Genomic DNA, 60,948 nt, shown 5'->3' with positions numbered 1-60,948 from the left:
ACAACCAGATCTCCTGAGAACTCACTCACTATCATGAGAATAGCAAGGGAGAAATCCACCTCCATGATCCAATCGCCTCCTACCAGGTCCCTCCCCCAACATTGGGAATTACAATTCAACATGAGATTTGGGTGGGGACACAGAGCCAAACCATATCCAAACCCTATCAGACCCACACTTCTTTCCCTCCCTCCTTCCCTTTCTCCCACCCTCCCTCCATTCCTTCTTTCTTTTCTTCTATTAGGAAAGATTATGAAAGACTTTCAAATAGGCAAAAAAAAAATATTACTGGGTTTTTTGTCTGGTACGCTTTTCTAGGTTATTGCCTTTCATCGTCTTTGAGCTATTTTACAACTCTGTAAGTTGAAGAAAACTTAGATTAATGCAAATTATTCTTGCCCATGGGAGTACAAATGATTATGTCCAATGGAATGCAGTCTATCTTTACCCTGTGGATAGACCAGTTTTATTTCTGTATGTAAGTTGATTTCAGCATTCCTTATTGGCTTTATTGTTGGATTCTCTGAATACTCCTTTCAGTGGGTTGTAACATTGGACAGGTTCTATCATAAACTAACGAGTTAAATAAAATCTTTGATACATATTCATTTTATATGAGTAAAGAGTTATGATTTTTACCTTAAAAAACGATCTTTTAACATTTTCTTCCTCCTTCCCTTCCTTCCTTCCTGTTAACATTGAATAATTACTATGTGCCAAATTTGGTTCTATTACCTTTTCAAGATTTATTTCTTTTGACTTTCACAAAAACTTAGAGTAGGCAGTATATTACCCTATTTTATTTACAAATGAGAAAATTGTGACTCAGGGAGGTTAAGAAACATAACTCTGCTTGTAGGAGAGCACTGACTCATCCAAGACTGCTGACTCTGAACCACCTGGCCTGGGACTGAGGAGTTTCCAGGACACAGGAATTTTAGTACTAAAATGACGAGAGTCCTGGGCAAGCCAGGATGAGCCTATCACCCCGCATAGCTCCAGAAAGCCCAGGAAATGGACTCACCATGTTTAGCTTCAGATGTCCTGTCTTATCTCCCAAGCCCTACCCAGTACATACTGGTGTTTTGCTTCAGGGCTGTTGTCACCAAGTTCTTAGTGTTGTGTCTGCAAATGCCCCGGATGACTTTCACTCTTCCCTGTGCTTTGCAAAATATTGGCTGCTTTATGTGGTGCTCTAGGGAGGGCTGTTCTAGCTCTTGCCCAATGCTCTGTGTCTATAGGCCTTTCCCTGCTCAGCCAGCAAAAGCCAAAGGCAGAGTTTTGTTGCTTCCTTCCCTGTGAAGATTCATTTCCTGACCAGAGTCCAATCTGAAAACAAAAGACCCTTGTTCAGCACAGCTTCCTGCGTAACGACATTAAACATCCCCTCAGCAACCATTATACAGGAATATTATGATAACTGTGCTTTCTATGCCCTAGGCTACAAGAGCACATTGCAAAGTTTTGTGAAGTCTCCCTAAGTGTTGGGGCATACACAGATTTCCTAAACACCCCAAATAACCTCTGGATGGGCTGAGAGAAATAGGCCCCAGCTGTTTCTCTTATCTTTGAGGAAGAGGAATGTTGGCTATTTCTATGCACTGCAGAATCCTATGGAAGTCACTTGGCTGGAAAACTGGGTTTCCCTCACCTCATAGACTGTAATTGCTCTGATCCAGAAAGTGGCTGGAAATTTGCTGTTAAAGAACTCCAAAGGTTAACAGGATTAGACTCCCACCGACCAATTTCAAAGAAATGCTTTCAGAAGTAAGCAAACAAACAAACAAAATTAATCAACCCTTTAACAACAGATTTTCTGGATTCAAGGGTGATGACTTCAAAAGCAATTCAGTAATTCTTTTTTTTTTTTTTTTTTTGACAGCGTCTCACTCTGTCGCCCAGGCTGGAGTGCAGTGGTGCGATCTTGGCTCACTGCATCCTCTGCCTCTGAGGTTCAAGCGATTCTCCTGCCTCAGCCTCCTGAGTAGCTGGGATTATAGGAAGCTGCCACCATGCCCTGCTAATTTTTGTATTTTTAGTACAGACAGGGTTTCACTATGTTGGTCAGGCTGGTAATTCTTAAAAGTCTCTGTTGCATTAATAGTGAACTCAACTTTTTTTAAAAAACAGAAACTTTTAGTGTTAAAAAATGATATTTGGGGATAAATTTTGCTTATCAATTCACTGTTTTCCAGTGACAAAAAAGTGCTTAGAAATCAACATTATGATAATTTTTTTTCTGATTATAAAAATAATATATACTGCTTATAGGAAATTTGGAAAACACAGAATAGAGAAGAAAATAAAAAATTTTCAAAATTTCATAACCTGAAGATGGATATCTACTAGAAAAAATTGAGATCTAACTGTAAATAATTCATTGGATTTTGCTTTTTAGCCTTGACCTTGAATTTAGCTCAAGATCACCACGTCCCAACATGACTTTTAATGGTTGCCCGGTAGTGTTTTGTGGATTTGCCATAATTTACCTAACCAATCTCTTATTGTTGGACATTTACATTGTTTCAAATCTTTTGCTTGTAAATAACACTGAACTTACTGAGGCAGATACACCCAGTGCATCTTAGGTCCCTAGGAGGTCCTTAGCAATCCCTAGAAGGGGGATTGCTGGGTGGTCTGAGGTTTTGATTGTGAACATCAGAGACTCTGCTAGTCACCTTGAAGACAGTAGGATTTATTCCAAGGATTCTTGACCTGGGAGGCGCCTGAAACTAGGGCGCTCAGGGACTGCAGCTCCGTTCCTGGCCCAGAGTCAACCTTCCAGGATTGGCTTGGCGAACGCAGGGCGGGGCCGAGCAGGAGCACGAAGCGTGGACACTGCGGCAGGGCCACCCGGTGCAGGTAGGGATGGTGTGGTGCACTGTGACCCTCACAAATCCAAAGATCCGGCGGCCAAGGTCAGCCGCTCTCGGAGAGCCGAGATTCTTGGTGCTGGCTGGGCTGCTGGAGACAGCGGGTACCCCGTTCCTTCGGAAAGGTGGGGGACTAGGTCCCTGGCTCTCTCTACCCCATCAGAGCCTGGTGCGACGGGGGAGCGTAGCGAGAGCCCAGGCAGGTTGTGGGGCCAGACCAGGTTCTCTGTCAAGGTCCAGAACCCCCAGAACCTGCGGTCCATTGATTGCCAGGATGCCCGGCCGCGGAGCTCGCAGACACCGGCCCTGGCTGAGTATTTATTGACACAGCGCGCCCTCTAGTGGTCATTTCCCATGACCAACCCAACAGCCGCGGACGATGCTCCTTGGTTCAGCCTCTAGCCCCCTAGGTCTGGGAAGTCTGTAGATTCGCATTCTCCTGGGACCCAGGAGGCAATGGTTGAGGGTGGGCTAGGGGAATGGGAGAGTGTCTAGGCCCAACTCTGTCCCTAACTTGCCTGTGTGGCTCGCTACATCTCATCCCCTTCTGGGTCTCACCTTGGCCATCTGTGAAATGAGGAAGGTCATGCTGGCTTCACAGGTTTGGCCTGGGGGAGGGGAAGGGCTCTGAGTCTCTGCTCCCCTTGCCCACTTTCGGTAGGCTTGGGACTCAGGGTTGGCTGCAGCAGGCATGTGCAGTGTGGTCAGAAGATTCTAGGGCCACTGGATTTGGGGTACGATAAAATGTACAAATTCAGAGGCAGGCCCGCCTCCACTACGAAGATCACTCTTCCTACCTTAGGGTAAACAGGTTCCAAGCAGAGGAGGTAACCAGGGTGGCCAAGAGCTCAGAGCCAGGCCCCCTTGAAGGTTGGAGCGACAGAGATTGTCTCATCTGGAGGTGTCTTGGGGATGGGGAGGCTTCTTGGAGAAGGAAATAGTGAACAGATTTCATGAAGTCCAGGGATTGGACAACCGTGAGTTCAGGGAGTAGGTACTTCAGACAGGTGGGAAAACAGCTTAAAAACCAGCTGGAAGGGGTGGCGTTGGCAGGAATGGCTGAGTAAGGAGCACTTCTCCCCGAGAAAAGCAATGAGAATACTGGCCAAAATTGTCAAAACCAACTTTTTCAGAACTCTGAAAATTAATTAAAAACTTGCAACAATCCAAGGTGTACCTATTTTTTTTTTTAAACAGCTAAATATTGGTAAGAACAGTGAGCTTGATGGCATTGTCCTTTTTTTTTTTTTTTTTTTTTTTTAATAGAGACTGGGTCTCACTATGTTGCCCAGGCTGGTCTCAAACTCCTATACTCAAGCAATCCTCCCTCCTCAGCCTCCTAAAGTGTTGGGATTACAGACATGAGCCACCACACCTGGCAGAGCTTGATGGCATTTTAACTTGCCCTAGTCCCATCCCCTTCTCCCGAGACCTGTGGTAGCCTTGAAACCCAGTGGATTCATAATCATGGTGAAAACCAGCAGCCTAGAGACAAACAGAAAGATCAGAACAGGGTTGGAGCTTCTGCAAAGTCCAGTTCCCAGATAACTGTCATTATTCAACTTGTCTGGTAGTTCCCTGAAAGAAACTCCACTTGCAAGGCTGTGTTCTTTTGACCTAGCTTGGTACCCATTCAATACACACAGCCTTTTCTCTGAGGTTATTTGTTGAAAGTAATCAGTGGCAATTATTTAACGTTGCAGCTGCCTGAGACAGTGATAGTGGCTGGGGCAAATAAGAAGCTAACAAAAAATTTAAAAGGAAAAGTTAAGGAATGAGCTGTCCATAGAAGGCTTTGAAAAGCTTTGGTATATTCCTAGGAATCTATAAATGTCCCCTCTTCTGTAGGTTTGTCTGATGATGGTGGTGGTGGTGTGTGTGTGCATGTGTGTGTGTATGTGTATTTGTGTGTGCATGTGCATGTTTGTATGCATGTTTATATGTTTGTGCATGTGTGTGTGTTTCACAAGTGCTCTCTCAGCTCTAGAAATGGAAGAATCTCAAAGGTTTTCTTTCTCTTTTTTTGAGACAGGATCTCACTCTGTCATCCAGGCTGGAGTGTAGTGGTGCATTCAGAGCTCACTGAAGCCTTGATCTCCCAGGCTGAAGTGATCCTCCTATCTCAGCCTCCCAAGTAGCTGGGACCACAGGTGCCTGCCACCATGCCTGGCTAATTAATTTTTTTTTTGGTAGAGATAGGGTCTCCCTATGTTGCCCAGGCTAAAGATTTTTCTTTATTTAGGTATAAAAAAATACAGTACTTGTCATGCACCAGTGTGGTCAATATATAGACATTATCTGTAGAGCAATTACTACAATTATAGAAAATAGAAGGTTACAGGAATTGTTTTTCCAACTAAAAAACCTGAATTAATATTGTTAACCTAAATAACCTGCTTATTATGCAAAAACCCTTATTCTATATGTCTGTGAGAGCTAGAAACTTGTAAGTATCATTAGTAAAAAAATCATTATAAGAAACTAGTTATTGGTTAAAACAAACAAGTCAGTGTTATCTACAATCCCTTGCAGTGTGAGGGGCTTTGCCCAGAGTGGGAACCTTGGTCCATGATGAAGGGTGAGCTGGGTGTCTCCTTCCCTGCCCCTCTCTGTTGACTGATGCCACTTCTCCAAGGTGTGTTTGCAGTGAAACGTTCCAGTGGAAGATGCACGGGTGACTACAGAGGTTGGGCAGGGCAGGGCCCTGCCTTCTGCAAGGTGTGCCTGAGGGTCAGTTCCCTGAGATGTGACAACAGCGAGGTGTAAAGGCACATGGCTTGGCTCTGTCATGCAGTCATGAGTGGGTTTGGACATTGGCCAGTCTTGCTAAAGGCCACCTCTTGGGTTCCTCTAAACCAAGGGATAAGGAGTACACAGAGAAAAGAAAGAGAGCATGGATTGGCGACCAGGTGAGGCAGAGAAGGGGAGAGGTCTTCTGCTCCGGGAACATCTGCCCCTTCTCAGGCAAAACTGGAGGGGTGCTGAGGAGACTCAAAGCAAGGTCTCAGCTCTTCCAGGCCTTCTCCAGAGGGGCTGGGTGTGGAGGTGGCCCTCACCCTGTGATCTGTCACTCCTGATCTCCACCGCCCCTCCAGAATGAATTCACAGTTGCTTCAAAGTTTAACAAGCCATTTCCCTGAATGTGGTTCAATGCTCAGTACAGCACAGTTACTGGCATGGCAGGCCAGTGAGGTCACTTCAGGACCCAAGGTCAGGAGCTGCCATGGGGCCCCTTCCTCCCTCTTGACAGGCCTGGAGAGGGGTTGGGGAGTGGTGGGGCACTTGGAGTGGAGTATGAAGGAGTTGGAGCAGGGCTAGGGCTCCCGAGAGAGGGCATGATGCTCACAGTCTCCCTTGGGAATGGGCTGCAGAGAATCCTGCCCCACAAGTCAAGCTGTCCAGGCCTTTGCCTCCAGGCAGATAGGCACCAGGACCTCACCAGCCTCACCAGGGCATTCAGGGACCCTAGAAAAAGACCCTGCAGCAGTTAAACACAGGCTGCTTTGCTTTGCAGCCTTGGGGAGCCAGAGGAAGTCTTTGAGTTAGACGGCAGTCTGTGGGTGACAGGGTTATGTGGATGTCTGAGCCCAGACAGAACACCAGCCTGGATTTGCCAGCATTTGAGAATAGTCATCACTGACATATATTCCTGGATATTTCAGGAACCTGGAGTTTGCTATCCCAAGGCTGATGAGGTCTCTGGGACCCATGAGGAAGGGGTGCTGGGCTGGGGAGTCAGTGCCATTTTTGGAGGCTGTGGTGCTTGGCGTCTGACTGGCCTGGGCTGCAGGGGGTTTGGGCCCCGAGGCCCAGAGTGACCTCGGCCACCTAATACAGCAGCTCCTCCCGGGGGTCCGAGCCGTACAACTCAGCCAGCATCTTAAACCTGGGTCCCCAGTCGTTAAGGAAGTCGTAATCCACGTCAGAGTCGGATGAGTCGGTGCCCAAGGAGCTGAGGGACTCGGCTATGGACTCGGAGCCCTCATAGCCGTAGATGTGCAGCGTGTCGTAGGGGGGGCCGTCGCCGTCGTGGTCTGCCTCGTCCTTCTTCACCTCGATCATGGCTGCCATCTCCCCGGGCCCCCCGTGTGCCCCAGGCGTGTGCCGCGGTGGCTTCTGCACCTGCGCATAGAGGGATGGCCGGGCGTCCAGCGCGGGCCGCGGGGGCTTGGCCCCGCCGCGGCGCACCGAGTTGAGCACCGACACATCGTAGCTGGTGGTATCCATCTCGCCGCCGCCCTCCTCGTCGTAGGTGACCAGCTGCTCGTGGATCTCCGGCACGCTCTTGCCGTGCGCGCGGGCCTGCTTCCGGAGCCGCCGCCGCAGGAAGATGAGCAGGGTGATCACTGCAGCCAGGGAGCCGAGCAGCAGAGTCAGACAAGGCTGGGGGCCTGGGCGGCCCCCCATGCCCCCATCCCCACTGCCCCCTGCAACCCCACCCCCATGCCCCCCCCAGCATTCCCATCCCTTTGGCCCCCCCCCCCGCAACCCCATCCCTTTGGCCCCCCCTTCCCCTGCAACCCCATTCCCGCCGTTCCCCCATACCCCCATCCCCGCCATCCCCACACACCCCGTCCCTGCCGCTCCCCCCGCACACTCATCCCCACCTCGCCCGACACGCCCATCCCTGCCATTCCCCCACACCCATGGGCAGGTGCGGATGTTCAGCCTGTGGGAATCTCTGAGGGGTGTGGCTATGTGAGGGTCTTGGATCCCTGAGGAGGGGTGGACCTTGAACTGCAGAGAGCTTCTAAAATTAGGCTCAGGCCTTCTAGCTTTGAGTTACTGAACAAACTACTATATACATAAGTAAAGCTCGGATGCCCTGGAAGGCAGCCCTGCCCCCTAGCCTCAGTTTCCTTGTCTGTAAAATGGAAATGATGACCTCCCTGCTCTGTTTATATTTGGGAAGATGGTTGTGAGGTTAAATGCAATTCTATTTGTGGTGGGGATGCCATCATCATCATTAATTATTAATAAAGGAGAAATCTCTGCTGGGGAAGTCCCAGAAGGGGGGCATACTGAGGGCACTCTCAGGGGGGCTACAGGCAGGAGAGGCCTGGAGTCTGTATTGCAGGTGCCCCGTGGCTGTATCCAGGCCTTGCCATGAGTGCCAGGGTGATCTCTAATCACCTGAGGGCTTCCTCTGGAGGATCAGCCCCTGCTGCGTCTCATGGCGAGTGAAATGCAGGATACAGTACATCACTCTGCTCCCCCGGTGGGACCATGCTGGGGGGTGGCCCCATGCTGCCTCCCGGTAACCCTGTGGGAGGAGGCTCCAGTTCCTCACGATGGGAACATTCCACCTTCGCTGGCCTCCTCCCTTCCCAGCTTCACTCCCCCTCTGCCTTAGGAGGTATCCAGGGAAATAAACCACCTCCCAAATAAACCACTTCCACCCCAATCCTCATCCCAGGGCTGCTCCCTGGGAAATCCAAACTAAGGCCTACAATGCTCCTAAAATTTCCGAGGCCCAAACAAGAAAAAAATATGTATCAAGGCCGGAGGAATTCTATAAAAAGAAAGAAAGCACGTGGAGACAGTCTAAACTAGACGTTTTAAACTTTCCATTTTAGAACTGGATCTTTTTTCCTTTTTCAAAAATAGGTTTTATGTAAATACATGCCCAGAACAATGCCTGGCACACAGTAAGTGCTGAAAATATCTAAGTGGAAGGAGTGACTATTATGTATAAGTTATTTTAAAGTGATACTGGCCTGATGCGTGGGGAGGAGTCCTGAGTCCCGCCCCCTCCTCCTCCCTGGCCCATCCCCCACCGTGGGCACCCAGGTGGATGGAGCTCACATCCTGTATCCTGCACGTGAACTGGCCAAGGGCTGCATCGCAGATTGGAGGCAGGGTTGGGCCTGAACCTCTGGCCTCTACTTCTCCTGTGAAGCTTCCCCGCCTCCCAACACCTTCCATCCCCTTCCACCCACTGTGTCTCCTCCCCACCCTGCCCAGCACTGACCTGTGATGGTGAGGAGGCAGAGTAAGATGGCTACCACTGCCTGGATGCTCACGCCCACCTGGGCAGCCATATCCTCGCAGAAGGTGAACTCGCCCTGCTCGTTGCACTTGCACACGGCCACGGTCAGCGTGCTGGTGCCCGTGCGGCTTGGCATCCCATTGTCTGAGATGACCACGGGTAGGAAGTGGACCTTGGTATTCTCCCGGTCAAACTGCCCATACTTGACTGTGATGTTGGCCGTGTTATCTGGAAACACCAAGGCCTCGGAGTCAGGCTTTGCCATCTGCACAGATGGGGAAACCTGGCTCCTCCAGGAAGCCCTCCCTGACTGCACCAGCCCTCGTGCTGCCTGGGCTGCTTTTCTGCCCTTTGCACCCAGCGCCTCTTGTTTCAGCCATCTGAGTGCAGGCCTGTTCCTCCACAGAAGGGATATTTTGGGGCAGCTGCTTTGACCCAATCTCCAAGAATGCCTTGGTGAAAGAAGGTAAAATCCTTTGCTTTCTGTATTTGTGGGCAACTGATGCCTGTCCCCTTCCTCTTCCCTAACTCCACTCCAGTAACAGGAGATTTTCTCTTTCAGCTCAATTAATTAATGCACTGTTTCAAGCTTTGACAAGCAGTGGGGAAAAATAAAGTTTTAAAAAGTCTTTTGGCATTAGGCTAACTTCTAAGGCAGCTTCTGCTGTCTCTGAAAATCGATTGTTACATTGTTGAAAACAGTAAAAACAATGGGCATGTCCCTTGGTGCACAGAGAAAATGATTACATATAGAATTGTGGGTTTCCCAGGCAGTTTGGAACTGGTAAATGCTTTTGTCCAAATATTGGCCCCGCCCACCTTCCCAGATCCAATCAGTGGTTTCCTGTACCCAAGAATCCCCCAGGGAGCTTTTAAAACATGCTGATTTTCAGACCCCTATGCTCACACACACTTCTTATTCAGCGGTTCTGGGCAGAGGCCAGATAATCTGCCTTTTGCAGGGTCCCAGGAGGTTGTAATGTCAACGATCAGAGAAGGATCCAGGGACTCCCTACTCCAGGATTTACTTAGCTACACAGTCTCCACACACTGGATTGAAAAACCCAGGCATCCATCTTTTCAATTTTGAATAAAAGCCAATTATATTTCATTATTCATAATTACATTTCAGCATTAAGTCCATTATATTTCAAAATAAACTATATGTCATTGACACTTATGGGAGAAACTAGAGATTTTGACTTGCAGGATGTTCATGATATGAGTGAATTTGACACCAACAGGCTTGCCTCCTATTGTATATGGGTGTCTTTGGGGTGGCACTGAATCTTTCTACTGTATTGCAGATCCCCACTCTGAGATGGGACTGAGGTGGACATTGGGGAGGGGGTGACATTTTTGCCACATTATTTACTTCTAATGACAACTGGGTGTTGAATGGTCTGTCATTGACTGTCAACACATCAGGGCCACCTTCTCCACCCCACAGGAGTGTCCTTAAGGACTGGTCTGTGGCTGATCCCTCAAGTCTGCCTCCAACTCTCAGGGACCCCACTACCCAGTCTTCCTCAAATGTAGCAATGGGCTGCTGCAATACAGCCATCCTCATCCACCATAGTTTTGCCCTTCAGGGACAGGCAGGAATTCCATCCTGTGCTGGGTGAAATATCACTGTATTTAACCCCAAGGAGAATTTTCTCTATTTTTCTGAGGAAATTTCAGAGGCCATGGAAGCTTGCCTACTTGTGGCTGGAATGATGTCAACTCAGCATCATCACTCAAGTCAGCACCTACTCCTCAGAAGCTCTGATTGGCTGCTAATGACATCACGCGGGCCACCCTGCTAATCGTGAGTAATCATTGTAGCTGAATTAAAACAAAGCTCACTGTATCCTTGGGATTTAGGATTTCACATATCCAGTTTTGACTCTTTGGGAGTGACCTCAAAGTTCCATGTTTAATTTGCAGTTTTACTGACGCATAGAGCCTCCAGTGTGGGAGGGGACTCCTTGGCTAGTTCTTGAACTGAGCTGACTGCCTGCATCCACACATCTGTTCTGTCCTCCTCACTGGCTCCTTGCAGGCGATGTGGACTTGGGAGTTTGGATGGAATGTCTCTGACCATTGCACAGACCAATTGTACAATGTATGTGGCAGAAATTGTACAAAATATCTAATGATTTGAAAATCCCAGTGGGAGCCTACCCTCAATTTGTTGGCCTGGTCTTTGACCTTGGTGCCTCAAGACTCAAATAACCTCACCCCGACCCTGTTAGAGCCAACTGACTACATTTGTTCTTTTTTCGGAGACAGGGTCTCACTCCGTCACCCGGGCTGGAGTGCAGTGATGTGATCATAGCTCACTGCAGCCTCAAACTCCTGGGCTCAAGTGATCTTCCTGCCTCAGCCTCCTGAGTAGCTGAGACTACAGGCGTGGGCCATCACGCCCAGCTGAACTGATTACTCTGTTGCTTACCGTGATTATCTGTGAGGGTAAAGTTGTTCTCAGTATTCAAGGTGAATTTGAACTTCACGTTTCGTGGTGTTATGTCCTTGTCTATTGCGGAGATCTGCAGGACCAGCTGGAGTGTGGAAGACAGGAGATAGTCAGTGATGGTGGTGGGGTGGTCTGAGGTTTAGCGATGGAGCCTTTGGGTTTAGACCTGACCGTGGCTGTTTCCCACCTGCAACACTCACCTATTTAGTTCTTCATAAAGCCACTCTTTCTACTTCCCTGCCCTGCCAATCTACTCCCCATATATTCTCTCTGAGCCTCAGTTTCTCCATCTGTAAAATGGGCATAATGTTATTTTCCTCAAGGCTATTGTACAGGGGAACTTCTGCTGACTCTGTCGAGCAGTTCTGCCCCCCAGCCTGCCCCAGGGTGGTGCTGCCTTCCTTCCCACCTGAACCAGACTCACCTGGCCATGGGCAGCGTTCTCACACACTTTGGGCTGGTAGGGCTGGGCAAACTCTGGGGCATTGTCATTCTCATCCAAAACTTCAATGTGGACTTGCACAATAGATTCTTTTCCTGTGGGGGTTCCTGCAGGGGAGAAGACTGTCACCATTATGTGCTCAGCTGATGCTGGCCTTGGGGGATGGAAGATGTGTGGAAGGAGGGCTGCCCTGTGGAGGCCACTTTTTGCAGGAGGAGGCTGTGGAACAGAGGCCCAGGATGGTGTTTTGGATGAAAGGAGTTTGGTTGGGGGGAGGTGTTAAATCTTCATCCATAAAGTTTACTGAGATATTACTTTGATCATGAGAATCAAAAAGGTAAACCACCTAAGTGCATTAAAAAAATATTGTAATTAAATTCCTAAAATTAAAAATTTAATTATTTGATTAAATACATAAAACATAATAAGTTAATCATAAAAGAATTGAAGAGGTAAACAACCTAAGTGAGATTGGGTCAGTAAACTAGGCCACTGGAAAAGACTGAAATGGATGGCTACTGACAATGCCTACGTAAATTGCATCTTAAAAATATAATTAAAAAAAATTTTAAGGCCGGGTGCCGTGGCTCACCCCTGTAATTTCATACTTTGAGAGGCCAGAAGGGAGGATTGCTTGAGGCCCAGAGTTGGAGACAAGCCTGGGAAACATGGTGAGACCCCATCTCTACAAAAAAATTAAGACATTTCCTGGGCGAGGTGGTGCACGCCTGTAGTCCCAGTTACTCAGGAGGCTGAGGTGGGAGGAACATTTGAACTCAGGAATTAGAGGCTGCAGTGAGCTGTGATCGTGCCACTGCACTTCATCCTGGGCAACAGAGTGAGACCCTGTCTCTCTCTAAAAAAAAATTAGTACCATGAGAAAGTGGTTCTGGAATAAGGTTAAGTAAAGGTTAAGTAAAAATGTGGAATATAATATCTTACACAAACATTACAATCTCATGTAAGTATAAAAATATGTATAAAAAATAAAAATACATGAATGTGCTAATAGTAACTGTCTCTGCATGGTGGCATTAGTGAGAGGAGTATTTTCTTCTCCTTTTCTGTATTTTCCATATTTTAAACCATTTAAATGTAAAGAGTCTATGAATGGGATGATGTGGAGGAGAAAGAAGCAAAGACTGATCTGGCCAAACATGCAGGAGTCCATTACAGTTTGGGGCAGCAGCTGTGTTGGCAGAAGTGAGTCTGGGTGGGCCTGGCAGGCGCCAGGGATCCTTGGCCTAGTGGGCTCCTGGGTAAAGTGGGAGTATTAATAGTTCTCCTGGAGGGTGATTGTGATTTTCTAATATAGATAGAGGATGCAAAACTCCAACTCTTGCCCCTCCCTCTGGCAAAAATTACACAATTTCTGGAGAACCTCACAATCTCAAAGTTGGAAGCTGCTTCACATTGTGAATTCTACCTATTAACTGGTGCATAAACACCCTCCAAAGGAACATTTCCCAAACAGCCATGATACTAAGAATCATGGGACCCTTGTTAAATGCACATCTCTGGCTAACGGGACTAGAACCTGCAGGGTGGAGTAGAGCTTTGTGCTTAATAGGTGCCTTGGGTGATTCTCGTCACAGAGACATCTGCATAGCCTGTTTCATGACAGTGCTTTTCAAACTGTGACATGCATGAGATTCTGATTCAGTGTGGGGGTGAGGCCCGAGATGCACTTCCAACAAGGTCTCAGGGGATGTTGATACTGCTGGTTCAAGGACCACACTTGGGCATGGAAGCTCTATAGCATCCCAACCAGCGGGTGCTTCAGCAGGCACTTCTAATACGTCTAGAGACCCCAAATTATTGATTATGCCAGTTTTGGAAGAATGAGGGAAAAGGAAAAGAATCCAGGTGCCCTGGCAGATGTGGCCACTCACCAGTGGAATCCAGTTCTTTGGCCTCCACAGTCAGGTTATACCAGGGGTAGACTTCTCTGTCCAGTTCTTTCTCATTGTAAATGTCGCCCTTTTTTGTGACTCGGAAGAATTGGCCCTTGTCACTGGTCCTGCGGATGGAGTATCTGCCCAGGGGAGAGAGTTTCATGGCTTTCCATTGTTCTTTGCTGAGTCTACACTCCTCAGCATGAGGGACAAGGCCCTTCTGCATCTGTCCCCTGCATCCCACTCCATGCCCCTCTCTCACTGCTCATTGCACTCTGCCACTCAGACAAGAGCGGACCTACACAGAGGGATTCAGGATAGCAAGATAATGCCTTTGATCTTAGTTACATTGCCATCACTGGACTGGAGGTGGTACCTGAGACCATCAGATGCAGTTTCAGAGCTGAACAGGTGACATCACACCATAGCTAGGACTTGTTTTAGTGATTAATGAAAAGATCATTGGGCAACAGCCAGGAAGGCACACAAAAAGAGCTGGACGAGATATGAAGTAATTACAAAGAAATTAACTTTGTGAAATAAAAAATTTAAAAAGTTCTTTCAGAAATCAGGAAAAATCTATGGAAAGATAAATATATATGTTTTGTGTGTATAGGAATAATAGTTGCTACTAATGAGGAAAATCCCAGAACAAACAGAATGGAAGAAATAACAAAAAAGAAAAGAAAAGAAAAGAAAAGAAAACTTTCCTGATCTGAAGAAAGGCTTGAGTCTACAGATTATAAGATGTCATTGACATCAGACATCATTGAAAAACCCCAATATTTAGGCATATCCTGATGACATTTATGAATTTCAAGGCTGTGTGAAGAAACTGAATAGAGTCCAGACAGAAAGAAATAATTTCCTTATGAAGAAAGAAAAATCAGATTTGCCTCAGATGCCCCCACAAAATTAAATACTAGAATACGTTGATAGTATTTTTGAAGGGAAGTGTTTATAATCTGAGGATTATATGAATACATCCAGGTGTTATTAGAAGGCAAGGTTGGGCATGGTGGCTCACACCAGTAATTTGAGTGCTTTGGGAGGGGCTGAAGCTGGAAGTTTGCTTGAGGCCAGGAGTTCAAGACCAGCCCAGGTGAGAGAGTGAGACCCTGTCTCACCAAAAAAAAAAAAAAAAAAAAAAAAAATTAGCCTGGTGTGGTGGTGTGTGCCTGTAGTCCCAGATACTCAGAGGCTGAGGTGGGAGGGTTGCTTCAGCCTAGATGTTCAAGGCTGTAGCGAGCTATGGTTGTGCCACTGCACTCTAGCCTGGGTGACAGAGGAAGAACCTGTCCCCCCCACCCCAAAAAAAGGCAAAGAACTAAGATATTTGTGTCCTGAATTTTTTTTTGAAAACTTACTGTATCTAACTAAACATCTCAATATAAAGTAAAAACCTGGTATGGCAAGAATTAAAACAAAACTATTGATTTGTTTATCATACATAGAAAAGCAACGGGTGTGTGTATGTGTATAATAGTTTTAACTAGAAAATATAGGTCCAAGAAAACATTTTAAATTTTGCAGAGAGAAGTAAATCTCACTGGTAGAAATAAAAATGGATGCACCTCATCCAAATATCTAGGAGAAAAAAAAATAAAGAAACATAGACTGTATAGCAAAGATGAGGAAAAAGAAAAAAGCCATTAAGTTTGATAAATGAGAAATGTAAAACAAGATAAAAGAAGTAACATCAAACATATCAATTATGATGAAAAATGTAAATAGGTTAAACACAAAGCATTTCAGTTTAGATTAAAAAGCAAAGCCAAATGCATTCTTGTTTTCAAGAGACAACTTAATGCCAAATGACCTGGAAAAGTTAAAAGTAAAGGTTGGAAAATTTGCATTAGGCGAATATGAATAACATGAAAACAGGACTAACAAATGTAACATAAGGAAACGGAATTAAAGCCAAAATATTTAGGCAGAACAAATTGGCTAATTACATTTGGATGAAAGTTACAAACCATAATGAAGGTAAAATAGTTGCAAACCTTTGTTAACTGAATAGAAAAATTTAAATACATAAAGTCAAAACTTAGATATTCTAGGAAGAAGTGGACACAAATACAATTGTATCACATCACAGAACAAGCTAAAGCAAAACAAAAAAAACACCCTATGACTTATAAATGAAAATAAAGAAATCAAGTCAATCTCTTAAATAAACCCTTGGATCAAAGGAGAAACAAAAATTATAATTATAGGCTATTTAGAATAGAATGGCAATGAAAAGAGTAGTCCCAAAACTTAGGATATGAGGCCAAAATGGAAGAACATATTTTGTCCTTAATAAGAAGACTTAATACCCTTGAAACATTAGCTACACCAAAATTAATATATAAATACTAATGTTTATAATATACAAACACTAGAATTCTAATGTTTAAAAAAACCTGGATACAAAATTTTAAATTTCACAAAAGAAAAAATGAGAGTTGACAAAAAATTATATCAAATAAAAAAGCAACATGGGAAGGACTTTTATGTATATCTAAGATCTAGTGTAAAGCTATATGGTTTGGATCTGTGTCCCCACCGAATCTCATGTCGAAATGTAATCCCCAGTGTTGGAGGTGGGTCCTGGTGGGAGGTGGATAGTACATGGGACAGAGTTCTCATGAATGGATTAGCACCATCCCCTAGGTTCTGTTCTCAAGACAGTGAGTTATCATGAGATCAGGTTGTTGAAAGGTGTGTAACAACTCTCTTCCCACTCCTGTTCTGGCCGTGTAAGACGTGCCTGCTTCCCCAGGACTGTAAGTTTCCTGAGGCCTCCGCAGAAGGAGAAGCCACTATACTTCCTGTTAAACAACCTCTTTTCTTTATAAACTACCCAGTCTTAACTATTTCTTTATAGGAGAATGGACTTATACAAGCTAGTAGAATAAAACAGAATGGCTTTGCTATAGAACAATAGATAGGACAGAGAATTAGAAGTGGATACAGGTATATACAGAAAACTTAGCATATAACAAAGGTGGGAAAACGATGACTTATTATTATATTTAGTAAATGGTGCTGGCAAAATCAGCTCTGCATCTGCAATAAAATAAGATTGAATTGAATTTATACTTACTATTGCATATTATATGGCTCTAAAAACTATCTGTTGGAACTGTATCATTTTTTTCTAAAGATTGTAAAAGAGAAATTTAGTTAAGATAGAAGAGCAAATATCGATGAAATAAGCATGGCATGATCCAAAAAAATTTTAAAGCAATCAAACATCAAAAGCAAACAGACAACAACAAACCCACCATAAATGCATCCACATGTTTGTGTGGTCACGAAAAGAAAGGAGCAATAGGACCAGGTCAGGCCACGAACATGAGTTATCTGAGAGTGGGAGTTATCAGTGTTTTCTTGGTAGATCTTTGTGTTGTTTCACGTACAAAATGAACACTTCTTACTTTTGTGGTTTGGGGGAGATAGATTCAAGAATACAGTTTTAGTGAAGGGGCCTCTGGTGTGTTGTCTGATTGGCTGCTTTCTTGACTGTCAGATCTGGTGAGAGCTGTGGTGCAGAGAATAAGCCTTCAAGGCCGGACAGAGGACAAGTAGCTCTGGATGCCCAGGACCATGCTAGGTGGGGGAGCCCGGGCAGGTCAAGATGCCAGGCTGCCAAGTGCAAGAGCTTGGGCTTCTGGTCTTGCCTCTGTCACTTTCCCTGTAAGTGCCAGGAGAAGCCAGTTCCCCTCTCTGAGTCCTGGCCTCAGACCAGCAGGCATAGGAACATCCAGGCTAGATTGTCCTTATCATCCTCATCGACACGCGCCCCCTTACCCAATGCTATGCCTAGCTGCGTCGGGGTCCATGGCCAGCACCGTGCCAATCAGAGGCTTCTTCTGGTTTTCCTTCAGCTGGAAGTGGTAGAAAGGCTGCTGGAAAATGGGGGGCTCGTCCACATCTGTGATGTTGATAATGACCTGGGCTCTGTTTCCCGCGGGAGGGCTCATGTATCGGAGGTCGATGGTGGGGTCTGTGGCCTCGACGATGAAGCTGTATTGCTGGATGTATTCATAATCCAGAGGCTGTGTAAGAAAAAAGGATGGTGAGTGCCTGCTCTGGGCCAAGCATGTGTGTGGCACATGATCTGCACAGCAACCGTGCAAGGTAGTACCAGGATGACACCCATTTTATAGATGAGGGGCCCATGGCCTTGACAAGTGATATTTCTGAGGTCATCAAGACAGCGGCTGGGCCTGGTGTCTGTCTTCAGCTGCTTCCCATTTCATCTCAGCAGCCTCATGGCCACACCCACAACCCTGGCTCTGCGCCTGGCCCTATTTCCAGCGTTTGGGACATGCAATGGATCAACTATGGTCCTGCTCTTAAGGGTGTCACTAGTGGTTCTACCCACAGGTCCTTAAGGACAGGCTTTTTCTTTGTTTTTGAGACAGAGTATTGCTCTTGGTGCCCAGATTGGAGTGCAATGGCGCGATCTCGGCTCACTGCAACTTCCACCTCCCAGGTTCAAGCGATTCTCCTGCCTCAGCCTTCCAAGTAGCTGGGATTACAGGCACCTGCCACCACACCCGGCTAATTTTGCTATTTTTAGTAGAGACGGGGTTTCACCATATTGGCCAGGCTGGTCTCAAACTCCTGACCTCAGGTGATCCACCTGCCTCGGCCTCCCAAAGTGCTGGGATTACAGGCGTGAACCACCAGGCCCGGCTGGACATGCTTTTCCTTTATGCCTTTGCTCAAGATCCTTCTCCTGCCCTTGCCTGCCTAGAAAACTCCTACTCATCCCTCAGGAAGCCAAACAGAAGGTAATCAGATGCTCTCTCAAAAACCCCTCCCAGCAGAAGTAATTGCTCCCTGTTCAGAGCTGCTGTGTATCACTTACACCTGGCTGTACATTTTTGTTCATGCATATGTCTTCCCCATTCGCTGAGACCTTTGCTGACACTGGAGGCTGTGTCTGCCTCTCCTTGGTGTTTCCAAGCCCCAGCATGGGGCTGGGTCAGAGAAGGACTCAGGCCCAGGACTTGTAGTCCTCTGCATGGCCATTCCAGAGGCATTTTTTATGCCCCTCACAGGACCTCTCCCTCCGCTTCCAGATTCAGTTGATCTGGCTTCTCTGGCTGTCAGCAGCATCCAGTGTCAGTGGCCATCCCTGTCACCACAATTACTCACTGTTTTCTTCATGCTGATGGATTTCTACTGGCCAGGACACATGGCAGGCCAGAAAGTGCCAGAGAGGTAATAACTCCAGGGGCAGCCCCCAGTCAACACCACAGAGAGTGAGTGTATAAATACCCCAGCTCCCCCACCCTCAGCTGCTCCAACTCTGAGATGTGTTCCACACTGACCCCGCAATGGGTCATTGCTCCTGGGGCTTCCTGGGATCACCTCCCAGATAAACAATTTACACCCAGCCTTGGCCTTAAGATTTGCTTCTCAAGTAACTTGGCCTAAGACACTGGATCACAGTCTCCATGAACACATGACCAGCTTGGAGCTTTGATGGTCCTTTGATGGTCTCTGGCCCAGGAGCAATCCCCAAGCAGGACCTGTGGGCGCCAAGAAGCCCAAGCCTCACATTTGACATTGTTGCCATTGGCCTACAAACCTTCGTGGGCTTGATGATGCCCTCATTGTGGGTGGGGTTTGTCTCAATGGTGAAAGCGTCTTGGTAGTCGCCCCGCAAGATGCTGTACTTGGTCATCCGGTTCTGGGGCTCATCTGGGTCCTCAACAAACAGAGAGCCCACAGAGGTACCCACACGGGTGTCTTCAGGCACGACAAATGTGTACTTGGCTGATGCAAACAGAACACCCCAAAGGGCCTTGGGTTAATGAGATAGACAAGGCGATTGTCTCTTTCAGCTATTCTAACATATTTTGATACAAGAAATGGGCATAATAAAATAATCATAAATAATAATACCCCTGGGATTCTCCCGGTAAAGAGGGTCTTCCCTATCTGTATGTCCATCCATCCATCCCTCCATCCAATAAATAGCTATTGAGCACCTATTGTATGCCAAGCACTTTGCCAGGGGGCCTATCAATGGACAAGAGAGACAAGTCCTGCCTTCAGGGAGCTTATGCCATATACGAGGAAGCCACTTCAGGACAACTGGCCTGTCTCTAGGGCGGCTGAACAACTGAATGACAGCATCAGCACTGGGAGTTGCAAATGGAGAGCCATCTGCCCCAGGGCATGGGAAAAGCTCTCATTAGACATTCTTTGTGGGGTGGATCAGTGTGTAGGTGGGGTCAGGGCCCAGCCCTGGCTCTGGATATAGGACTTTGCTGTCCCCATGTTCACCGGCTTGTGGGAATTTCTAGCTGGGACCTGAGTCTCAGGGCTTTGATTTTCCCAAGCCCATGGGATCTGGGTGAAACTGCTTGTGTCTCATGGTGGGACACGGTACAGTGGTGGCACCCAGCAGGGAGTGGGATTTCCCTCTGGCCTATGAGGGGATTGTGGCAGGGGGCAGCAGGATGGCCTTGGGAATGTGGTATTGGGATGGAAGCAGGGCCCCTCCCTTCACCCAAAGGACTCCTTTGGGCATCAGGCCTACCCTGGGATAGAGGGAGAGGTAAAAGGATTTGTAACTCTTCTCCCAGAGCCCCAAGTCACTGAGTCTAGGGTATCCCAGCCCCCCTTCCCAGGGCCCTAGAGGAGGGGCTCACTCTGGGTGAAGAAGGGGAAGTTGTCATTGATGTCTTGCAGAGTGACCAGCACGGTGGCCGTGCCCGAGTTCCCCCGGAGGCCCTGGGCATCTCGCGCTTCCACCACGATCTCATACCTGGCCTGCTTCTCTCGGTCCAAGCTTTTGGTTATTGTGACAATATGTCCTGCAAAAAGAGTCCCAGCAGGAACCGTGTTACCAGCTTCTAGAAAATACCGATGCCTAGGGCCTGCCCAGAGAGAACCTGACTTAAGAGCTTCCCAGGTGATTCCACTGTGCAACTGGGGCTGAGAACTGTGAGTCTACAACCCACTACCTCCATAGCCTATACTGTGAGGCCAAAGCTGGCCCAATAGTTTGGTTCAGTATTTGTCCTCGCCACCTGAAATATTGTATTGACAAAGACCATGAGGCTATATCTAGGCTCAGAGGGAAACAGTGCTGTGATAGATTAGTGATGTCTGCCTTGGTGCACTGTAGCATAGTAGTGGCATCTGTGCTATGTATTTACCATCTCTCTGAAAGACAGTTCCACTGGACTTCTTTCTTGCTCCCAAGAGTCAGTCCTTATATTTTTTGTTAAGTCACCACATGAGCAATTACTATGGGCCTTGCTGCCTTTATACATGATCTAACTCAAACTTTACAGCTACCACACAATATAAATATAAGTGTTCCTACTTCCTAGATGAGGGAACTAAGGCTTGCAGAAGTTAGTTGATTTGTCCAAGGTCTCTAGAGGGGGTGAGTGGCAGAGCTGGCTTTGGAAACCAGATCTGTCTGAACCTGCACCCAGAGCAGCTAGCCAGCATCCTCTGCTGCCCGTTGGCCACTTCTTGGGTAATGAGATCCTGATTTTGTTCCCTGGACTTGAGTCCACATCTTGGGCACCTGTCTGCTTCCTTCTCCCTTGACCAGCCGCCTTGTCTTTACATATGATACAGACTACTTCCATGGTACAGTGTGGTTCAGTAGCTAGTGACACCTGTCAGACTGGACTTCCCTTAGCACATGCACCTGGAGTATCCACCTCCCCTTGTCCCTCCAAGTCAGTGACTGTCCAGGAGTGTTAGTCACACAGACCAGAATTATCGATGGCAAAATACTCTTTCCCCTTCAGGATTTGGTACATGACAGAGGCGTGGTCTCCCACAGTGGGGTCGTCTGCATCCACTGCTGTCACAGAGATGACCGAGGTCCCTGCAGAGAGAGAATCCTGGGGTTGCTGACTTGTGACTGTAAGGCCCCTTACCCTATTCCTGGAACAGAGCAGATGGGGCTCAGGCTGTGCTCTGTCCCCACCTCCCCCAGGTCCTGGGAATAAAAGGCTGTTTTGTTTTCTGAGGAGCCTGCATGGGGGCAAAGTGCTGGTGGCAGTGGGGGCCCAGCCAGGTCAACCTTGAAGGGGTCAAAGAGATCAGGTGGTTTGTGTGCTTCCCGGGGAAATGAGGGAGGGGGCGGAGGGTTGGGGTCAGGGAGAGAAACCGAGGACAGCAATGAGCTGCTTCTCTCTCTCCTGGAAAGGTGCCCCCAAAGGGGTGGTGTCACTTTTTGCATCCCCTTGAACTCCAGGATCTCACACTCAACCCGAAGGTCTGGTCCCAGGGCCCTGGCTGGAGGCTCTGGACTGAGGAGGGAAGCTCTTTTCTGGCACCCTCTGGAGTCTGAGGGGTACTGAAGAGGTGGAGTAGTAACCTCCTGGGCCCAGAGCCCAGGCTGGTGACATACCTTGTGGCTAGTGCTCTGTCCCCCATACCACACCTGCATGGCCCCTAGAGATGAATCCTTTTGCCTTAGTGGCAGGCCATGACAGTCTTCACGTGTAAAGGCTACACTCTTGGTGTGCTAGTCCTGACAGTCAGAGGCAGTGGGTGGAGTTTGTTCCAAAGAGTAGTGAGATATGCCTCTGATGGCCAAGGCTGAGTTCATGATCAAAATCAGGGCACAGTCTATGACTAAGGGCAGGACTCAGTCCATGATCGGAATCAGGGCTCGGTCTTAGACTAGGGTCAGGGCTCATTCAATGATCAGGATCAGGGCTTGGTCTATGACTAGGGGCAGGGCTCAGTCCATGATCAGGATCAGAGCTAAGTTTATGACTAGGGTCAGGGCTCAGTCCACGATCAGGATCAGGGCTTGGTCTGTGACTAGTATCAGGGTTCAACCCATGATCAGGATCAGGGCTCAGTCCAGGATCAGGATCAGGGCCAAGTTTATGACTGTAGTCAGGGCTCAGTCCATGATTAGGATCAGGGGTTGGTCTGTGACTAGGGTCAGAGCTCAGCCTGTGGCCAGATCAGAGCTTGTTAGGAACTAGAGTTTCTTTCAAATCATGTAAAGTGGCAACACAGGCATTACAATCACTGCCCTGAACTCACTGGATTCCTACCCCAGGCAGTGAAGTGGCTGTTGTGAGAGGTGCCCCCAGGCTGGGGATGAGGGAGGCAGGAGGGAGAGGGAGGAGGACAAAGTGGGCATGCAACGTACCCACAGCCGACGACTCAGGCACGGACGCATTGAACAACCGATGCGTGAACACAGGCCAGTTGTCGTTCACGTCATGAACTTTGATGGTGAAGCTGGAAGGAGTCTCCAGGTTTTCGCCGGTGTCCTTGTCCACAATGACAGCAGTGAGGTGGTACTCTGAGATATTCTCCCGGTCCAGCCTCTCAATGGCGAACACGTCTCCTGTCTCTGCATCGACCCGGAAGACCTTGCCCACATATTCTCCTTTGAGCAGGTACTTGGCATTCTTGCGACTCACACTTGACTTGATCTAGAAAAGAAGAGGTGACGTGAGCTGGGAATGGGCGGCGGCGGCTGTGTGTGTGTGTGAGTGAGAGTGTGTGTACACAAGTGTGCATGTGTGTATGTGGTGTGTGTGGTGCTGGCCAGGGTCCCTAAATAGGACACTGAGATTTTTTATCAAGAACCTCTGGCAGCCATCAAAAAGAATAAAATCATGTCCTTTGCAGCAACATGGATAGAGCTGCAGGCCATAATCCTAAATGAACCTAAGTGAACTAACTCAGAAGCAATAAATCCAATACCACATATTCTCACTTATAAGTAGGAGCTAAACAATTGGTACATATGGCCATAAAAATGGAAATAATAGACACTGGAGACTCCAAAAGAGGGGAGGTTGGGATGAGGGTGAGGGTAGACAAATAACCTATTGGCCATAATGTTCATTATTTGGGTAATGGGTATGCTAGAAGCCCAATCCCCACCAATATGCGATATACATGTAACAAACATGGACATGTACCCCTGAAAATAAAATTTTTAAAAAGCCAAAAAAAAAAGAACCTCTGACTAGTCACCAATGAGTTGTTTTCATGGTGTGAGTTGCCTGGCAGAGCCCCAGTATGCCTAGAATGGTGCCTGAACAGAGTAGGTGCTTAGAAAACATTTTTTGAGTGGAAAAATATACTTGGTGCCATTGGAAGGCAAAGGATATTTTTGCCTCGTAGAAGTCACTTAACCTCTCCGAGTTTTAGTTACCTCATTTGTAAAATGGAAATATTGCTTCTGATGTTGCTTTGCTCTGAGGAGTAGAACAGCACTTTTGAAGATGAGTTCTGGGAAACACTGAACTCTTCTGCTGTTCCACACAAAGATGGGGTCCTAGCCAGTGGTGTGCTTGTGCTGGATTGTATCAGCTTGGCTTTCGAGAACCAGCTTAAATTTTCAGGAATATTTGTGAGCCGATTGTTAAATACAGCCATTATTACAAATTAAATTATGTAAACTTACAATAAATAAATCATATGAAAAACAACAAATTCTCAGAATTCATCGCTTCCTAATTATTCTGCTACCTTTGACTATGTTTTGAGGTTATCTGTGTTTATGGTGTCTGTAGGATGGAAATGCTACATAATGATGTGCTCATGAGTATCTTCTCCCATCTTGTCTTGGCCTTCGATGACATCACAATGATAGCTTGAAATGAGACATGGTGAGCGTATTTACACCACAGACACTGGCAAGTGCTACAAATCAGAAACTTTTCCTCTGGACAGCCAGTTGTCAAACATTTATCAGCACACCCCTGGGCCTAGTACAGAAAATGGTACATAAAATATTCTCTTCTTGGAGATTTACAATGTACAGCTCTGCAGAAAAGAACTCCAGCAAGCTTTGTGTAACTCAGGATTTTCCATACTTCTTAGACCACAGAACCATTTTTCTGTGTAACATGTACTGTTCATGTCCCAAGGAGTAAGATTTGGAAAATAATATATGTAAAGCATCTTACACCAAACAGGGCTCTATAAATGCTAGTTAATAATTATTAATAATAGAACCACAGGTTAGAGGATCTCCATTTAAAGAATCATAGAAACAGAAAATATTAGGAACGGTTTAGTTCCTATAGAATAGTATTCTATGCATATACAATGATACTCTCATAGAAGGTTAGTATGTCCCCAAAATAGAATTCTATTCAATTACAAAATATAACTTGGTACCTGGGAGGTGCCAGGCCCCCACTAGGAGTACAGAGCGCACAGATCCCATCGTGGTTCTCAGGATCTAGGTTTGCAGCCTCAGAGGCTGGCACGCTGAGGAAGTGCAACATTGCTTTTTTGTTTGTTTGTTTGTTTGTTTTTTGAGACAGAGTTTAGCTCTGTTGCCCAGGCTGGAGTGCAGTGGCATGATCTTGGCTCACTGCAACCTCTGCCTCCTGGGTTCAAGCGATTATTCTGCCTCAGCCTCCTGAGTAGCTGGGATTACAGGCGTGTGCCACCACGCCTAGCTAATTTTTCTATTTTTAGTAGAAACGGGGTTTCACCATGTTGGCCAGGCTGGTCTCAAACTCCTGACCTCAAGTGATCTGCCCGCCTTGGCCTCCCAAAGTGCTGTGAATACAGGTGTGAGCCACCGTGCCCAGCCTCTTTTTTTTTTTTTTTTTTTGAGACAGGGTCTTGCTCTGTAGCCCAGGTTGGAGTACAGTGGCTCGGTGTTGGCTCACTACAACCTCCCCGTCCTGAGCTCAATCAATCCTTCTGCCTCAGCCTCCGGAGTAGCTGGGACTACAAGTGTGCACCACCAAGCTCGGCTAATTTTTGTATTTTTTTATAGAGATGGGGTCTCACTATGTTGTCCAGGCTGTTCTCAAACTCCTGGGCTCAAGCAATTCTCCTGCCTTGGCCTCTCAGAATGCTGGGATCACAGGCATGAGCTACTGAGTCTGCCTCACATCATTTAAAGTCAAATAGAGCAAGGGCTTTTGTGTGAAGGCATCTGGTGAGGACTCTTTAGAAAGGCTGGACTCGGGCGGGCATGGTGGCTCATGCCTGTGATCCCAGCACTTTGGGAGTCGAAGTTGGGTGGATCACTTGAGGTCAGGAGTTTGAGACCAGCCTGGCCAACATGGTGAAACCCCATCTCTATTAAAAATACAACAACAACAAAAAATTAGCTGGGTGTGGTGGCACACGCCTGTAGTCTCAGCTACTTGGGAGGCTGAGGGAGGAGGATCGTTTGAGCCGGGGAGGCAGAGGTTGCAGTGAGCCCAGATCACACCACTGCACTTCAGCCTGGGTGACAGAGTGAGACTCTGACTCAAAAAAAAAAAAAAAAAGGCTGGACTCCTCCAGAGAACTCAGAGAGGCTGGGGTCTCAAGAAAGAAGAGGGAGATTCCAGAAGGGTATGGCCACATCCCATGAGGTCTGGAAAGTGTCCCCAGGGTTTAGCAGCAGTGTAGTCATTGGAGCCCTCAGTGAGGGCAGTGACAGGGGTTGATAGCGTGGGAAGTTAGATGATGCAGCCAAGGGAAGAGTCTAGAAGGGGAGGAAGTGGAGACAGGGAGTGAGGATCGCCCCCTTGGTTGGGCAGTGTGGGAGACAGGTGGGCAGCAACAAGCATCTTGGAGCAAGGCTGTGGCGTGCAGGCGGCAGGTGGGTTCATGAGGAGGTACTAAGGCCCAGTGGCCAGGATGCACGATGAACAGCTGGACTAGAGGCAAGAAGCCGTGCCTCAGCTCTGTAACCTGTGACCTGCGAGGACAGTGGAGACTCAAAGAGAAGGGGACAGTTTGGGGCCCTGTGTGAGTTGCTCAAGGTGAGGATAAGATGGTGACCTTCCAACTGGGCTCTGGGTGAGTATGTTAGGACCCACCAGGGCAGGGAGGATGGAGGGAGGAAATCAGCTTGGATCTGTGTGATTGGAGTTTTGCATACAATTTCATGTGAATATCCAGTTTCTGTTTTCCTCCCCTTCAATTTTTCTTCCCTAGACTTTATTTTTTAGAACAGTTCCAGATTTACAGAAAAATCGAGAAACTAGGGCAGAGAGTTTCCAGATGCCTGCTCCTCTTTTTCTCGGAGTATGAACGTCTTACATCAGTGTGGTGCATTTGTTATAATTAATGGACCAATACGGATGCATTATTATTTACCAGAGGGCATAGTTTATGCAGAGTTCCTTAGTTTTTTTTACCTAATGTCTTTTTTCTATTCCAGGATCCCACGCTGGATACCATATTCCACTGAGTTGTCATGTTTCTTTAAGCGCCTCATGGCTGTGATAGTTCCTTAGACTTTCGTTGGTTTCTGATGACCTTGACAGTTTTGAGGAGTACGAGTCAGGTATTTTGCAGGATGCCCCTCTGTTGGAATTTGTCTGATGTTTTTCTCATGATTAGATGAGGGTTATGGGTTTCTGGGAGCCTCCATTCCCCCTACCCCGGTTTTCTAAGATCACTGTATTTAAACATAACATCTTAATGCCAAAAACCCATATTTGTGGATTCAGAAGTCGGCTCAGGACTCGCTCCCATTGTCCAGCCAGGTCTGTAAACAACGGCTCCAGGCTCTGACCTTGATAAACAGGGACTTCCTTCCCTCGGATTACATCCTCAGGAGCCGGAGGTGATCCTTGGAGCCCTGTCCTTGCCTTTTCCAGGCACCCTTGTTTCTTCCCAGCATGACGACCCCTTGTGGTTCCTCGGAGACCCAGCCCCATGCCAGGGGCCAAATGAACGCTGTTGGCAAATGACAGCAGGCCTGGCGTTCTTCCTGCTGCTAGAGACCCTTGGGCGAGCCCTTGAAAGGTTGCCCCCACTTTCTACGGACTTTCCCTGACTCACTCCATAGATTTTCCTTGAGGTCAGACATTCTTTTTAGAGGCTGATTCAAGGCACAATTATCCCACCGGGAAGGATGCAGGTGGATTGACGACATTTTCCTGTATGACACAGAGCTCGCATTTGTGTTGAGAGTCAGGAATGCTGGTTTTCCTAGGGCTGCATTCTCCTGGGGCTTTGTCCTGGTCTCCTAGTGTGACCCTGGGCAAGTGTCTTCCCCTGTGAGTGGCCATGCTGGAGGACTTCAAGATCCCAGTTATTGTTGGGAGCCATGGGCACAGCCAGCTGGCTGTGGGTGGGGCTCCGAGTGGAGATTCCCCAGCTGGCCCCATTCCCATCCAATTTTGTCAAATGCTGCACAGATCTTTCCTAATTTCTCAAATGGGAAAATTTCATGGCAGCCATGGTTGGCCCTGCCCTAAACCCTGAACCCTGAGGCCACGCTGACCTTCTCAGTCTGAGCATGGGATGGCCCTATAGCCGGTCCACAGACCAAGGTCTGCTGGGGCATTTCTGGTGCCATGGCCAGACTGGGCCTTCCCATCAAAAGTTCCTCTCCAGCCTGTTTCTCTATAGCCAGAGGGCACCCCCACACCATTCTTTGTCTGACATATGCTTCCCCTCTAGACTAGGATGGGTAAACTGTTTCTGTAAAGGGCAGGGAGCAAATATTTGCCGCCTTATGGGTCATTTGGTCTTTGTCACCACCACTCAACTTTGCCATTGTAGCATGAAAGCAGCTGTGGGCAATCTGTAAATGAATGAGTGTGGCTGTGTTCCAATAAAACTTTATTTGCAAGTCCAGGCAGTGGGCTGGATTGGGCCCGCAGGGGGTAGTTTGCTGATCCCTGCTCTAGACCACCCTCTCCATGAGGGTGGGGACCATGTCTGTCTTAGCCCACTGTTGTTATCTTTCCGGCACCCAGTCCAGTGCTTGGAATGGTCCTTCCTTTCTCTAGTACATTGACATGTTCTTTTTTGCACCTATCATTTAGATTCCAAGAAGCTGACAAAGTGAGATTTTAACACACTCAAAATAAACTTTCTTCCTCATTGAAAACTCTGAAAGCACACAGTCCATCTACCTGTCATTGTGTGTGAAATTCCACTAATAGGGCCATCCCTTTCAATTAGACTGGATGGCTTTGACATCAATGACAATTTGACATGGTAAGGCAATTCAGCAGTCACTCAGATATGCTCTGAGCTCTAGCAGGATGGGCTTAGGATAGACATGTTTTAAAGGAGGACAAAGTGAGGGTCAGAGTCTGAGGTCCTGCCCTGGAGGGCAGGCTTGGGTCAGGTACCTCATTATGGGTGTTGTGGAATATGGGGAGCTGTGTGGGGTCACAGGGAACCAGGGATAGCCTGAGAGAAGGAGTTTTTGAGGAGGTCCAAAGGCCTAGACTGGAGTTGGCAAAAATATGGCCTGGATGATTAACTTCATCTTCAGCACAATTTTGTGGAAGGCTGCACAGTTCTTTTCTGATCTTTCAAATGGGAAAATTTCACGGCAGGGTTGGCTGGTCCTGTCCTAAACCTTGAACCCCCAGGCCAGGCGAGCCTCCTCAGCTTGGGCACTGGATGGCCCTTCTGTTAGTGATATCTAGTTTACAGACCAAGGTCTGGGAGAAATTGAACCATAGAGTTCACCACCACCTCCACCACCATCATCATCACCTCCATTATTACCACTATCAACGCTTATCTTTCATCACTACCATCATCATCACCACCATCTCCATCAACACTTATCCTTCACCACTACCACCACCATTACCACCACCATCATCACCACCATCACAACCACCACCTTCCCCTTTACCATCACTACCACCACCACCACCTTGTCCTTCCCCATCCTCACCACCGTCACCATCACTATCATCATCACTTCCATCATCACCACCATCAACATTTATTTTTCATCACCACCATCATCATCACCATTACAACCACCACCTACCCATTTATCATCACTACCATCACCATGATCACCACCATCACAGCCACCACCTACCCCTTTATCATCACCATCACCATGATCACCACCGCCACCTACCCCTTTATCATCACCACCATCACCATGATCACCACTGCCACCTACCCCTTTATCATCACCACCATCACCATGATCACCACCGCCACCTACCCCTTTATCATCACCACCATCACCATCATCACCACCATCACAGCCACCACCTACTCCTTTATCATCACCACCATCACCATGATCACCACCACGATCACCACCATGATCACCACCACCACCTACCCCTTTATCATCACCACCATCACCGTGATCACCACCATCACAACCACTACCCATCCCTTTATTATCACCACCATCACTGTCATCACCACCATCACAGCCACCACCTACCCCTTTATCATCACCACCATCACCATCATCACCACCATCACAGCCACCACCTACTCCTTTATCATCACCACCATCACCATGATCACCACCACAATCACCACCACCACCTACCCCTTTATCATCACCATCACCATGATCACCACCGCCACCTACCCCTTTATCATCACCACCATCACCATCATCACCACCGCCACCTACCCCTTTATCATCACCACCATCACCATCATCACCACCATCACAGCCACCACCTACTCCTTTATCATCACCACCATCACCATGATCACCACCACAATCACCACCACCACCTACCCCTTTATCATCACCACCATCACCGTCATCACCACCATCACAGCCACCACCTACTCCTTTATCATCATCACCACCACCGTGATCACCACCACCACCTACCCCTTTATCATCACCACCATCACCGTGATCACCACCATCACAACCACTACCCATCCCTTTATCATCACCATCGTCACCATCATCACAACCACCACCTACCCTTTATCAGCACCACCATCATCACCATCGTCAGACCACCACCTACCCCTTTATCATCACCACCACCACCGTTCCCACCACTCCCACCACCACCTTGCCCTTTCCCATCCTCACCACCATCACTATCAGTACCACCACCATTGCTACCATTAACACCACTACTTCCACGATTACGACTTCTACCATTATTGCTACCACCTTCACCCTTATCATCTCCACTCCTACGATCACCACAATATCTGTTACCACCTTTGCCACCATCGCCATCACCACCACCACTGTCACTATGGGCCAGCTGCTGATGGCTTCTCCTGTCCTGGGGCTTGAGCCTTACCTTGCCTACATGATGGGGCAGTGAGGTGTTTTTCTCTTCATCAATGTGCATCTGGTTCCAAATCCAGTCTCTCTTTTGGCGCCGGTGGGTGGGCAGCAGGCTGTGGATGTCCCGTTGGGCAGGGTTAGCACCTGCTGCTGCCACTGCTGCCGCTGCCAGCAGGCCCAGGCAGGCGCCCGATGTGGCGAGGAGCATCATGAGCCTCTGCATCTTCCCAGGAGGAACAGATCTGGGGAAAGAGGAGACACCTTCAGACTCTGGCCAGTGACGATGAAAGGAGTACTTAGACACAGGTATTTTGCATAAGAGCAGTTAGATGTAATGCCAAAAGCCTGGGGCAAACACAATCTGTGGGTAATTAACATTATTGTTCCCCCTTTCAGGGAGCAGTCATGCACTCGGATGAAAGGTTGGTTTTAGAACATGAGTAAACAAGCCCATCTAAGATAAATTTCCCTACACTTCCTTGTACCTGCTCCTCACCCTCTGCCTCAGGGTAGAACAGCTGCCTTCTGCTTATTCTTCCCCAAAGCTATGCAAAACCTTCTGACCTTTCAAGAAGGTTTGCATCCTTTCCCTAAAATTTCTTCCACCGCTCTGACCAATCTCCCATATATGGTAGCCACTGCCCAAGGGTGTGAGCAGCTTCCATAGGGAACCAAACTCCCTTTATCTGTTCACTCCTTCATCCTTCACTGTCTGCTGACACCAGCAGAACCAGACCCCCTTCATGCCTTGATGAACTCCGAATCGGGGAGGGTGAAAACAGATGTGGAAACCATTTCTACTTGCGAGTCACATGTGCTACGATGGAAGCAAGTGCAGGGGATATGGGAGCCCAGAGGAGGGCCTGTGGGGAAGGTCTCCAGGAAGAGGGTGTGAGGCTGATGCCAATGGCAGCCCCTAAGTCCCCACGCATTGGGTGCTCAGGTTATCCTCATTGTTCAAATGAGGAAACTGAGGCACACAGATGTTAAGTTCACATTGGAGTAAGTGGTGGGACTCAGACGGCAACCCAGGTGTCTGATAACTAATCTTTATCAAGTACTTATTTTTTTGCCTGGCACTGTTTCAAGCACTTTATATATCTTATCTATTTAATCTTCCCCATCATCCTCCAGGTTGCTGTAATTGTAACCCTCATTTTGCAGAAGAGGAACAGAGAGGTTTCAGGACATTTCCGAAATCACCTAAACTGTAAGGAGCACAGCCAGGATTTGAACCAAGATTGTCTGGCCCGGAAGTTCAAGTCCTTTCCTCCTGCCTTCCCTTGTCCCAGCAGCTGCTATGGGGTAGGATTTAAAGCCTTCTCTCGGCAAACTTCCCCCTGCCTGAAAGCCCCTTTGACAACTTTGCACTGATTCTGTCTTCTGAAGGCTCTTAGGAAAATCCAACTGTCTTAACCCTGAGGGCCAGCCCTTCACTCCAGATCTTACAGTGAGTGGTCAGCTTTGCTGTCAGAAGAGCAGGGGGTGGGTGGGGTGGTGAGTTGAGGGTCTGGGTTCATAGGAATGGCTTCATAATTTGTGTGGCCCAGTGCAAAAGAATTTTAAGAAGGCGACAGAACATTAAACCAAGCATGATGCCCTTTGAAGTGCAAGCCCTGTACAGTTGCCCAGGTTGCATACCCTCGAAGGCAGGTCTGTGGGGTAGGGATGTGGATCACCCAGAGATCAAGGCCTGGCTTCATTCTGAATTCCAGAACAGGGGTTTTCTCTACAGCCCCAAGAGGAGTGCAGGCTGTGACCTTGGCCATTAGCATGTTCTCTCAGCCCTGACTCTATCTCTCCACCCTCTGGGGTCCCTGTGTTACTGACCTGCAACTCCTGGGATGATGTAAAGGAAGAACAGGTGGGTGGGAGAGGGAACCAGGGCTCACATATGGAGACAGACAAGGATCTACAAGGTGCTGGATGGGATGGCCTCCTCCCTTGATTGTCCCCTGCCTGGCCAGAGGGAGAGGCTGGACTCTGTACATCACAAGAGGTTTGTAAACTCTAGTAACATTTCCCTTGATTTGCTGGCGCCAGGCTGACCTCAGGGAGGGCTGAGGGTGTCTGTGCTGGGCCAGCTGACCTCTGGGCCCACTGATTTTAGCATTGACGGCCCCTGCCTTCTGGTTCCTGCCTCTGGCCCTGGAGGAAGTGGACTCCCAGGGTGGGGATAGGCCCCAGAATGCAAGTGCCATATGCCTGGGGGAGGCCCTGACCCCTCTGGGCCTCAGTTGCCTCAGCCATAAATGAGGGGGTCAACCTGGAAGAGACTTGAGGCCCTTGAAGGGATGCTTTAGGCAGGAGGAAGGCGGTGAGCAAAGGCTTGGAGAAGAAAGGTGGCAGGTTGGGAGTCCTGGCCAGGAAGCTGGTTCCTGACTCAGGGGAGGTGGCAGGCATGACCCCTGCCCCAGGCTCACTGGGCCCAGACCCTGTGACTCCTTTCCTTCTTTGTGCAGAAAGGAAGTGCAAGTCTTGATTCTTTCTTCCTCCCTCAAGTGAGAAGTGACTCAAAGATGACAAAGTAAAATGGACAGAAGTGAAAACGAGAAATAGGGAGAGGGAGAGTTCTCAGGGCTCTGGGCAGGACAGGGTGAGCGCCCAGGCTCTGAGCTGATAGGTGCTGGGTGCCTACTGCATGATGGGCTCCATGCTAGGCAATGGGGGTGCCGCAGTAAGTAAGACACACTCCCTTGGGGAGTGTGCAGTAATGGGAACAACAGGAAAATAAATAAGTCAATGAGGAAACGTATCAGCTGACGATCAGAGATGTTCAGGGAATTACAATGGGAGGTGCCGCAGAGAGTGAGGGGGCAGCTGGCTGAGCCTGTGAGGCCAGGAAGGCCTCTGGGAGAGCTGACGTTTCAGCCCACATCTGAGTGCCAGCCACAGGACTGCCAGGAGAGGGAAGGGAATTCCAGGCAGAAGCGCTGTTGCTGGTCTCTGGGTACCTCAACATCCGAGCCCACCTCTGTGCAGGCAGTGGTTGGTTTCCTTAAAGGAGCCCACCTCTCTGTAGCAGTCCCTTCATAAAATCTCTTCAATTGGCCTCCCAGGGTTTGCTCTGTTTCCTGCTGGGAACCCCATCTCTAATACAGTGAACGGGAATGTGGTTTTCTCTTTCCTGGGGCCTATTGGGATAGGTTAGTGATCCCTAGGGCTGACCGCAGCCAGCGGTCAAATGGATAAATACAGTCATGTGCTGCAAAATGACTGTTTGGTCAACAATGGAGTGCACATACGACTGTGGTCCCCTAAGGTTTTAATGGAGCTAAAAATTCCTCTGTGCTAGTGACACTGCAGCCATTGTGATGTCACAGCACAAGTCATTACTCGTGTGTTTGGGGTGATGCCAGCGTAGACCAACTTTATAAAAAACGTTATATTAGGTTGGTGCAAAAGCAATTGTGTGCTTTATTTATTTATTTATTTATTTATTTATTATTTTTTCCTTTGAGACAGAGTTTCCTTCTGGAGCGCGGTGGTGCGATCTCAGCTCACTGCAACCTCCACCTCCCAGGTTCAAGTCATTCTCCTGGCTCAACCTCCCAAGTAGCTGGGATTACAGGCGCATGACACCACGCCCGGCCAATTTTTTTTTGTATTTTTGGTAGGGACGGGGTTTCACCATGTTGGCCAGGTTGGTCTCAAACTCCTGACCTCAGGCGATCCGCCCGCATCAGCCTCACAAAGTGCTGGGATTACAGGCATGAGCCACCGTAGCCGGTGGCTTTTTTTTTTTTTTAGATGGCAAAAACAGCAATTACTTTTGCACTACCCTAATAGTAAACTAAAGTTAATTTCTTATTGATGAAAGAAAAATATTGTTAAGTAAATTTAGTGAAGCTAAGTGTATAGTGTTTATTAAGCCTACAGTAGGGTACAGTGACGTCCTAGGCCACCCACCACTCACTCCTTGACTCACCCAGACCAATTTCTAGTCCTGGAAGCTCCACTCATGGTAAGTACCAGAGAGAGGTGTACCATTTTTTATTTTTATTTTTTTATTTTTTTGAGATTGAGTCTCCCTCTGTCGCCCAGGCTGGAGTGTGGTGTGAATGCGGCTCACTGCAGCCTCAAACTCCTGGGCTCAAGCAATCCTCCCACCTCAGCCCCACAAGGAGGTATGTGCCAGCACATCTGGCTAATTTTTAAATTTTTTTGAAGAGATAGTTGGGGTGGAGGGGTTTGACTATGTCGCCCAAGCTGGTCTTGGACTCCTGCCTCCAGTGATCCTCCTGTGTTGGCCTCCCAAAGTGCTGGGATTACAGGCTGCTTTTTTATCTTTTACATGGGAATTTTACTGTACCTTGTCTGTATTTAGATATGTTTAGATACATGAATACTTGCTGTCGTGTTAAAATTGGCTATAGCATTTAGTACAGTACCATGCTGCACAGGTATGGAGCCTAAGAGCAATAGACTGTACCATACAGCCTAGGTGTGCAGCAGGCTATACGATCCAGATTTGTTTGTGTAAGCACACTCTCTGATGTTTGCGCAACAGCGAAATCACCTGAACTCGTTTTTCAGGATGTATCCCAGTCATTAAGATGCACATCACACACCGGAGCCTGTCGTGGGGTCGGGGGAGGGGGCAGGGATAGCATTAGGAGATACACCTAATGTAAATGACGAGTTCACGGGTGCAGCACACCAACATGGCACATGTGTACATATGTAACAAACCTGCACGTTGTGCACATGTACCCTAGAACTTAAAGTATAATAATAAAAATAAATAAAACTAAAAAAAGAGAAAATTTCAGGGTGAAGAGGGTCAAAACTAACACATTCAGAATAAAATGAGTTTCCTTCCTTGATTTGAAAAAAAAAAAAGATGCACGGCTATACCTACACCAGACTTCAGCAAAGCAGAGTCCACCAATCACAGGCTCGGACCATGTGGCTCCTGGGGGGACATTAACTCCTCAGTGGGCTTTGCCTGGCCCCACATAACAAAGTGTTCTCTGAAGGTGCAGAAAAGCCCCTTGGATTCTGTTCTGTGTCCAGCAGGGGCCCTGCTGCTAGCTCTGGAGAGAAGTCCCTTGGAGCACATGGGCCACCCTCAAGTTGCTGCCCTCCGACAGGGCTGGGACTGGCTCTCGCAGAGTCGCCCCACAGCACCTGTGTGTCATTTGCCAGGGCAGAGGGAGGTCTGGGTGCTCACCTCTCATCAGTCAGCTGTTGGTGAGGGGCAGGACCTTGAGTTGGGGGCATTTAGGAGCTGGGGATCGCATAATCCCATTTGCACCCCCATGCCAGAGCCTTGAGCACCCTCCCAAGACAGCCCTTTCTCGCCTGGGACAGTGGAGGAGGGCTGACATCCCTGAGCACTCCCCCGAGGCACATGTTATTTTATTTAAACCTTGCAACAACCCTTCTAGGTAGTTGTCTGTATTCCCATTTTGCAGGTAAAGAAATGGGGGCTCAGAGAGGTAGAGTAAGTCATCTCAGGTCACATAGCCGGAGGAAGTGGAGCCAGGATTTGAACTTAGGCTGTCTTTCCCCCAAAATAGTGCTTTTTGCATCATGCCACCCTCTCTCTATCTCTGTGGTGACATTCACATGTAATAATAGTGAACTATTCTCAGTGCTTGGTCTTCATCCATGCCAGCGCATTTTTCACACTATCCCCAGGATGTAAGACTTATCATTCCCATTCCACAGATGAGGAAACTGAGGCTCAGAGACAAACAACTCATGAACGGTGGATCTGGAAGCCTCACCAGATCGATGCTTTTCTAAATCCTAGGCTCCTTCTACACTCAATCTCAGAGACACCTGTGGGACTTTCCCATCTGAAAAGCCACATCCATTTGTGTCTTTTGCCCTTTGGGTTAGAAATTTGGCCAACTAACTTTGGGAAGCTGTGGCAGGTGGATCACTTGAGGTCAGGAGTTCGAGACCAGCCTAGGCAACATGGTGAAACCCTGTCTCTACTAAAAAATACAAAAATTAGCCTGGCATGGTGCCGCATGCCCATAGTCCCAGCTACTCAGGAGGCTGAGGCATGAGAATCGCTTGAACCTGGGAGGTGGGGGTTGCAGTGAGTTGAGATCCTGCCACTGCACTCCAGCCTGGGCAACAGGTGATAGAGCAAGACTTCGTCTCAAAAAAAAAAAAAAAAAAAAATTGGCTAACCAAAATGGGGGCTGCAGGGAAGGGTCTTGTTGGACAGTTGTTCCTCCCCATCATGATGCAGAGGAAACCGGGCCGGTCAGACCTATTGCAGCCACAGCTGAAAACTGAATTTCTCTTGGCTGCAGCTTCTGGAGATGTGGTCATAGCCCTTTATTCATTTTAGCCTGTTTCCTTTCGGCAGGTAAGAGTCACGTCTCTCGGTCGTTCTCAGCAGTTTCCAGAGAGACTCAAGCTGTTGCCAGGTAGATTTGGGGCACCCCAAACATTCAGAGGGTCTGAGGATTTGGGAAGTGATTTCCATGTTCAGAAATTCCCAGCTGAGCAGCCCAGCAACTGCCTGATCACAGTGGTGAGCAGGGAGGGGCCACGCTTGGCAACTCAGGTGTGGGTGCTGAGCACGCCGAGGCCAGGTACCTGCCGTGTCCCAGGCATCCAGGATGCTTGTTGATGCTGCTGTCCCCAGAGGCATGTGAGAGGGTTTGGGGGCAGTTCCAAATGGAGGAGGATGGGCCCTCTGTACCCTCCCTCAGTCTGGGGAGGTCTGGAGGACCCAAAATGAGAGGACCGAGTCAGTGGCCTGAATCCCCTGCTGAGTGGGCATGGAGCCCAGGATAAACAGCAGGCGAGCCTTGGAAAATAGCGGGGACGACTGGGCTCCACCATGCTCCCATGGGAGTTTGGGACTGCAGAGGCCTCTGGGGTCCAGGTCTGTATCTACCGTGGGTGGGGCCACTGGGATCAGAACCCAGACACCTAGGCCAAGCCTGGTGACCGAGGGGTCCTCCGAAGGCTGAGTCACCTGGGCAGCCTGAGAAAAGGATGGGGCTCCTGCGGCTCTTTCTGCTCCTCTCTAGCTGCCTGTCTGGGTCTGCAGGTGCCTGGTGAGCCTCCAGGCATAGCTCTGGCCCACAGGACGTTAACTCTCTGGGAAGCTCCCCACGCCAGCAGGCTTGGTCGCATCCTTCCTGCCCGTGCACTTGCTGTCCTCTCTCCTCTGCCTGGATTTAGGACACATGTCACCACTTCTCTGAAGCTCTCTCTAGAGTCCTGGGGTTATACAGTCATGCAGCAAACATTTATTGAGCATCTACTATGTGCCAGGCACTTAATTCCATGCAGGAATAAACACAGGCTCCACTTCCATGGGAGAGAGGGATGCCGGTCATGTGGTGAAAAATGCAGTTTGAAATTGTGACATGCGCTTTGATGGACAAATCGAGGAGGCTGTGGGAGCATACAGACTGGGAGGGCCCTGGTAGGTCTGAGGACCACAGTCCCAGGAGTGAGTCCTGCCTCTCACTGAGCCACCGTGGGACATCACACAAAGCTCCCTTTGGTCCCTTTCCCTTTGTGGGCGTCCATCTCTCTGGGGTTCTGCCTCTAAGGGGCTGTGAGATCGGCTCAGCTCTGTGCTGAGTTACAGTGTCAAAAAGAGAGTCTAGGGATATAAGAGAAGAGGAAGGGAAGGGAGGGGAGGGGAGGGGCTAAAGCTGCTCTTCTTGGGACTCCCTGGGACCCCTGGCTTTGTAGCTAAATAGGACATAGGAAGTCTGGACCCAGCTGGGAGCCCCTCAGTGGGCTGGTCCACCCCTCAGCCCCTGGGCTGGTCCTGCCCCTGAGCACCAGGAAGACCCCCTGCCCCTCGACCTCACCAGAGCCCCACTCAAGCCTTAGATTCCAGGGGTCAAGTCTGAGCTTTGCAGCGTGGGGGGTTTTCAATAGGCTGGAGGGCCTCAGGGGTGGGGCAGAGGAAGGCTCCAGGTCCAGGACACACACATGACATCTGCAGGCCTCATGGACCTGTGACACCCTCAAACATGCCTTCACAAGTGCACACCCCTGACCACAGGCACCTGCCCAGGCCAACTCCTGCAGGGCTGCTCTTTGCAGGCCTGGCTGCTCTTTGCAGGCCTGGCTGCTCTCCTCCCTGACCCCCAGCACACCCGCTTTCAGCTAGGATCCCAGCCCAGCCTCCTGCAGGCTCTGGACTCCAGCCCAGAGGCCTGGGGTCAGGGATGAGGGGCAGGGCGCTGGGAGGAGCCAGCCTAGAACCTGCAGGAGGTATGCCTGCTGGAGTAGGGGCTGAAGACCCAGCTCCGTGTGTGGCCCTGGGCAGCTCTCCTCACCGCCTTCCCATTCCACAGCTCAAATCTCAGTCCAGGACAGGGCTGGGACCCAGTGACCTCCAAACTCTCTGGGGACTCTCAAATGGTCTACTTGAGCTCAGGCATTTAAAGCTGCGTCTTGGCAGCCACAGACTTTGGGAGGATGAAGGGTGAGGCCCTGGGAGGCTCGGGAATGGGGTTTGGCCAGGCAGCTATGACCTGGCCCCTTCTGCTTCCTCCTGGTTTGTGGCTCAGTTTGGCCCTGGGATAGGCTCCTGTAGGTCCCAGACTTGTTCCCCTCCCTTCAGGTTCTGCCAACAGCCTCCCCACTCCCCGCAGGAGGAAGTCTAGCTCCTCAGCCAGTCCTTAAGGCCAAGCATGGTTGTCCCCTGCCCACCTTGCCAGCTCTCCTCTCCCCCACTTCCCTGCTCCTTCCAGCCTCAAGGAGAGCTAGAAGTTTCTGAAATGCACGATGCCCTTCCTCTCAGCAGCAGGCTTTTTGCCCAGGCTGTTCCTTCTGCCTGGAATGCCCTTCTTTGCTGTGTTTCCTGGGTTAACGCTTTACTTCTTCTCAAGCCCCAGACTGCCTACTCCATGAGGTCTTCTGATTGCCACCTGCCACCAGCACAGCCTCTGCCTCCTGGCCTATCTCTGCCCAGGCAGGTTCTGGGCCTAAGAGTCCACTTCATGCCATACCTGGGTGCATGAACTCAAGGCCCTAGACCTGGACATGCTGCCTGTCAGCCTAGTGCCAGCTCCAGTTCTGGTCTTGCCACCCACTCCTTCCCCACTCGCAGGATTTAGAAACAAATCTGTATATTTTCAGACAACACGTAGAGTGGTCAGAGTAGGTACAATTGTTGGTATAACTTAAAGAAGCTCCTCCTTGTTCCCAAATAGCTCCTCTGATGGCTCATGGGATGGACTGCCATGGGACTGCCCAAAAGACCACCGATAGGATTTTGATCCTTTACTGACAACAAAATTATCCTTCTTAAGAGTCCCTGGCCAGGCATGGTGGCTCACACCTGTAAATCCCAGCACTTTGGGAAGCTGAGGCCAGTGGATCACCTGAGGTCAGGAGTTCGAAACCAGCCTGGCCAACATGGTGAAACCCTGTCTCTACTAAAAATACAAAATTAGCTAGGCATGGTAGCACATGCCTGTAATCCTAGCTACTTTGGAGACTGAGGCAGGAGAATCGCTTGAATCTGGGAGGTGGAGGTTGCAGTGAGCCGAGATCGCGCCATTGCACTCCAGCCTGGACAACAAGAGCAAAACTCTGTCTCAAAAAAAAAAAGAGTCTCCAATGAATATGCAAACACCGCTGAGCAGGGCACCTCTTAAGACAGGGCTGGCAAAATAGAACTTAGCTTGCCATATGCCCCTTTCCACACCTATGGCAGACATCATGAATCAATCACTCAAAGAGTGTATTGAGGATTCAGGGGCTGAGTTCAAGTTCATTCCCACTGAATGAAGGTAGAGGGTACCAACTGGCCAGACCTATTTTGTGATGTGAAACAAATTTGTGCTGGAATCTCTGGGCTCAGGGTCATCTAGTCTATCCCCTTGCCTTCTAAAGGGACAGCTCCAAACTTCAAGGAGAGAACACCCATGCTAAGGAGGCTTCCAGCCTCCTTTGGCCTTCCTGACTTTGTCTGGGACTGTGAGGGCAGTGCGGGGAACAGAATGAGGCCCTTGCACCTGCCTATTTGAACCTGCCCAGCTGCTCGGGAGCTGTGTGACCTTGGGTTCATCTCTTGCTTGCTGAGCCTCAGCTTCCTTATCTGTAATGGAGGCAACAATAGCTGCCTCCCTGGGCAGGAGGATTAAATGAGATCATGGGTGCAAAGCCTGGCACACAGTAGGTGCTCAGTAAGGGTGCAGGTGTCTTGACTCCTATCTACCCGCCCTCTCCAGCCTGGTGGGTGTGGCTTTGACTGGCCAACTTACGCTTGACCTCATTTCCTGGCTGTACTCTGGGCCCACCTCCTACTCTTTCTGTTCCTCTGCAGAAGGAAATCTCATTTACCACCAGCCCGGCCTGCCCCTGGGTCCCACTTCCTCCTCCTTCCAGTATCTGGACCTGCCAGGATCTGACTGTTTTGCTATGGTCCAAGGCAGACAACCTGGAAGTCCCTGAATTAGTTTAGGGACCATCCCCTACTCTGAAGAGATGGGAAGACTGAGGTGCAGGCTGCAGAGGGGCTGCCCAAGGCCTCCTAGCATCTGGGATTCCCACTCCTTCTCCAGCAAGCCCTCCATGATTTACCCACTTAACACCAGCTTGAACCTGGATCAGGATAGACTTTTTAGTATCTCCTCAGCCAGAGGTGAAGCTCCTGAGGCCCTGCCTCCTAGAACATTCCTTCCCCTGGTATCACTGGGCTCCTGGCTTGTCCCTGTGCCTACCTGTGTGGCCTGGACTGCTCTGCTTTCCCCCTCTCTGAGCTTCACTGTGGAGTGTGGCATGGACTGTGGGTCAGAAGGGACCGCACTCACACCCTGCTTCTACCTTGTGTTGGTTGTGTGACCTTGGACTGGCTGCACAGCTTCCCTCAGCCTTGATGGTCCCATCTGTCAAATGGGAATTCTCATAGTTGCTTCAGTGTGACTGAGGGGGTGCAGAGAGAGGATGCAGGGAACAGTCATGGGTCCATGTGGGCAAAATGGGCCCAAGATTCTTCCTGGGACGGTGTCCCCGCTGTCCCCTGGTGTCCCCGAGTCAGCAGTGAATCATCCAACTTTGCAGAAAATGTGTGGCCCCCTCTGGCTTCCTGCCCTCATGTCCGGCCCTTGTTTAGCAACACAATAGCTCAGGCCGAGGCTACAGGCGAACAGCTTAACCCCTTCCAGGCCAGTATACACCTCCCCTACCCCTCACCACCATAAGCTGAAATTGATAGGGCTGCTCAGGGGCTCAGCAGCTCTTGGGCCCCTTGGTGGATACCTGCTGCTCTCTAGGGCAGGCAGAGGAGAGTCCCAGGCTTCCCACCACCTGAGGATGGACCAGGGCTTCTGGCCCTGGCTCCAGTGGCCTGTGGTAAAAGAGCCTTCCAGGTACACCCTCGACTCCTCAAAGCTGCCTCCCTGGGAATGCCCTTCCTCTCTTGTCAGAATCCTATCTGCCCATCACACATGAGAAACGTCCACGCTGGGGAGGGAGCCTGGCATGGAGCAGGTGCCAAGATGTGCTCGCAATGTCCTCTCACTTGCACCCCCTTCCTCGTACCTGCTGGGCACCTGAGGACCCCTCCATGATGGGGTTTGACCATATCTCAGGGGTCAAAACCTTTATGACATTCACAGCCAGGATCGGCTCTGGGCTAGCTGGTAAATCCAGCCACTATTCCTTAAAGATCTCATGTTACGTGCCATTCCCAGCACCAAGGGATGTAGCTCACCTCACTCAGTTGACTGAGGAAACACTGTTTCCCCATTTCACAGATGAGACACTTGAGACCTGGGGAAAGAGCTGGGGCTTTGGAGTACGAGATCCTGGTTCAAATCCCCACACCAGCTCATATGTTTCCAAAGCTCAGTTGCTTTCACTGAGATTTAAAGAAAGAATATATCTACCTTGTGGAGTTGTTAATGGTAAAATAATGAGCCCCACATCATCCCTTGTTCCCCACTGTGGTTTGGAAACTCTGAGTAACTTTCCCAAGGTCACCCCAGAGCAAATGGGAGAGCTGGGATCTGTACGCAGGGCAGCTGTCTCCAGGCCAGGCTCTTGGCCCAGACCTCCTGCTTCCAGGGGACTTCCTGGGCTGTGGGGGCCTTGGGGATCTTGCGCCCTAGCCTTTAAAAGGGTGCTGGCCAGAGGAATGGTGGACCACTGTCCAGACTATAGCTCCCTTGACACATAGTGGGCCCCGATGGTGTTTGGGCAGGGAAAGGCCCAGAGGGAAAGGCATGACCTCAAGGGCCCAGAGCCGAGCCTCAGCTTGCCTATCCTGAAATGGGGGTACTGGCTGACGGAGAGGGGCCGAGGCTCGGAGCTCCCCTTTCAGGACCCCTCCCAAGATCCCAGCATAGACCTTTAGTGGCGTATGGGTAGGGGGCTGAGGAGGCTGGTATCAGGCCTTGGTAAATCCTCTCCAGTAAGGGTAAGGGCACGGAGGGGAAGCCAAGGCCTGGGTACCAGTCCTCTGCCCCGGCATGCTGGGCAACTGGGGCAGAATCCTGCCCTCTCTGAGCCTGGCACTGATGGAGGCCAGTGGACCTTTTTGAGTTGGAGAGTACACTTGTGGGAGAGCCAAGCCCTTGCCCTGCCCCCCTCAGCCCCGAGATGCCCACTTGTGCCTTTGGCACCACCTCTGGGTGCACTTTCCCCGACCCTGCTCCGAGCCACGAGGAGGCCCAGTGTGCCCTCGAGGACCCTCTCTGTCCTGGGAGCGGGACGATGCCCATTCTACAGATGGGGAAGCTGAGGACCCTCCCATCATGGGCGCAGGGTGGCGGGTTTGGGGTGGAGGGGAGTGTGGGAGCCCCCACTCACCGTGCCTGTGGGCTGAGGGATGTTTCTGTTCCGTTGGACTGCCTGTCCGTCCAGGGCTGAGCGTGAGTGGAGCTCTGTGGAGCCTGTCAGCCGACCGTCTCTGGAGGGGAGCCACACCCCGCTGGCGAGAGAGGCCTGGCTGCCTCCCCTTCAGGTTTTCCAGCTGGCCCTGGCCCACTTCCCCCCGGGATGGTTTCCTGTTATTGTTCCTTTGTGAGGGCTGGGCTGGCTGCAGATAGGCAGGCCCCATGGTGGGCGGCCGCCTCGGCCCCGGATGGCTATCTCCACAGAGGGCTGGCCCTGGACCCCGCCTGGGGCACCCTACTTGAACCCCAACTCCCGGCCTCAGCTCTGGGACCCTGAACCCAGCACCTGCAAAGAGCCTGGCTGTGGGGACCCTTGGCTGAGGCATCACGTTTAACCCTCCTTGGAATGCTACAGGCAGGTGTCATCACCCCCATCTTATAGCCCGGGAAGCTGAGGCTCAGTGGGTTTAAGGTGCTTGTCCACCCAGCTGGGGTATAACAGAGCCAAAAATCTAGGTGGGGTCAGCCTAGCCCCAGAGCTTGATTTTCCGTGGTGATCCCATGATGTCTTTGTGGGAATGGACTTTAAAGGTGATAGGGAGGCTCCAGGAGATGGAAAAGGGACAGCAGCTCTTGGCTTTAGAGGACCAGGTTGGCTTCTCCCGGTTGGAGCGGGCATGGACTCCAGCTCTAAGGCGCCAGCCTCGGTCTGTAGGGGATGTTTGCATTTAGGGATATTGGGTGGAGTCAAGTGATCCAGCTCTGCTTCTGATGTGACCTCGGGCCAGTTGTGTCATCCTGGAGCCACAGTTTCCTTATCTGTAAAATGGGGATAATCACAGCCTCATCCTCACAAGGCTTTTGACATAAACGAGAATCAAAGAGGGGCATGGAAGACAGTGACACTGAGGCTGGATCAGAGCCCAGCAGAACCAAGAGGCTGGGGGGAAGGGAGGGGCCAAGATTCTGCTGACCAGGAGAGACATAGGAGGAGCTTCTAAAAACTACAGAGGACTGGGCTCACCCCACATCAACTGATTTGGAATCTCCCAGGGCAAACCCTGGGAATCTGTCCTTTGAAGAGTTGCTTCTGTTTTTCCATGGGTGAATGGTTGGGAAGTCCCAAACTTGTTTTATTATATAGCTGGGCAAGCAGAGACCCTGAGAAAGAGAGGGCCCAGGGCCGTTTAGTAAATCAGAGCACGAGATGGGGAGTGAGATGGAAGGATATTTTTGGAGGAGGAGGGGATAGTGATTCCTCTGTCTCAGGCAGGTTGAGTTTGAGATGTTCATTAGATACCCAGGTGGAGGTGTCAGGCTGGTGGGGGAGTCAGGGATGAGTCCAGCCTGGAGTCGAGGTTTGGAACCCATGAGCTTATGGCTGGCATCTGAGGCCGTGGGCATGGATGAGCTTGGAGGGAGGGAGGCCTCGGACCCTCTGACATTTGGGGATCCATTAGAAGAGGGTCCTACAATGAAGGAGGAATGCCAGGAGAGGGCAGAGGAGGAGAGCAGGGGAGTGGTCAGTGGATCAGCCTGAGGAGCATGAGGGCTGAGACTTGACTTTGGATTTGGAAGATGAGGTCATCAATGACTGTGACCAGAACAGGTTAAGCAGGAAAAGGTAGACAAGACAGATTGGAGGGGATAGAGAAAGGGGGACGGGGATGTGGAGTCATGTGTGACTGTAGCTCCTTCCCCAAGTCTTACAGTGACTGGGAGCAGAGAAGTGGGAGGGGTTTTTGTTTTTTTTTTAACTATGGCAGCACGCTCATGTCCCCAGGGAGCATCCAGCAGACGGGAAGACAGATGATGCTGGAGACTGAGGAGCGACCTGCTGGAAGGAGAACAGTCCTTGGGGCGGGATTCTGAGTGGGATCCAGCACATTCAACAGCCGATTGTGGAATGAACAAACAACAGCTCAGCGCTTCCTTCTCCAACGGGATTAACTCTGCTTTCTCCTGCCCAGAGGGTGGGTTGGCCGCAGAGGAGCCAGGACAGTGCTCTGTCCCCTGTGTTCCAGTCCACATCCCCCTCACCCCCGCCTGTGCTGACCGCCTGTCCTCGTGGTCTACGTGCCCATGGGGACACACTGGCCCGCGCATTGCTTCCTGCTGGGTCTCAGACTCGGGGCTGGTGGCAGATGGGGACAGGGCCTGTCCTGGCACCATCTGCCAATTCCCTTTGTACTCCCAGTCCATGAGGAAGTTGACTCTGCCCCGAAAACTACTGTTCCTGTGGTCCATAAACAAAGGAATTGTGAGCCAGGCATGAGCTGTGGGCCCCAGGGGTGGGGCTGGGGGGTCACCATAGCAGAGGTAGCTGAGACTGTAGGGGGGAGGCTGGTGCCTCCTTGGTCCCCCTGAGGATTTCATGCCTGATTTCTGGCACTGCCCAGCCTCTGCTCCAACCTCTCTGGAGGCAAAGGAGGTAACAGGAGGGCACAAGACCAGGAAGTGCCATTGGGAGCAAGGAAGGCGGCCGGTGGGCTAGCAGGAAATGGGATGGTCTGTGAGATCAGATTAGTAGCAGAGGAGGAAGCAACAGTAGAGGCAGTGGGGGTGGGATGGCGGGTGGGACGGCAAGGCCTGGGGACGCCTACCTGACCTCTGCCAGGATGAAGCCTGACCCGACAGGGAGTGCTGCTCGGGGAGGTACAGGTGTGGGGGTTGCAGACCCAGGTTTGGATCCTAGCATGACCCGTTGCTGCCTGCATGACCTGGGCAGCCGACTTGCCTCTCTGAGCTTCTTTCCTCACCTGTGAAATGAGTTATCTGTTCAGACTTTGCAGGCTGTTTGGAAGATGAAATGAGACAATGAAAATAAATGACAGGACCAGCAAGCCTTATCGAGTGGCTGTTTCTCAAAGTGTGGTCCTCAAGCCATCCATCCTGGGAGAGGGGGAGTGAATATGCAGATTTCTTGGGCCCCACTCCAGGCTGATGGGGTCAGAATGGCTGGTGATAGAATCCCAGGACTTACGTGTTTGTAGCTCCCCAGGAAACATGTTTGTGTTGTTACATTTGAGGACCACAGTCTTTGTGTGTGCTGCTAATGCACTAAGCTCTCCTTGGGACTCCTCATTCAAACCTCAGGACAACCCTGTGGGGGTGGTACTACTGTTAGGCCCATTATACAGATGGGAAAACAGAGGCTGGGAGTGAAAGCCTTTCTGAGATCAGAGTTTGTCAGTGGTGGGGCGGAAATTCCGAGCCACGCTTCTGTTTCCAGAGCCCAGCTCCTTACCCAGGGAGCTTTCCTGCCCTGCTGTAGTTGAGTCGGGACACAGCAGGGGTTCCCCAAATCAGACTTCCTTTCCTTGCTCCCCACAGCGTGAGACACCCAAGGATGGGGCAGGAAAACGATGCCATCAGCTTAGCAGGGGCAGTCGTGGTGAAGCCCTGCAGCCTCACACCTCAGGACTTTGCCCATGCTGTTCCACCTTGTGTGTTTCCTTCTCTCTCCTTCCTCGCCTGCGCGTAGAGCCCCGGCAGAGCCACCCAGATCTCATTGTCTCTATGCTCCTCTCCCTCTTCTGAGCTCTGAGGGCACTTTATACAGACCTCATTCACAACCCTCCTCTCCTTTCCCACCGGGATTGTGTCCTATTTGGGTGCTTATCCCCAGCACCTGGTAATAGGTGAGTGCTCCCCAAATGTGAACTTGAAGCTGTGCACTCGTTAGAACCGGCAGTCAGCCCACTGCTCCCTGGGTCGGAGAGACTGCAGGGAGAGTCGATTGTTTTGTGTTCCAAGGCAGGTGATGGTCTGATTGCAGAGGGCTTGATGAGCCCATCTGCTCAGTTACGGGCAAAGGAAAAATCCTTTTGCCCAGCTGGCTGTGCTGTGCTGAGGGGCAGACACACCTCCAGGGAGCATAAAATAGGGCTCACCTGAGGTAGTCTCAGAAGGGGCTCAGAAGGAGGAAGAGCAGGAAGGAGGAGCAGGGAGGGGTCTTATCCTCAGCTGTGATTCTACAAGGAACAGAAAGCTTGTGATGAGAGTTGCAGGCCAAGCTGAGAACTCCTCCGAGCAGGAACTGGGCTAGGCTCACTTTGGGGTGCCTGGATCTGAGCTCAAGGTGGCCATCGGGCAGGGATGAAGAGCCCACTTTTTGAATGAATGAATGAATGAATGAATGAATGCGTGAATAGTGAATGAATGAGCAGATGAAACACTGGTATGTTGAGGCAGACACGAGGTGCGGGGCTGGGTGTGTGCCTGTGTTCTGTGGTATGTTCTGATGGACAGTGGGTCCTTTTCCCTAAGGCTTCAAGGAGTCACCAAATCCGTCAATCAATCAATCAATCAACCAGTCTCTCAGTCCTGGTTGGTGCCCAGTTCTGCACCAGGCTGGGAATGGGGATCCAGGGAATTAAAAGAGACAATCCCGCGACAAGCTCTGAGGCTGGGCTGGAGTTAAAGTCACCAGCACTACCTGAGCCCCTCCTATGTGTCATCCCTGTCTCAGGCTCAGTCTCTTATTTCTAATACTTCACGGGGTCCTTGGGAGAGGGTTGAGGATCTGCCCATTTTACAGAATTCAGTAACGAGCCCAGTGTAGCACTGCCTGGTTCACATCAGGCTTGTGTGTGTCTGCTGAACCTTGCTGAATACTCGAGATCCAATCTGAGGCTTCCCTCCTTTGAGCCTTGCCCATGCTGTCCTCCCCCATGCTTTCCTTCCTCCTTCTGCAACCCAAATCTCCCAGCCCATCAGTGCTCAGATCAAACGCGCCGGCCCCCATGCAGCTTCCAGACTCCTATTCTGAAAAGCATCTTATCCCCGTGAAGCTTTTGCCACACTCTGTCTATGCATTCCATCTCCATTTTCTCATGTAATGATGCTTTGCAATAGCCCTGAAAGATGTAAGTGCTGTTTGTATTCCCATTTCCCTGATGAAAGAGCTGAGGCTCAGAGAGGCTGAGTAACTTGCTCAAGGTCACACAGTGTCTGAGTAGCAGAGCCAGGATTTCAAACCTTATATTCCTGTTTATATCCCAGTTTAATGCTCGCTCTATAGCACAACCCTTCTTCTGATAACTTGCCATTGTTCACCACTGTTTTATGTTCATTTGTTATTTAAAAAATACATTTGGTGCTCAGGCTTTGCCTAGCCCCATGCTAGGCATGGAGACATGGAGGTGACTTGGGCTGGGTCCTTGTCTTTGATGTGCCCCAGTCTGGTGGGAGAGACAGACACCAAGACATGCATAAACCACACTGGGTGGGGCTGGGTTGGTGACAGAGGTGTGCACCCTGAGATGAGGGTGCCCGGAGGAGGTGGCCTGGGAGCTGCTGGAGGACTGGGTCCCCAAGCTGATCTGAAAGAATGAGTAGGAGGTCACTAAAGGTGGAGCACGAGAAGGGCTCTGCAGACAGCAGAATGGCAGGGTCAAAGGCAAGGAGGCCTCTTAGGGAAGGAGAAGACATTCCAAGGGGTAGGGGAGAACTGAGGTGCTGAGAGGCGAAGAGGGACTGGCTGGGGAGGAGGCCAGGTGGTAGAGGGCCTGTCACACCACACTGAGGAGCTCAGGCAGGGGACCGCTAGGGGCCTCATGCAGGCCAGGAACCCAAGGATCCCTGGATTTTAGGAGAGGTGCCCCCCGTCCAGTGCACCGTGTCCCCATGCAGCTGCCTGCTGGCGGGGCCACCTCCTGTGGGCTGTGGTCAGGCCAGGGAGAGGCCATCGGCTGGGGAACCACAAGTGATGGTGGCTCAGGATGCAGCCGCTGGAGCCGGGTGAGGAAAGGGCTAAGTGCAGCCTCTCTTTGGCCAGGAAAGGCCGATTGAACAGGGTTTGAATTCCCGACAGTGAGAACAATACCTTGCCGCAGCCGCTGGGAGGGAGGAGGCTGCCCAGAGCACTTCCCCAGATGTTTCTCACTTTTCTCTCATAACATCCTGAAAAGGCTGTTACGGAAGTGGTGCTCCCAGGGGTGGAGAGAAAGTGGTGCCCTGTGGTTACATGCTGGGGCACATCTGCTACTTATGATCTGGCTGATCCTGGATCAGCTACATGGCCTTTGGTGCCTCAGTTTTCCCTTCTGTAAAATGGGAATGATGGCGTGCCTTCCTTCCAGGGTTGCTGAAAGGACTAATTGAGAAGATGCATGTAAAGTGCATAGAATAGTCTCTGGTATACAGTAGGTGCTCAATGCATGTTTGTTATGACAGTGATGCCACAGACAGGTTAATGGTGGGGGCACCTGTGAGTGTGTGAGGACGACTGTGTATACATGTGAGTGTGTTAGCATGGGCATGGCATGTGCACGGCGTTTGGCAACCATGTGGCTACACATGAATATGTAAGAACATGCACGGGGTGTGTAAGGTGTCCACATGGATGTGACCACATGTGCTGTGTTCGTGGTGCATGAGTGCGCTGAGAGGTGCAGTCAGGTCGAGGCCTTGGGCAGCATCCTCCTCCTCCGTTGTCTGGAGTCATTTGTCACCCCACTGCCCAAGCCTTCTGTGTATCCGTCACCTGCAGAGGCCCAGAGAGGGCAAGGCTTTCCTTGGGGTGGCCCAGTAAGCCAGGCAGGGCAGGGTGGGACCAAGGGCCCTGCCTCGTTGTCTGGAGGGCAGGCCTGAGTCTGGAGGAAACCTTGTCCAGCGGAAGCCAGGGCTTCCTGTTTCTAGACCCTACATTCCTTGTGCCCTCCATCGAAGCGTCCTGGAAAACAATAGGTTGGAGGCTGCACCATCTGTGGGGCAGGAAGGTGGATCAATCCCTCCCACCTCTTGATGGGGCAAGCAGACACGGCTCTGGCACCAGCCCTCAGCTGGGCAGTGTGGCAGCAGGCCCAGAACCAGGCAAGCCCAGGCCATCTGCTGTCTGGGTCTCTTCTCCAGGCCATCTCCACACCCCTCAGTGCATACTGCACTCTGTGGCCTGAGACGAGTCCCCTGGGCAAAATCCAGCTAGGGGAGGAGGCATCTGAGCTGGTCCCGGGGAAGGAAGCTGTTAGGAAAAACTCAAGTCCAATTGGATGGGACTGACTGCACAGGCTGGTGGAGACCTCGAGGAACCTCCAGCTTCACCCACCTGCCATGCCACTGAGAACCAAGAGCGAAAAAAGAGAGGTTCCGACCAGCCAAAAGAAGGAATCCTTCCAGCCTCTGTGCTAAAGCTCAGAGACACGCCTGTTAACTCTTGGTTTACGTACAGTCCTAACAAGTCAGGTTCTCCAGGGCAGAGGGGCACAGTGGTAAGAGCAGTGGGCTTGGAACGGGAAGCCCCAGTTTTCTGATCCCATGCTCGGCCGCTGACTGCTCACCAGTGCTTTTTGTCTCCGTTTTCTCCTTTGTAAAAAGGTTGTACCTTGCCATGTTCTGCTGAACTCACAGGCAGCTGGAGTGGGTCACATGAGTAACAATTCTCCAAATGCTTTGTAAACTTGGATGCCCCTTCCATTCCTAGAGAGGGCACAGAAGCTCTGGGCTCCACCCCTGTGTCTTGCCCCATGCAGCGCTTCCATTCGGCTATTCCTAAGTTGTATCCTTTGTAATACATGAGTAACCAAAAGTAAAGCCCTTTTCTGGGTTCTGTGAGTGATTCTAATGAATTATCGAATCCGAAGGAGGGCTGTGGGCAACCCCGAACTTGTAGTTGGACAGGCAGAAGCATGGCTCACTTGGGGACCCTGCTTGTGGCTAGTGTCTAAGCCTTTATTAACCTGTGAAGTCTGCACTAACTCTGGGTAGTTAGGGTCAGAAATGGCTTGAATTGTTGGAAACCCAAGTGGTGTTGGAGAATTGGACAATTGGTTGTCGTTAGGGAAAAACCCACACAGCTTCCTTTGGGTCAGGCATGGAGCCTAGTGGTTTTTTTTTTTTCTGGGCTGGGCAGTCGTTGAGGGTGATAGGGTCTTGCTCTGTTGCCCAGGCTGGAGTGCAGTGGCGCAATCATGGCTCACTGCAGCCTCAACCTCCTGGGGCTCAAGTGATCCTCCTGCCTCAGCCTCCTGAGTAGCTGGGACTACAGGCACGTACCACCAAGCCCGGATAATTAAAAATTTTTTTTTGTAGAGACGGGGCCTCACTGTGTTGCCCAGGCTGGTCTTGAACTCCTGGACTGAAGCAACCTAGTGTTCTATATGCACCACCTTACCCACTCTCTCTCTTTCTTTGCAAGACAGTGGTTCTCAAAGTGTGGCCTCAACCAGCAGCATCAGCAAATCCTGGGGTGCCACCCCAGACCTGCTGAATCAGAAGATCTGGGGGTGGGACCCAGCAATCTGTGTTACTAAGAGATTCCAGTGATTCTGATGCATGCCCAAGCTTGAGAACCGCTGCCCTGGAGCAGAGATCCTCACTTCAGGCTGTGCCCTGGAACTGCCTGGCCAGCTCCCCTCCCCACATCCAAGTGGTATCTGGGGAAGGCACATGTAGAGATTCTGATTTAATTGGCCTTGTGGGGGCTGGACTTCACTATTTTATTTTTTTTTGAGACAGAGTCTTGCTCTGTCGCCCAGGCTGGAGTGCAGTGGCACGATCTCGGCTCACTGCAACCTCTGCCTCCCACGTTCAAGCGATTCTCCTGCCTCAGCCTCCCGAGTAGCTGGGCTTACAGGTGTGCACCACCACGCCTTGCTAATTTTTTGTATCTTTAGTAGAGACGGGGGTCTCACTATGTTGGCCAGGCTGGTCTCGAACTCCTGACCTCAAGTGATCCCACCCACCTTGGCCTCCCAAAGCGCTGGGATTACAGGTGTGAGCCACCGTGCCAGGCTGACTTCACTATTTTTTAAAGCTCCCCAGGAGGTTAATATGCTCCCAGGTCTTTCAGCATTACCTTAGGAGGTAGCTACCTCTCTTAGCTTCATTTTGCAGGTGCATAGGTTCTGGGAGATTAAAGGGCGTGCCCAAGTTATATAGCCATGTAAAGGGATGGGGAATTCTAAATCCCTGCCTTTCCACTTCCCCTCCTTCCTCCCATTCATTGCTTTTTGCTTTATTTAGAACTGTGTGGTTTCCCAAGCAACTTTCTTTGGAAAATTAAACAATTCCTGATGTCGCCATCTAGTGGCTAGCAATGAGAACAGATGAGCCTCTTCTGGACTTGGCAAGGCGGGGATCCCGGAGGACACACGTGGGAAGAGGAACGGCTCAGGCAGATGCTTTCGGGACACTTGGGTTCATTTTCCCAAAAGGTGTCCTTTCAGAAGGACAGTAGAATGAAGACGGGTTTCATATTTAAGAGCTACTGGGAGTTCACTCATGAACCCCAGGAGAGGCATGAGGTGTGGTCCCCAGGCAGGGGGAGGCACAGAGGGATCTGGGATGAGGTGGATTCACCTGGGCGGGAGAGCTTGACCTTCCTGCAGGGGCTGGCTGACCTTTGCTTGGGCACTGATTCATTCCACCATCAGCCACTGTGGGCCAGGCCCGAGGCAGACATCAGGGGAGAAGCACAGAATATTCCAGGTGCTCAGTCCTTCATGATCCAAGATGGTCTATTCTTGGCCATGGGCAGAAGCTCCGGTGGAGGCTGATGGGGCGAGGAGAGGGTCATGCTTCCAACTGGGGGAACTGAGGTGGCTGTGGGGGAGGGGAACAGCTTCTTGGATCCTGTGCCCAGGGTCTGAATAGGAGCCCCCAGGTATGACTCAAATCCAGTGGCTGCTCCCCACCCCGCTGGCTCTTGTGGGGCCAGACAAGAGGTGCCAGAGGATGTCTCAGGACTGATGTGCTTGGGGTTCTCAGCATGGCAGGGCATGGAGAGAAGTAAAGCTGTCTGAGAAAGGAGGGAGTGACTGACTACGCTCAGGGCACTCACACGGTGGAATTCTTTTGTAAAAATAAATCTCAGTGGACAAAAGAGATTTAAGGGCTTGTACTATTGGAAGGTAAAGCCTCTAGCCTGGAAGCTTACCATTAGATGTCGTGTCTTTGCTTCTTCATGTAAACGCTGTTTTAGCATCTGTTGTGTATCAATCTCATCTAATTGCAGCCTCTTTTATTCCCAAACACATATTCACATCTCATGGGAGGCAAAAATTTCCAAGGAATACAGTTTGGGACACATTGGCCCCGAGGGAGGTCTCCAGTGGTATGCCACAAGATTCTATTCCAGGCCTATCTAGACCAGCATTGTTTAAAAAATTAATGAATGAATTAATTATTGAGACAGTCTTGCAATGTCACCCAGGCTGGAGTGCAGTGGTGTGATCATGGCTCACTGCAGCCTCAACCTCCTGGGCTTATGACAGCCTTGACCTCTCAGGATCAAGCTGTTGTCCCACTTCAGCCTCCTGAGTAGCTGGTACGAGAGGTGTGCACCACCATGCTCAGCTAACTCTTAAATTTTTTGTAGAGACAGGTTCCCTCTATGTTGCCCAAGCTAGTCTCAAACTCCTGACCTCAGGTGATTCTCCCACCCCAGCTTCCTAGTGTTGGGATTACAGGTGTAAGCCATTGTGCCTGGTCTGGACCAGCATTCTTTATCATCAACTTAGAGGAAGACGATTGTCTACTGATCCAATCAATGGGCTCTTTAAACCCTGATGGGATGGAGGATGGGCTGGACAACAGGGTCAGGATCCAGAGGTCTTGTCAAGGTGAGGAAATGGTTCAAAATATCAATAGGAAACATTACAAGGATGAGTTGAGGGTCCTGTATTTGAGATTGAAAAAAAAGTCAAAAGCAGCTGCCCAAAGATGGGAGACAAATATGAGAGAAACTGAGGACCACTTGGTCAATGGTTGGGATAATAATAGTATTAATAAAATAATGATAGCTGACATGGACGACCTTATTTGACCTTCACAACAATGCATGAAATAGGTATTATTATTGATCCCTATTTGACAGAAGGGAAAATTGAGGCTCCTAGAGGTTAAACAACTCAGAACCTCCCTCAGGGCCTGCTGGTACCATGTTCATTCCTTTCAGGGCAAGCAGAGAATGTACAGGAAACAACTATGGGAAAGTTTAACCTAAAATAGAACAGGGTTTGGCGCGGTGGCTTACGCCTATCATCCCAGCACTTTGGAAGCCCGAGGTGGGCGGATCACCTGAGGTCAGGAGTCTGAGACCAGCCTGGCCAACATGGTGAAACCCCATCTCTACTAAAAATACAAAAATGAACCAGGTGTGGTGGCAGGCACCTGTAATCCCAGCCACTCGGGAGGCTGAGGCAGGAGATTCGCTTGAACCTGGGAGATGGAGGTTGCAGTGAGCCGAGATCGCACCACTGCACTCCAGCCTGGGTGACTGAGCGAGACTCTGTCTCAAAAAAAAAAAAAAAAAAAAAAAAAAAGAAAAGAAAAAAAGTAGAATAGGAAGCCCTGGAGGTAGTGATCTCCCCTTCCTTAGGGGATTTTCAAGTGTAGGCTGGAAAACACTGGCAGTGCTGTTGTGGTAAGGATCTCAGCAACAGATAGGGTCTAGAAAAAAATAATATTTAAGGTCCCTCTTTCCTCTGCAATTCTATAATTCTGCTCTAGCAACTTATTTCTTTAAAGTCAAGTTTATGATAAGGGAGGACTATATTTTTTACACATGGAATGTATGCATTATTTATAATACTTTGGGGTTTCTTCTATGACAAATATGCTCACTATATTTCCGAGTTCTAGGACTTGTGACAAATTTTACATGACCATTTAGGGTTTACATTTTCAGCTGATTATTAAGACATTTATAGTTTTTGCACATTTATATTTATGACACTGGGTTGGTCATATTTATGATGTACTGGACGCCTAGTCATTGGTCAGGAAGCCCGGCTGAATATTTTAACATTGTTTCTGTGGGAAAATGTGTCTTGCTTTATGGTAATTCATTTTATGATGTGGATTCAGAAACTCAGCGAATTTACTCTGGGAGAAAAAACTCTACAGCTATGGAATTTGGGGAAGTCTCACAGATTTAGAGGCAGACAACCTTGTGTTAGCTATGTGGCTTGGGTGAGTTTCTCAACACTTTTGTGCCTCAGTTTCTGTATTTAGTAATCTGAGCTAGGGAGTGGGAGGGAGGACACACATACCCTCCCCAGCATTGCTGAGGTGGTGGTTTCTGTTTTGCTCTTACTTGGCACATGGGAGGGACTCAGCCCTGAATCTTCCCTCTCTCTTGTCCTCCTTGGATTTGCTGGTGGTACCTTGGGAACCATGTGCCTTGAAGGCTGCTTTCCCAGAGGGGCTCCAGCTTTTGGGAGGCTTCCTAGGAATCCTTCTCAGGAATCTTGCCAAGCAGCATCTTTTCAGCACGTTGGAATTTTGCTCTGGGCCCCAAACTAAACTTGTTTCACTTTAAATCAAAGAAATCAATCCTCACAGCTGAGCTGTGCTACGACATTGATTTAGCATACATTTTGACATAGCCTGGCTAATAAATAAGCGGAAAGGCAATAAACATTAGGGAGAATTATCTGTTAGGGAATTGGGGTGGGCAGCTGGGGAATGGGGTGGTGGTGGTGAATTCCTCCCTGCCCCCCCGCCTCCTTCTCTGCTTTCATCCTGAGACCCTCATCAATTGTGGGGTGAGCAGCAGCAGCAACAGCAGCAGCAGCAACAGCAGCAGCAGCAGAGATTCCAGCAGCGCTGCCTTGGCAGGTGGTGGATTTGGGGAAGTGGAGAGGGTCTGGCGGTCTCCCTCAGTGGTACTCTTGGTTGCTCAGACCTGGCTAGCAGAGCAAGGAGACCTGCCTCTCTCTGGCCTTTGGTGCCCACCTGTGAATACCAGCCTCTGAGCTGTGTGATCATGGGTATGTGAATTCACCTCTCTGCGCCTTGGTTTTCTCACCTAGAAAACTGGGAACACTTTCAGTAGGCACTGAGTGAGATGCAGGGACAATGTCATCCATAGTCAGCGTGCTAATACATGTCAGCTATGGCTATCCCACCATGGAGGTTAACGAAGAAGCTGTCTGCCAGATGTCCAGCACCTAGTAGGCACACTGTAAGCAGCCAGTGTAACTATTCTGGGAGGTGGACTAATCAGCTTTTGGGGGCCCTGCCCTCAAGTCTTGGGTCCTTCCCCTTCCTCACCATGCTTGTGTCCTGCTGTGGCCCTGGGGGCATCTATTATCACTTTCCCAATTCCCAGGCTCAGAGTTTGGTTGACTTCTACTGGACGTACTCTCTCTCTGGCGCCCCCCGCCACTGTTGGCCTCTCTGGGCTCTGTGGGCACACTGGGGTCTCTAGCTTCTCTTCTTCTTGCTTAATTGCATTTGATTTTCATAGTGTGTTAGTGACTTAGTTACCGGTTAATAGGAACCTCAAATAAATAACTCTCTGCCCCATCTGCTTGCTGGTAGGTGATGAGGAAGAAACAAATGTGAATTTGAAAAGTGATACATTTCCCCCAACATGATTTCTGTCTCCGGTCATAAATGTCAGGTAAATGAATCTGTTTTGTGAAGAATCAGCATATTGGTTCAGGGAAGCATCTGCTGGGCTGTGAATCACGGAGCCTTGGAACACTCCCTGGCTCTCCCCTGCTTGCTGCGCGGTGCCTGCAGGCGCTGCCTCCCTGCTTGAGTACTGGGAGCCTTGGCAGAAGGGAATGGGGCAACCTCTGCCATCCAGCACTTTGCCTCTCCACCAAACCCAGGCCCTCCCAGGTGCTGTGCCTGTTGGTGCAGATGACTTTGGTCCCCCAGTGTGACCTTCCCCAGAACCCTGACCACAGCCACCCACCCCACCCCTGGCTTCAGAACAAGGCAAGGTGAAGCTGGCATTTTAGCTCCGTGGTTCCTGGCTGTGTGACGTTGGGTGAATTGCTTCCACTCTCTGAGCCAGAGTTTTCTCAGCTATAAAGGGGAATAGTAATGCCCAGGACCAGTGTATCCATTTTAGGCACAGGAGACACAGTGCCTAGGACCCAAGATACTTTTAAGGGATGCGGTTGGCAGAAGAATGGCCCTGAAGAGGTCCGCATCTCAATCTCTGGAAACTGACAATGTTATGCCACATGGCAAATGGGAATGAAGGCTGTATGTGGAATTAAGGTTGCTGATTAGATGAGCTTAAATAGAGAGATTTTCCTGGGATGCCCAATGTGATTACAAGGGTCCTAGAATGTGGAAGAGGGAGACGGAGACTATCAAAGTAATGTAAGAATGTAATGTAATGTAAGTAATGTGTAAGAAGAGGGAGGTAAGAATGTGTGTAATGTAAAGAGGGAGGTAAGAATGTGTGTAATGTAAAGAGGGAGGTAAGAATGTGTGTAATGTAAGTAACGTGTAGGAAGAGGGAGGAAGGGTCCACAGGCCAAGGAATGTGGCAGGAAAAGGCAAGGGAGTGGATTCTCCCATAGAGCATCCTGAAAGGCGTGCAGCCCTGCCAACACCTTGGTTTTAGCCTAGGGACACCCATTGCGGACTTCTTACCTCCAGAATTATGAAGTCATACATCTGCATTGTTTTAAGCCACTACATTTATGGTAGCTTGTCATAGCAGCAAGAAGAAACTAATACAGGCTGGGTGCAGTGGCAAACAGCAGGACCTTGGGAGCCTGAGGCAGTAGGATCACTTGAGGCCAGGTCCAGCATGGGCAACATAGTGAGACCCCATCTCTAAAAAAGCTTTAAACAATTAGCCCAACAGGATGGCATGTGCCTGTAGTCCCAGCTACTAGATAGGCTGAGGCAGGAGGATCACTTGAACCCAGGAGTTCGAGGTTACAGTGAGCTATGATTGTGTCACTGCACTCCAGCCTGGGCAACATTGCGAGACTCTGTCTCTAAAAAACAAAAATATAAATAAAAACTGAAAAAAAAAAAAGGAAGTGAATACAGGGACATACAAAAATATTCTAATTTATTTTAAAATCAGAAGAAAAAAATAAATATAAGCCAGGCTTAGTTGTATATGTGTTTATACCAAAAAGCATAAAGTATAATCTTTATTTTTTAATTTAATTTAATATTTTTGAGATGGAGTCTCTCTTTGTCTCCCAGTCTGGAGTGCAGTGGTGTGGTCTCAGCTTGCTGCAACCTCTGCCTCCCAGGTTCAGGTGAGTCTCCTGCCTCAGCCTCCCCAGTAGATGGGATTATAGGTGCATGCCATCATGCCAAGCTAAGTTTTGTCTTTTTAGTAGAGACGGGGTTTCACCATGTTAGCCAGGCTGGTCTTGAACTCCTGACCTCAAGTGATCCACCCGCCTGGGCTTCCCAAAGTGCTGGGATTACTGGTGTGAGCTACTGCGCTCAGCAGATAAAGTATAATCTTTGTTTTATGGAGGAAGGGGCCCATGAAGGCAAAAGTGCCGAGGGTTCATGGTCCATGCAGCCATCATGCATCTTGCCTTGCAACCCTCAATGGGCTTAAAGGAGAGGGTGTTGGCAAGGCACCTGCTAGGATGCGCGGATCACACACCAGGAATCAGAAATGGGGGCAGCTGTTGTTTTGTGCTGTGGTCAGTTTCCCTTCCAAGTACTAAGGCTCCCCATTGGGGGAATGCCTTGACCTGAAGCTTTGCACCCCACTGCTGGGACCTGTCATCTCCTGGCAGGACCTCACTGACCCAAAGATCTGTTGGGGGGCCAACCCTGGCTTGCTGTGTGCCTACGGGGGGTGGGGGGGGGGCTTCCTCCTGGTCCCCTGTGCCTGCATCCATTGCTGAGTCTCCCACAATAACACAATGGGCTGAGCACCTACCCTGTTCTTGGACTGGAGGGTGGGAGCCTGAAATCTCATCCAGTGCTCCCTCTGGAATAGTAGCATCTTTGATTTTTCAAAGCCATTCAGTGAAGCAGATACTGATCCACCATCCCACCAGAGTCTGTGTGACTCCATCCCACTCAGCAGGGCTCCCCTGTCTTCTGATGGTGAGAGTCACCTGGGAACTTGTAAAAAACACAGTGCTGCAGCCCCAGCCAGCCCCGATGAACCTGAACCTCCTGGGAGAGGCTGCGAGGTTGCCATATGGTTACCAGGGCTCCAGGTGAGTTCCATCCTCAGTAGAGAAGACCCTACTGCCCCCTACTGCACAAGGCGCGTGCTCACTTGCAACAAGGGAAGGGGACAAACGGAGGGCATGAACATGTGAACTTGGTATGTTCTATGTGCCAGGTGTGGGGCTGGGGAGGGCTACCTTGTGTTGTCACGGCCATCTTTCCAGGTGAAAACAACCCCATTTTAGAGATGGGAAGACTGAGGCTCAGGGAGGCAACATGAAAACGCTGAGCCATGGAGGTTGAGGCAGGGGTAGGTGGAGTGCAGAGTCCTGGGGTTGCTGGAGCTGAACCAGGGCATGCGGCCACTCTGCAGGAGTGGTGGCTCGAGCCAGGGGACAGGAGGCTCGGTTTCTCTTTCTGACCCTGACACTGATGCGTGGTGTAACTTTGAGTCCATCCTTTCTTCTCTGGACCATATTCCCTTGTATTATGAAGCCATTTGGCTTAGGGGTAAGATTTCCCACCTCCGGAAACTTGTACGTGCTGTTCCCTCTGCCTGTAATGCTCTTCTCCCCACTTCTTTTTAAAATGAGTTTTGACTGACAAATCATAATTATATACATTTATGGAGTACAGTGTGATGTTTTGATACATGTATACAATGTGAAATGATTAAATCAAGTGAATTAACATAATCTTTACTTCATTTGCTATTTTCTTTTTTGTGGTGAGATGTTTGAAACTTACTCTCTTAATGATTGAAATACAGTCACAAGTCACGTAACGACAGGGTGACATTCTGAGAAGTGCATTGTTAGGTAATTTCATTGTTGTGTGAACATCGTGGAGTGAACTCACACAAACCTAGATGATACAGCCTACTACACACTTAGGCTATATGGTAGAGCCTATTGCTCCTAGACTACAAACCTGTACAACATGCTTCTGTAGTGAATGGTAAGTATTTGTAAATCTAAACATGTCTAAACATAGGAAAGATACAGTAAAAATACGATATAAAAGATAAAAAATAGTACACCTATATACAGCAGCTCCATTACAATCTTTTGGGACCCCCATCATATATGTGGTCCACTGCTGACCAAAATGTTGTTATTCACCTGACTGTATATGACATATGATTGACAAGAGCCACCCTGTTGTGCAGTAGATCTCAAAACTTATTCCTCCTCTCTATTTGATACTTTGTATTTTTGGTTTTTTTTTTGAGATGGAGTTTCCCTCTTGTTGCCCAGGCTGGAGTGCAATGGTGTGATCTTGGCTCACTGCAACCTCCGCCTCGTGGGTTCAAGCAATTCTCCTGCCTCAACCTCCTGAGTAGCTGGGATTACAGGCGTGCACCACCACGCCTAGCTGATTTTTGGATTTTTAGTAGAGACGGGGTTTCACCATGTTGGCCAGGCTGGTCTTGAACTCCTGACCTCAGGTGATGCACCTTGGCCTCCCAAAGTTCTGGGATTACAGGGATGAGCCACCAAACCTGGCCGACACTTTGTAACTTTTAATCAACAGCTCCACATTCCCTCCTCCAACTCTCCCCACTAGCCCCTGGTAACCACTATTCTATTCTCTACTTCTGTGAATTCAACTTTTTTTAGATTCCACATATAAGTGAGATCATGTGGAATTTGTGTTTCAGAGCTTGGCTTATTTCACTTAGCATAAAGTCCTCCAGG

The 60,948-nt window shown here is 49.6% G+C and overlaps 1 protein-coding gene and 1 long non-coding RNA gene across 4 annotated transcripts; one reads left to right on the top strand and one right to left on the bottom strand.

The window, feature by feature from the left end:
* Positions 1–5,363: 5,363 nt before the first annotated feature.
* CDH5 (cadherin 5) lies at positions 5,364–43,532 on the bottom strand. Of its 2 annotated transcripts, none has more exons than XM_009250782.3 (12): positions 43,377–43,532; positions 30,634–30,862; positions 22,800–23,088; positions 21,396–21,512; positions 20,314–20,478; positions 19,245–19,432; positions 17,453–17,700; positions 13,655–13,797; positions 11,745–11,869; positions 11,300–11,405; positions 8,845–9,090; positions 5,364–7,219 (listed from the first exon to the last, which is right to left on the bottom strand). In XM_009250782.3, exons 2-12 carry the CDS (start codon positions 30,841–30,843, stop codon positions 6,702–6,704), a joined length of 2,355 nt encoding a protein of 784 aa, XP_009249057.3. In that variant the 5' UTR covers positions 30,844–30,862; positions 43,377–43,532; the 3' UTR covers positions 5,364–6,701. The 2 variants fall into 2 exon arrangements, with proteins under 2 accessions (XP_009249057.3, XP_054389996.1); XM_054534021.2 differs by lacking the exon at positions 43,377–43,532 and adding an exon at positions 32,451–32,556.
* On the top strand, positions 34,028–46,243 carry LOC129050830 (uncharacterized). 2 transcript variants are annotated; one of them, XR_008514658.1, is made up of 3 exons: positions 34,028–34,584; positions 36,949–37,009; positions 45,186–46,243. It is a non-coding gene; the product is annotated as an uncharacterized LOC129050830 (long non-coding RNA). The 2 variants fall into 2 exon arrangements; XR_008514659.1 differs by lacking the exon at positions 34,028–34,584 and adding an exon at positions 34,641–34,747.
* The last annotated feature ends 14,705 nt before the right edge of the window (positions 46,244–60,948 follow it).

This window comes from Pongo abelii, chromosome 18, assembly GCF_028885655.2.
Source record: "Pongo abelii isolate AG06213 chromosome 18, NHGRI_mPonAbe1-v2.0_pri, whole genome shotgun sequence".
In the NCBI taxonomy this organism is placed as follows: Eukaryota; Metazoa; Chordata; class Mammalia; order Primates; family Hominidae; genus Pongo; species Pongo abelii.
Note: the sequence above shows the minus strand (reverse complement) of the source record. Positions and strands in the feature narration are given on the sequence as shown.

Coding starts and splice junctions, on each gene's coding strand:
- CDH5 (XM_009250782.3), bottom strand. CDS start 30,843: ATGCAGAGGCTCATGATGCTCCTCGCCACATCGGGCGCCTGCCTGGGC. Junction 20,479..21,395: donor TTTTGCCATCGATAATTCTG/GTCTGTGTGACT, acceptor CTCTTTTTGCAG/GACATATTGTCACAATAACC. Junction 7,220..8,844: donor CTGCCTCCTCACCATCACAG/GTCAGTGCTGGG, acceptor CCCTGGCTGCAG/TGATCACCCTGCTCATCTTC.